The sequence below is a fragment of the Melospiza georgiana genome, chromosome 1 (assembly GCF_028018845.1).
Source record: "Melospiza georgiana isolate bMelGeo1 chromosome 1, bMelGeo1.pri, whole genome shotgun sequence".
Classification (NCBI taxonomy): domain Eukaryota; kingdom Metazoa; phylum Chordata; class Aves; order Passeriformes; family Passerellidae; genus Melospiza; species Melospiza georgiana.
Window position 1 is genome coordinate 135,566,484 of NC_080430.1, and position 72,089 is coordinate 135,638,572.

Sequence of the window (72,089 nt, forward strand, 5' to 3'; positions counted from 1 at the left end):
TTATTTCCTAGTGCTCATGTCTGTGTTACAGCCTATTTTGTTCTACCAAAGCAATGTGGTAGAGCCACAGAGCAGCTGAAAAGCAGCATGGCTTGAGCCCAGAGTGTTGAAGCCATGAAGATGATTTACTGTTGAAATCTTTTGCCCTATGTCCTGTTTCCAGGGAACTGATTTTGCAAAAGCACCCTGCTTTGAACCATTAGTGGAAATTGATTGGCTGTGCTGTATTCAGGAAGCTGCACTGTGCCACCCTGGCCTGTGCTGATACATCTTCCCAGCCACACAGGAGGCTGAGCTGTCAGTCCCCATCCTTTCTCTAACCAGGAACTTAATAATTTATTGCCATGGATATCAACAGGACAAAAAACATTACAGTACAGGAGCTCCCTCTGCTCCAGTCAGCAATTCAGCCATAATGAAGAATCATAGACTCAGACTCATAGAATCATAAAATAATTTGGGTTGGAAAGGACCTTTTAAGGGTCCTACCACCCTGCCATGGTCAGGGATGTCTTCAACTGGATCAGGTTGCTCAGAGCCCCTGCAAGCTGCTCTTGAATGTTTCCAGGATGGAGCTTTCTTTGAGCTTCTTTGTCTGGCAGACACACCTGCAGCAACCCTTTCATTTCCCTTTGCATCCCTTGCTAAATTCTGCTTCAGCTGCATCTTGACCTTCCTGACCTTGCCCATACAGAACTGACAAACATCCCCCTACTCCTTCCATCTCTTTACCATCTGGATTTGTAGCAAGCAGTAAAACTAATGCAGGTATTCTGCCTGGGAGTAAAGTAAGCAAAATGAAGAAAAGAATATGAAATCTGCATACCCTTCCCCTTTTGCTCCCTTTTGCTGCCTACCTCTTACAGATATCTTGCCCACTTTGTGCCTATTGTTTACTTGCAGCTATTACTAGGAGGAGCTGATTGAGAGTACCTTCATGTATCAAGAGAATTACTGGCAGCAGATGAATATCATAAGCTGAGATGGAAGGTGAGGATGGCTTGGTATTCCACTAAGTGAACAGAGCAAGGGGATTGCTCTAGAAGGCAGTTAAAGTGGAAGTGAATTCAACAGAGTGATACAGAAAAACAACAAATATAGAACAAAGGCTATAGCTGTCCATGTACTGACATCATATTGGCAGCAGGTCAGCAGGCATCTGATACCAACATTGTATTTTCCAAAGAGTGACTTTATAAATATTTCTTCACTACCAAATAGCAGAGAGACTTGGATATTTCACAAGTTTTATCTGACAAAAAGATAGAGAAGAAAAAATGGGAGTATAAGGATGAAAAACTACTCAGACATTCAAGCAGAACAATTTTTTTCATTTCCATAAAATAGCTGATTTATTATCTATTAGCTATGATTAGTTCATTTATTATTTATGGTTAATGTAGAAATTCTGAAAAATTATTGTAGAAATTCTGATCCTTTTCATTCATGCTGTTACGTATTGAAAACAGCCAGAATGAAAAAAATCTGTCTGCTGCTACAGACACCAAGGCAATCCTGTAAAGAAAGAGGAATGTTTGAACTTTAACCTCATCTTCATTGGACTTGCTGCAGGTTGTTATAGATACATATTAGTCAGAATATGTAGGTGACACTTTACATTGGAGTTAAGCCTTTACATCTCGGGACTTTTGCTGGGGGCAGGAATATGCACATGGCTCTGGTTCTGCTGCTCCGAGCAGAAGATCTGAAAAGAGCAAGCTCTTTTTCCTGAGAGCACCAGGCAGAGGAGTTCTCCCTCTTGTGGAGTCAAATGTGACTCCGTTGGCAATTTAAATTCTGCTTCCATGATCACCCAGTCTCAGAGACAGACAGGACATAAGTCCTAAGACAGCAAGAGAAAGATGGATGCAATTTGCAGGATTCCTCATATGATGGCACAATACAGGCAAGAGGAAGGTCTAATCAGAAATAAGGTAATATCACCATGAACACCGTATTCTGACCTGAACATACACTGTGCATTGCAATAGTTCTGAAATTCTTTTGCACATCAGGCATCTGGTTCAGCAGCTTGTCCTTAACTTATGACCATTACTGTCAAATTTGCCTTTCTTCTGTTTTTAAATGACTCTTTGCACTTGTACAGGGAGTAAGGATTTATTACAGTTTTAAACCAGTTCATGCTCTTTTGCTTTTTCTTTTCCCCCACCTCTCTGGTCTCTGCATGTAGGTAGAATGTTTTCAAACATCATCAAGCAGGTTTTCTTCCAGTGTAAACTCTTTTTGCCCTCCTTCCCTCCCTCCAGCAGGTGTGGCTAGTAAGAGCTTGAGACAAGAGATGCGTGACTTCAGGTGGCTCTTCAAAATGCAGTTTATTGTATCCAAGATGTTACAACAGTCCAGGGTCGTGGGTGACAGAGCCTGTGTCTACAGCTGTCAGCCCCAGCTATAGACAAGCCTGAAGACCCTTTTGTTTTGGCTACAATGCATTATATCCTTTTATTTGCTGAGCATCTTAAAACCTAAGAACCAATCTATACTTTTACTATTACCTGTAGCCTATCATAACTACTATCATTACCATATGATGGTCGATACTATCCAATCACAACATAGTATGTAACAGTTTAAGCTTAAAGTTGTCTTTCAGTTTTTATTGCAGTGGAAAATTCGTAGATCTTTTTTATACTAGCCACATTGACATGTCTTGTTTGCCTGTGGTATCTTTCTGCTTGGTAAAAACATCCTTTTGTTTGTGGTCAGCTTATCCTTTGCTCTAAGTCATAAAATCTCTTTCCAACTTGTCATAACCTTTGCTTTCTTAGTTGTCCAGTAAGATCAGCTCAGCAAACCTCAATTTACACATCTATTATTCTTCTATATCAAAACTTGCTTCCATCTCTATTTCTCTCTCAGATTCTACATTCAGAGACCTTTCTGCCAAGCACACATTCCTGTGAAACTTTCTTGTCAAATGTTCATCCTTTCCAACATCTCCCCCATTCTGATGAACAACAAAGATGCTAGAAACTGTCTTCTTATTCATCATTCTCTGCACACATTGAAGTGCAGAGGGCACCCACTACTATAATTACAATTATCACCACTAAAACAATCAAGCCTACTTTACAGGGTTCCTTCAGCCAAGGTGCAAAGCTCCAACCATCAAACAAACAGTCTAGCCAAGACTGTTTCATCTGCTGAAATTTGGTTAGCTAAATCTCTTAAGTTTTGCAGCTGTTTATGAATAGAAGTAGAATGATCAGACAAGTTCATACAACACAATCCTTCAAAATCTTCACAGCCATGCCCATGTGCTAGTAAAAGAAAGTCAATAGCAGCTCTGTTTCATAAAGCAGCATGTCTGACTTCATATGTCAGCAAATCACTAATCATAGCAGAGTTTATTTCTTTACTGAGCCAACACCCTAATTTGTTTAACTGTTTCACTGCAATTGAGGACAGCGGAAGCAAAAAAATGCTTGTAACAATTGATTTTCCAGAGTTCCAAGGGTGAAACTCACTATCACAGTTGCTGTCATAATGATGCCCCAAGGAAGATCTTATTTTTCTATTTTTCTTTTTGATTGCTTTTTTGACACTGGGAGCAATTATTGTAAGTTTTCCCAGGGCACAAGAGGCACCATATGATTTTGAGGGAATACCTTGCCAAGCCCTGTCTCCACAGATAAGACAATTCCTTTAGGAAATTGAATAGGAAGTTTGTTAAAATGATTTGTGTGAGGTTCATTGTATGTAAGAAGCTTAGTTTGATGACACCAAGTCATTACTATAAACTGGGTGATAAGGAGTAACATTTAGATGAGGGCTGTTTTTTCCCACAAAATGAAACAAGTAACAAGTGTCCATAGTTAATGAGCCTAAAAATTCTAATTCTTGAATGTCAGATTTATCAACTTTATAATTACCAATATAAGTTTGGTGTCTCAGGCTGGGAGTTGGGGAAATGTCATGATTGTCATATGGCCAATATTTATCAAAAGTGACATTATCAAAAGTTTCTGGGAAAGGCACTACAACCAAACAAGTTGAAAGAGTTTTATCAGGGGATTGTGTTGGATAAGCAGATGGTGTCAGAGCCTGTGGACTTGGCTAAAGAAACCCAAACATTTGTCTTTGGTTGAGATACAGGTAAAGCTTCACTTTCACAAAATAAAAACAAAAGGGTAAAAGCTGCATTCACCCACACAAATGATAATAAAACTCCATTATTTTCTTGAACTGTTTCTGGCAGACAATTTTCTTTGGGTGATTCTGCATAATTCATGTTTGGGTGCTGGTTTCTCGGCTTCCACTCGCAGGGTCACTGGCTGGTGTGGAAGCATCCATGGGCTTTGATGGGTGGTGCAGTTTCATGTTTTTTGCTGGCAGCCACTTGAGTCCTATATCTGTAGAAATTCATGCAAAGTCCTTGCCCCATGTTATAAGATCATATGGTCCTTCAATTTGTCCTGATTCTAGATTTTTAATTGAAACTGGGGGCTACTCTTTCAGTTTTGCTTTTTTGTTGTTCATGAAATATCTGTAAATGGGGGGGGATCAAGCTCTTCTGCAGAGCTATTCAAAGAAAGTTATAAACATACAAAGCTTTATTCAAACTCCTTTGAGGTGTATCCTGGGCTCCCCCCCTTTCTGATGATCTAAAATGTGTTTTAGAGCTTGGTGTGTTCTTTCTACCATTCCCTGACCTGTGGGAGAGTAGGGAATACCAAATGTATGGCAAACACCCCAGTAATTTAAAAATGTGGCCAATTCTTGTGAAGCATAAGAAAGACCATTTTCAGTTTTGATTTCTTGAGGGACATCCAGTGAGGAAAATGCTTGTGAAAAATGCTGGCAAACATGTTCAGCTGTTCCTCCTAAATGTGCAGATGCAAAAACTGCTTTTGAAAATGTATCAGTAGAGACATGGATATTTTTAAATTTCCCAAAAGAAGGGTACTTTGTGACATCTGTTTGCCATTTTTGAAAACTTTCCAACCCTCTTGGGTTGGTGGCATATGTAGAAGGGATAGGTTGGACAAGCTAGCAGTCAGGGCAAGCCCTTATAATGGCTTGTGCTTGCTCTAGGGAAATGTGAAAATCTCATCTGAGCACCTCTGCATTTTGGTGAAAAAAGGCATGACTCAATTGAGCTTGTTCAACAATGTTAGGCAAGGTAGCTGCAGGAAGCACCAAAGTGGAATCTTCAGTGTCTCCTGCAGTTGCCCCACCACATGCTGCTGATGCCAATGCATCAGCTCGTGCATTCCCTTCTGCCATAAATCCTGGGAGACCAGAGTGAGCTCTAATGTGGGCAACAAAATACGGATTAGTTCTGTGTGACAAAATTTGATAAAGACAGGTGAGCCAAAGACAATTTGTTGTTCCTAACATCTTTTAAAACAGAGCCTTCAATTCTCCTAACAATGTTAGCAATGTATGCTGAATCAGTGACTAAGTTAAAAGACTCTGGAAAGAGCTGAAATGCTCTTACCACGGCTGCCAATTCAACAGTCTGAGGAGAACCTTTGAATGTCTGAACATCTTGTTCCCAGGATTTAGTATTTTTATTTTGCCATGTAACTACTGCCTTGTGTGTTTGTCCTGGCCCATAACTGAAGAGATTCTAAAGTTTCTTCACTGATAAGGGGTTTCTCTTTGTAGCATAATTTAGCTTTGATCAATTTGTGTGCTGGATAATGAATGGAGCAAACACCTGGAAAATCTAACAAGGCATACAACAAATCTGACTTTTGCATGGCCCAATCAAAATAGGATTTAATTATAGGTAAGTAGATGATTGTAAATTTGCAACCTGCTGTAGAAAGAAGCCTTGCTCTGCCTTTGATGATGATTTGAGAAATCATCTCTAAAGATGTAAAGATTGTCTTTGGTGACCTGTAAGAAAGAAAAACCCATTCAGTTATTAGCAAAGGCAATTTTGAGAGGAGTCCCATTGGAAGATGAGACCATACAGTCTCAGTGTTTCTCCTAAAACTGCAAGGAAAAAATGTTTGTCTGGAACATAGAGATGTGCTGGTCTGTTTGGCAGAGCATCAGTAATTTTCTCTAAAGCCTTGCAAGCTGCAGGCGTAAGGAATCTGGGGGATGATTTAGTGGGTCCCTCAGTGCTTCCTGCTGGCGGCGGCGACATGGTTAAAAGATCTCCTCCAGTCACAGCGGAAGTCCTGGGGTTATTTGGAAACAAATCTGGTTGGTTTTTGGGGTTTGTTGGTGATGGATTTAAGGATTTGGTGTTGGATTTAAGGGATCCCCCTCATCCTCTGAGGTAGAGTAGCTTTTAGCTTGGTCTGCCTCTCTTACTGCAGCTGCAGTTGGTGTTTTCCTCTCCCTCTTCCTCCTCCCCTCTCTCGGCTGGAGAGGTGGCACGGGGGGTTTAGGTGGAATGGTGGGGGGAAAGGGCACTGCAGCGGGAGTTTCCCAGAAAACATTTCTACAAGCACACAGCAAGTGGGGAGTAAATCTGCTGCTGTTTTGTCGTGGTGAGAAATAGCATTGTATCATTTGACCCCCACAGAGTCCCAAAAGTCTCTGGTAAACACAGCCGTAGAATCGGCATTTGGGAACTTGGTCTCAGTCCATGGTAGAAGCTTTTTAAGCTCTTGTTTTGGTAATTTACTTGGACTGGATTTAATTAGATATTTTAAATGCTGATACACATGTCTCTGATCGGCAGACACATTCTGCCCCATTGATTCCCCAGTGCTCACCTGCTGTCCTCCTTGCTGTACGCTGAGCTCCAATCCAGGTACTGTCCTGCAGCAACACCTGTCCAGCCTCCGGTCACCTGCCTTTCAGGTGCCTGTTCCTCCTTGTGGGCTCTTCCTTATGAGTTCACTAGGAGGTCTCTTACTGCTAAAAGTCCGAGTTTGCCTACTAAAATGTGGGCGCCATTAGTAAGAGCCTGAGACGAGAGATGCAGGACTCCAGGTGGCTCTTCAAAATGCTGTTTATTGTACACAAGATTTTAAAGCAGTCTTGGGTTGTGGGTGACAGAGCCATGCCTATAGCTGTCAGTTTCAGCTATAGACAAGACTGAAGACCCTTTAGTTTTGGTTATATTGCATTATATATTTTTCTTTGCTGAGAGCATCTTAATACATAACCAATTAATACCTTTACTATTACCTATAGCCTATCATAACTACTATCATTACCATATTATGGTCAATACTATCCAATCACATGAGTTAATATGTTACAGTTTAAGCTTAAAGTTGTTTTTCAGTTTTCTTGCAGCGAAAAATTCTTAGACGTTTTTCCGACTTGCCACATTGGCATGCTTATTTGCCTGTGCTATCTTTCTGCTTTTCCTAAGACCTATTTCTGCTTGGTAAAAATATCTTTTTGTTTGTGGTCAACATATCCTTTGCTCTAGTCATAAAACACCCTTCCAACACGACTTAACCTTTGCTTTGTTAGTTGTCCAGTAACGACTGGCTCAGCAGTTGTCAATTTAGACATCTATTGTTCTTCTGTATCAAAACTTGCTTTCCATCTCTATTTCATTCTCAGATTCTGCATTCAAAGAGTTTTCCGCCAAGCACACATATCTGTGAAACTTTCTTGTCAAACTTTCATCCTTTCCAACAAAGTGCTTTATAGTTTCAACATGTTACATGATAACTCAATATTAACAAACAGAATTTTTAAAAGAAATCCTGGAAAACAGAGTGTTTTATAAAACCATCACAACTTAACTGACATCAAACTGATGCACAGTACAGTGGTTGGCACTCTAGTATGACTGAACATGTGGGGAGAACTTCAGATGATAAAAATTGTTCCAGATAGGAGATGTCAAGGCACAATTCTCCATGTTGAGGCAACTCTATTTACTCTTGGCTGCAGTGGGTTCCACATCTATGTCCAGGTCTGACAGAGCACAGTAGAAGAGCATCTGAACATACTTCGTTGTTGTAGCTGTAGTGGCAAAAATATGTGACAGAAATTTAAATATATCTTAGACATACATCTGGATTTTGAGGATTTGAAAACATTACACAGATAGTAGAAAAATCTTGAAACACATTAATCAATAAAATTAGGCATAAGTTATAAATAGCTAAAAGCAAAAGAAGCCAATTATTAAACTGAAATTCTTGTTTAATCATGTTTTCATCAATATTTTCATTGCTGATAGCTTAATTCAAAGTATAATAAACAAAAATATTAAAAATTTGTTTTTCCAGACTGTCTGAATTTGAGGACTAGCAACTACCCTTCAAGTGAATAATTAATTATTTCATTGTTTTTGAAAATCTGTGGACTCCTCTGATTTGGGTTTTTCCATTCTTGGATGGAAAGTGAAGCAAAGATGTTCTGGTATTTCTGCCTTCCAGGGTATTAAAAAGATTAGGTTTAGTATTCACAATCCTACGTGGCTTTTATTGAGCCAACACAGTTATGACACCTACATATTGGCTTGTTTTGTACAGGTAAGCATGATCTTGTTTTCAGGACCATGTGATAAAGCAGATGATCTCAGACATGCCACATACCAAAGCATAGCCAAATTTCATATAAATAAGGATTTCAGAAAAATTGTTCTTTCTTTCTTCTTCTGACCAAGGTTTTGACATGGTGACTGGGACATGATGTTGCTTACCAGAGAGCCAAAGTAGACATTTAGGTCGTTTTTCAACTGGCAGATAGACTCCCAAATAATATGCAGGAATGCCTGAGAGGGCAATCCCAACCCCAATAAGGGAATTGATTGTGTCACTGTAGAGAGGCACTATAATCAGGAATAGGGAACACAAGCAATATACTATAGGGAAGAAGAGGCTAAGCTGTGAAGACAAAAAAAAAAAAATACAGCATTTGTTAAAAGATGCAACAAACACTCTATTGTAAAAATTCAGGCTTTGCAGATTAAAGTTCGACATGTCAATAATAAAAGTATGTACTGAATCTTTTTGACTGCTTACAGTCAGCATAATTTATTAACTTCTGTGTACACCGCTGAGAGTCTTATTTGGTATACATCTGAGCATCTATTTTATTTTTTTCAGGCCTGCATAAACTCAGTTCCTTTACAATTAGTAAAAGATCAACCTTTGAAAGAAATACTTAAAGTAATGGGTAGCTTTCTCTCCAACTTCAGTTCAGAATTGTTACTTGTATTTTTGGTTGGGAACTACCTCTCTAGACCTTCAATTACATTCTTGATGTTGTAGAACTAAAGGACTGATTTACAACCCTTTTTGTGGGCACTTAACAAATATCATATCACAAATAAGGAAAGTTGGGCCATGAAGCTGATATGACTGGAGCACCTTCCCTATGAGAGCAGGCTGAGAAAGCTGGGGCTGTTCAGCCAAGAGAAGAAAAGGTTGCATGGACACCTCACAGCAACCTTCCAGTGTCTTAGGGGGCCTACAGGGAAGCTGGAGAGGGATTCTTCACCAGGAAATGTAGTGATAGGATAAGGAACAATGGGTACAAACTGAAAGAGGAGAAATTTAGGTTAGGTATTAGGAAGAAATTCTCCACTGTGAAAGTGGCAAGACACTGGGACTGGTTGCCCAGGGAGGTTGTGGATATCCCAACTCTGGCAGTAGTTCAAGGCTAGGTTGGATAAATCCTTGAGCAACCTGGTCTGGTGGAAATTGTCCCTAGGTTAGGACTAGGTGATCTTTGAGGTCCCTTCCAAACCTTGACCTTTTATGATTCTATGAAGGTTTCAAAAACCTCTTTATGAATTTATTTTTCACTTTTTATTTTTCCTGTCTCTAGTAGTGAGCCTTCTCAAGGGTCCAGGAGTTGACATTTTAATTCCAGCTGAAATTGGTGAGAGTTTACTGTTATAAATACTTCTTTTCCCTTTTAAAGGATAAAAATATAAGTTGATGAAAACCAACTGCTGCATTTCATAAAAGGAAATGGTGTATGTGGAGTTGTGGTGTTGACTAAGCTGGCAAATGCTGACAGGAATTAAACAGTCTTTGTGTAAAATCTGATTGTAATCCTTAGTAGAGTCAGAGGCAAAATTGCCAATAAGGCAAGATTTAATCTTTATCTTCTACATATTTTGTGGGAAAGTTTGGAAATTGAGTGTGAACATGCCTCAGGAAAATTTGGTGTGCTGTGGAAAATTAGGAAGGTTTCTAGCAGGAGGTGCTTAGAATATTTTATGCCTTTGTTTGAACTTTTTAAAAATTAATCAGGATGTTACACTTTAGTGGAAAGAAAATGTGTTTGTAAAAATGATGGAGAAGTTTAGGAAGAGAGATTGACAAAGAAGAAATATTTGGGGGGTGTTAATTTGTAATTCTCTTGATTTTTACTGCATCACTGCAGAGCCGAAATGCAGGTCACGGAGCCAACACACAGGAACCAGTGCATGGTTTTGTGTGCCTGCTGTGTGTTTCCATCCTTGCTTCCTGGACAATCACTGGATTAAAACTAGAAACAGGTTTTAGGCATACTTTGTTTCTGTGCACTCACCCTTGCCTAACTGATAGTCAAATGCTCTTCTAAGTCAATCATCAAACTTGCATTTTACTGTTTATGACCACTACCCAGTGGGAGGGAACATTCAAAATATATTTGATAATTTAAGCTAACTTCTGTGTGGGCAGAATTCTGGACATTTATGGGCTTTGGAAGGATTTTACTGTGCTTGTTAAATCATGTAGGTTTGATCAGAGTGTTAACCTCTCTGGACCTTCCATCACCAGCTCTACTGAGTCTGCTGTTCTCTCAAGATGGGCTAAAAACCCAAGACATTTATTTATACCTTATTTGTTTTGAAACAAAAATTATAATAAGTCTGAATGAAAGAAGAATAAATGGTGTATATAATTTCAATCTCACAGCAAAACTACCAGATCAGATGTTCTTGTGGGCTCTTAATGGGTTTTGCTCCTTCATCTTGTATTTTGAAAGAATTTCTATGGCTAATAAATAATCTATAATATAACTGGTACTGTTATGGTTGTGATATATATTAAAAGTCTTATAAACACATGCATTAGCTGGCTTTTAGAGCTTTGTTCCTGACTTTTTTACTTACTTTAACAGGTCGTGGTCTATGTGGCTGAGTATATCTCAGATAGATTAGTCCTGCAATAGATAGACCCACAAAGAGCCAGTAGTTGAAGCAGTAGTAATTAATAAGGAGGAAAACATCTTCCACAAGGAGATAAAGCAAAGTCATTAAGCCCTAGAAACAATAAAAAACAAAGACTTTTTAATGTGAAAACAAGGACAGAGTAAAGTTATAAACTGACCGGTTTCCAACCTATTTGTATGAGCTTAGGATTTAAGTCCACTCATAAACTGAAAGCATTAGAGAAAATTCTGTGCCCTGCAGGTGTGCTATACTGCCTGCACAGAAAGACCTAAACCACCAGGAATTCCATGTCTATTTTAACAGATGAGCAGAAAAACTTCCACTTTCCACATCAAAAATGTGAATGGTGGTATACCCAGAGAGTATAAATCAACTTGCTAGTGCAAACAGAGTCCCTGTGAGAAGAGTCTTTATAATGAGATTATAATTTTTGGTAAATTATTTGATGTCAAGCAGGGTGAGTATGATAATCTATTCATAAATGATATGTAACACATGGCAATGGCAGACCTCAAATAAAATGCATGCTTAAATACATAGATTATTTATGAAAATAATTTCCAGTAATTCTATAACACAAGATCTCATCTGTATAGTGGCAACAGAAAAAAAGTCAACAGGACTATAGGCATCCAATGGTAGAAATTTAATTTTAAGAGCTTTGTCATTCCTGTTATAACTACAGTTGTAGAACATCAGCCTACAGCAGGGTCGAAGAGAAGCTCCTGACATGTTCTCCTCCTTTTAAAGTGAAACTTTAAAAGCTCACATAAGAGACATAAACAGCTCTTGTCTATACCATTACATCTTTAGCCATTCTCTGTTTTCTCAGCAATGCTATTGTACTTCTCACTAATATTGTTTGGAGAGCCCATGAACAAATCAAGCCATTCTCTTTCCACTGAAAAAAACCCCTCAATCAAACAAAATAACACCCCTCCCGCCCCCTCAATGAGTTTAAATTGTGGGCATATGCAGAAGATGTCTCCAGGGCAGGAGCAGAGATGTTTTACCCCAGGTGCCAGGCAGGCGCGAGGCTGGGCGTCACTTACGTTGAACAGGAGAGCGGGCACCGGTGTGAAGCACTTCACGTGGATCAAGCTCAGACTGACAGGGAGGTGGCCTTCCCTGGCTCCAACATAGAACAGCCTAAAAAAAGACTAAGGAAACTCAACCATAGGAAGAGCTTTTTGCTTCCTGACAAAGCAAAGAAACAATTCTTTTATTACTCTGTTGTAAGTGCTGTTCTCTTCTTAAGTGGCTTTAGTTTATCAAATGTTGCTAATCATGAGAAGACATCTGACTGTAACAACACCTCCATCATAAATGTATGACTTGACATGGCAAAAATTACCAAACTAGTAAAGAAGGCAGATTATAGATTCCTCTTCAATTATTTAAAATAAATCTTCTATTCCATACCGAGATGCTGCAATAATTGATGAGTTTAAGCCACTATAGCAAGACATGGCCACTGCTATAGGAATTATCCACTTGGCATGACTAAGGGTTTCACCTGCAAATGTCTGTAACAGAAAAAAAGAAAATGGTGAGGCCCACTGTGTTAGGAATATGGATAATTCTGAGAAACTCTCATGAAAACACATTATCCCAAATGTAGTGTCATAGCCCATGCTTTTTGATGGCACCCAAAAATGACTTAGGAAATTAGAATTTGGAAAAGCTGATCAGCATCAAAATAAAATTGGCAGATACATTAAAAATATTTTTAAAAAAATCTAAGCCTAGATTAATTCAGTGATGGAAAAGAGGATGATGAATTTGCTTTAAAGTATTCTGACAAATCCCAACTGTAGTAATCCATGAATTATTATTTTATTTTTGTATAAAATATTGATAAGGTTTAAAAAACATTTCAGTGCACATTTCTGCACTGAAAATATTGCTGTGGTTGTGCAGCATTAAACATGACATACTGTACATTAGAATGATAACAAAAAAAACTGGTTCTTCAAAAACCCAGACTTTCTATAGCTCCTTGGTCCTGGCAAAAGCATCTTTCCTATGATGTAGTGTTAAGAGCAGGATTTACAGAGTATAAAAGACAATTTTTCAAGAGCATATTTATTTGATATATTCTTGATATGTACCTTCTGGTACTGTTACATGAAAAAAATGTTTTAAGCAGCCTTCAACATGATAGTATTTCAGCTGTTTGCCAAGCATGCTACCTGAAATTTTCCTGCAGTGTCTCTGGTTTGAGTTATGTTCCACAACTTACCACAGCCACCGCATCACTTGTGAGGAGAGCTGACATGTCCAACACTACATAGTATGCTATATTAGTCAACAAGTAAATAATAGCTACAATAGGCATTGAAATTGCAATAGAAAGAGGTAAGTTCCTGCAAAAGGAAAATGGAAAAATTAGTCCATGTTATTTAAAAAAGAAATAATTAAATAGAAGATTGTTCCCAGAATGGATACCTCCATCACGTCTTGTAATCCATCATTTTGAATCATAGTGTTACAAAACAACAAGCAGCCATGTGTGAAACAATGCCATAAAGCCATAAAAAGCTTAGTTTGTTGCTTGTGTGTCTGTCACAAGTTTAAAAGAAAAAGCCTTAAAACATTCATACATGTAAATTTAATACACTGTCTGTTATATGCAGCAATGTAAGAGAGCTCTGAAACAATAAGATTTAAGCACAGACTTAGGTATTTTCTTGATTGTGGCATTTTTCCCTGACTGATAACCTATGCATGTCCCAAGACAAGATGGACTATATCAGCTTGAGTGGCTGACTCAAGCCAACTCCCACAGGGCTGGTGTCCCTACAGAAGGGGGGAGATGATATTTGCCCATAAACCATAATGCTGAAGATCACATCATAAAAGCCACAAATCTGACACAGTCTTACTCTACTGGTGGCAAAAAATGTCTTGGGAAAATAATTCTGCCTAACTGAAGAGATGCAGGGAATTTTAGAGGGCCAGATGCACCTTGCTTTTCCTTGCTTCCAGCAGGGATTTGTTCTTCTTCTTTAAAAATTGTAGTCTGAAGTGGAAGATGTAAAATACACATATACAGGTAAATGATTCATTAGTGTGATATAACTGATAAATGAGCACAATAATCAGAAAGAGTTCTCCTACTTACTCCTTCATTTGAAGAGAAGAGAAAATAATTTGACTAATCAGAAACAAATACAGAGTGGCTTGTCCTGCCATCACCTGTCAGCGGTTCAAAGGGAAAGCCTGTGTTTACCTCTCAGGATTCTGCATTTCCTCGGTGACATAGTTGAGCGTGTCCCATCCTGAGTAGGAGAAGAGGGCAGAGTAGAGAGCCAGGGCAATCATCCCTGGGTTTGTTGCTGAGCCCTCAAACGGAGCTCTCAGGTTTTCAGTTTCCCCTGTACAAATGGCAGGTGCCAATTGACTGTTACATTTCAAGGATTGCAACTTAGACGGGCACTACACCTCAAGTGCCAGCTAACCAAAAGGAAATAACACCCCACTGCATCCGGGTTTCATTACTGTTTCTAAAACTGCACAACTTACATTTTTAATTAACAAACAAGAGAGTTTCAACCAGATGTTCAGACAGCTACACTTGCACAGGGAGAAAAGAGAACATTTTCACGTTTGTTATTTGGATGTGACTTTTGTAATTCTACCAGAATTCACAGAGTCCCCTCCTGACATTACTGCTGACCCTTCCGAAGGAGGGAGCCATACCGAGGGCATGCAGTGCCCTGTCAGCCAGGATGAGGCGCTTGGCAAACCCAGTTTCAGTTCCTGAATCTGTCTCATATTCCTTCCTAACAGCTGTGCTTTTATTTTCCCCAGATGAATTAGTGGCCACTAGAGGGGGACCTCCTTTACTTTTCAGTGGGATGCTCTGACCGACAAGGGGCTTCCCCAAAACTAAGGGATGAAATTAAAAATTTTTCCTTTCAATATTCTGCTTTCGTTAAGCTCCATTGGTTGAGATGAAAACGTGCAGAGTGCTGAAAAATAGGCCAAATGTTAGTGAAACTGCACAAGCCTTCACTGCCGAGCTGGAAAGGGGAAGAAAGACCTTACTGAGATTGCAGAAGGAAAGTCTACCATCTAATGAAAATGGAAGCGGGTTAAGTATTAAGAGAAGACAGAAACATGCTGAAACTTCAATTAGAAAAGAAAGTAATGTCTTTTTGTTGGCTTTTTTTGTAAAATGAAAGCACTGATTCCACTAAGGAGTTTTTAGGTACAACAAATGCAATTCAGTCACCAAAGAGCAGGAGACTGTTTGAACCAAAGAAGAGAAGATATGAGATGTACACATACTTTGGAGAAGAAAACGGTCGGAAGGTAAAAGAAAGAAAAATCAAAAATGTTCAAGAAGAGTTTTCTGAGTTGTTTTTTTGGTAAAGACAGTTCATATTCAGAATCAGTTATATTTACAGACCTTTAACACAATAAGTGTATCCAAGCACATCAGAAAGAATAAGGCAGGGCTAAAACATCATAACTGTTCTTTTCATTAAAACAGCTGTTGAGTTTAAAAGGGTCATTGACCTGATCACAGCTTCCTCCAGAAATTGGCATCATTCCTCCTCCCAGACTTTCCCGGATTTAAGTGCTCAGTTCTGCTTAAACAAAGCAGAGATGAGACCTTTACTACCAGTAAAAGCCCTCAGCACTTTGTGTGCCTCACCATAACGTTCCCTTCATGCTTCAACCCTCCCTGAGCCCACAGAGCAATGCAGAGGAAACAAAATGGGCAGTATGTGGGACCAGAGGGAGCAGCCCCTGCCCCCAGCAGCACAGCAGTGAGCAGGAGGGGAGGCAGTTTTGAAGGAGGCAATTTGAAAGCAGGGGTGGTGCTGCTACAGAGGTGACGCCACAGAATCACACTTTTGCAAAGCTGCAGCAGTTTCATGAGGGGAACTACTCCTTCATGCAACTGTGACCCTTAAGCAATGCTTCTTCTCGGAATGTTCACCTCTCTGCCCTTAGGGCTGGGTTTGGTTGTCCGGGTCCCTTTAGACTTCAACCAGCTGGTGACAACTGACATGCAGAGGTAATGGCTAAACCAGAAAGCTTTCCTAAAGTCTAATGCAGCTTTATGGTGTAACACCTGATGCAACTGCAGCAAAGGAAAGGAGGAGGCCAGCAAACAGAAATGGAATAGAAAGTATGCTTGTTAGGTTTTATAAGTTAATTTAGCAGGAGAAAAAGATAATTCCTAAACTGGAGAGGGAAAACCACCTTTATTTCAATGGAATAAAGATAAAGGCTATGCAATATAAGAATTTCAGAGGAAATGAAAATGCAAAACCCTTAGTAATCTAAGCAGCAGAGCTAGAACTAGAGGAGAATTCACTGTACCAGAGGCCCAATTAATAAAATCAAATCTATTGCTATATACAGAGCTCTGAGGTAGCACCAGCATAAACTGCTCTCCAGCTTTGCAGTGTGTTCACTTCAGTCCAGTTACTGCTGATAGGAGGTGGCTCATCTGCCCTGTGATGCCTTACAGTAACACCATGCCACAGTGATTCACACAACTGCACTGTTGCAGTCTTCTCCTCTGTTTCTAGGAACAAAGATGCCCTCCCACACATCCCACCTATGATTTACCCTCTCTGGCTCTCTTCCGGCAGGGTGCTGTGCCTGGGGGGTGGTGCCAGTGGGGTGGGAATGGTGGTGGGGGGAACTGTGAGGAGCAATGCAATTTCTGTTCCCCTGTCCTGTTACAGGACAGGTAGTAATGCATGAGTCAGACACCGAGGCTGACTTTAACTAGTCAGTGATGTTAATTTAGCTGCTATTTGCTATTCAGACCAAGCAGCACAGGACTTGGCCTGAATAATTAACCCTCTATTGCTTAACAAGCCATAAAATACATCTGATCTTCCCATGGCAGACTTTTCTTTGCAGAATAAACAACACTTCATATATAAGTGTTAAAGATCTCCCTACATGGATTTTGAAATCATCATATATGATTCATTTCATAGAATTTTGGTAAATGAAAATGATTCTTACCTTTGCCAATTTTGTAAAGGCCAACAGATATCACCAAGATAAGAGCCATGACTTTGGCATATGTGAAAATATCTTGTACACGGGTACCCCACTTTACATTAACACAGTTAATAAATGTTAAGGAACCTGCAGAGAAATAGAATATGCATGAAAGGAGCCCTGGATGTTTAACATCACTTAAGTCATATTTCAAAGCCATCTATCCAGATACTACTACTCTTTCAAGGAGTAAAACTGAATTAAATTTCACCACTTCAGGACCACCCAGATTTACTAAAATTAAATACCTGGTTTAAAATTTACACAATGGTTTTCTGTTTTCATGACAGTGAGTAGGACAAAACACACCAATCTTTGAACTTTAGGACTAGCTCCTTCTCCTTTTAAATAATATTTACATTTTATTGAACTCAACAAGAGCTATTTACATACAAATGATAGTATTTCTTTATATCCTGTATATCAAAAATTTCTTCCTGCCGAGTTAAGCTCCAGTTTTGGTACAGAATAAGGACAACTTCTGCACAAACATATTTTGCATGCTGTGAGAAGATACTGAATTGAGCCAGGCCAGCATGCTATTACTCTGTGCTCGTGGTTTTGAAGTTTCCTCCTTTTCCCAAATTCTCTGCAGTCAGGCTTGTCCCTCAGCTGGCAGCAGGTCCAGCCAGGGGCTGAGCCATGTGCCCATCTGCTCTCACTCCAGCACACACAGGGCAACACAGCAAATTTCTCCCTCTTGCCACCCCCTGATTCAAAACAGAGATAGATGAGGAAAGGTGATGGTGTGCGTTGGCACCAGGTATGAAGCCCAGCTGCTGGAGAAGAGAGCAGAACAAACATGGCATGGTCACATAGAGTGCTCTCAAGCATGGATCAAAGTGGGCTTTTTCTTATCTAGAAATCTTTTTGGTCTTTGCTTCTGTTTCCTTGACTTGCCTATAATCTATACTTCAGTTTTGAAAGGAAGAAAAAGGGTTTTGTAATTCTCAAAATGAAAATAATTTAGAAATCATTCTATTTAGTTATGGCACTAGCATGCAACCACACATGCTCAAAGAACTTCTTGCCTTCATTTTCATAAATGAATCTGTGCATGTGACAGTGTCCTGTCAGCCAGTTAGGCCAGTGAACCCATAGACATTTGTGTACCTTTAATCAGCAGTCACAATTTCTCTCTGCCAAATTGTTATAATTCTCCTCTCCCCTCTAGTAATACCAGCTCCAAACACAATACATCTGAATAAAAGATTATTAGTTCTTAAGAACATGTTTTTGATAGGTAATAATTATTTTCACAGAATACAAAGAAATAGAAATTTAGAAAAACCTTCTCTGACCACGCATAATTACAGTTCTTAACTTCTGGCAATCACTACTTACATATACAGGCAGCTGCAATCAGCCTGACAGCGTCATACGGCGGCTCACAGTGGGGAAAAATTGGCTGAACAATGTAGTTAGCAAATGTGATTGCTATCACTGCCTGAGTTGTTGGTTCGATAATTAGCAAGGAAGACCAGAGTCTGATGAAGGCCACAAAGGCCCCAAATGCCTCCAGAATATAGGCATAACTGCCTCCAGATTTTATGATGGATGTTCCCAGTTCCACGTAACACAAAGCTCCAAACAGGGAAAAAATCCCACCAAGTGCCCAGATGACCAGTGAGAGTCCATAGGAAGCACTATACATTAAAACCCCTCGGGGTGATACGAATATACCAGAGCCAATCATGTTCCCTACAATTAAAGAAACTCCATTTAGTAATGTGATTTCTTTTTTCATCTGCATTTTTTCACTTGTCTCTGCCATATTGTCCATTTCAGCTTTTGCATTCTCAGTTCTGGACTTTTTATTGCAGCATTTTTGCCAAGGGGTTGGCATCTTCAAGTCACGTTATCTGAAAACAAGAGGAGAGAACATTTTTGTATTATTATTATTATTATTGATGCATGTGGCATCAGAGACATGGATAATAAAATTAACATACAAGGCATAAATGATACAAAGAACAACTATTTTGCCTGATTTTATCTTGCAGTTCAGGAACAGCACACTAGTGAAGTTTTTTAACTTTCATGGTTACATACCTTTTTAATGCATGAGGCCACTGTCTTTGGTTATAGATTCTGAAGCTTTTGTTAACTCTCAGTTCACTATTATTATCTGTCTTGAATTGTAATTCTATGTTATGTTATTGAAAATATTTTAAGGAAGGAAGAGACACTGTATCCCGGGAAACACGTTCTAATACAGCTGGAGTATCTTCTACAAGAATACCTCTTCCTAAAATTTGTTCTTATCTCACCAAGAATTTCAATTTCATTATTATTTGTTTTATCAAATGACATTCACTTGAAAACTGTTCTGCTGGAGAACACCAAAGACAGAAAAAGAGCCTCAAAACCTCTAATCTCACAAAATAAATGTTCATATGAGGGTAAAAAAATCTTTTACTGCGGCAGTGAATAATGCAGCTTGGTTAGCTATTAACCTCACTTAACTCAGGAGAAGCCACTAACATTCAGAGGGATTGAGTCTGGGACACTCTGTCCCTGGAATGCTTCTGTGTAAGAGAGTCCAACAAAACATGTCTGTAAAAGCATTTCCCTCTGCTGCTCGCAGGACAAGATCCAAGTGTGCTGGGAGCTGGGAAGCAGGACCTGACTGCCCAGGATCAGCCTGCCTTGTGCAAACCTGCCCAGCTCTGGGGCTGAGGAACCCAGGGCTGCAGGGACTGCCTCAGCTCTTGGGTCCTGCTGATGTATAAGGTGGCTTAGACCAATGGCTAATTTTTGGTACCTATCTCAAAAGACATCTGTTTCTCCTTCCCTTCTCTCCTCCACACACACTCTAAAGCACTTCTGAAGATCATTTCCTTAAAATCCTATGATTTAGATCCAAGTTCCCTGAGTAGAACAAAGCTCATCCATGCAACACTGGCAAAACAAAACCCATTTGATTACAAATGTTTACACATTACATTTACACATTACATGTGATTCATAAATTTGTGTTGTTAAACGTGGGTCAATGGCCAATTTAAAACAATCGACCCTCCCCAAACTTCCTGAAAGGTTTGCTTTCCTTGTAAAGTATGGCGGGTTTAGCAACCTTGAATATATTATAATTCTATGTCTTCCTTCCCAGCTTTTTTGATGCAACTTACTTTCCTAATTGATCAAATAGTGAACAAGGCCTGATGAGTACTAAAAAGTAAAAGATGCCAAACTCTCTTTAAAGATTAAATGCTTTTCTCATCCCAATGGCACTTTCCCTAACCACAGGAACACTGTGGGAACACTGGTATAAACTTAAACATTAACTCTTGTCAAGTGTCCAAGCATGACTGCAGTCTCCCTTTTGACTTTTTGGCCTCCTCCTCCTCACACACACAAGTGACTCCTGTTACTTGTCACATCATCCCTCTAGGAATAAAAAACATCATCCTGTTTTGCAGGGATAAATTTCATGCATCCAATACACCATTCATATATCTTCCTTCAGATTCCTGATGAGCTTCACCTGTTACCTTCTGTGTGACAGAAAGGAGGAAAAAGTCACCCTCTCCACCCCAAAATACAGGCCAATAGGCCAATACTTCCAGAACCTCCTGTGTCCATTTCTGTTCTTGATGGCTACATAAAATATCAGCAGAAACCCTTCCCATGATGGCAGCTGTTTGGAGTGTTCATCATGATAGTAACATGCTAAAATCTGGACATATTTCTGTATTAATAGTCCTTTTCTAGCATAGCTGATTTAAAATGATTGTATGCTTCTTATGCTTGATGTATGATTTTTATTTTTTTTTTCAGATTTTTAAATGCGAGCTCTGGCTGGGAACTGAAATGCCCAACTGTTTCAGTCAGCACAGCTCAAAGGGTGTGGGAATTCAAAATTAACCTTTGTTACCCAGGTGATGTTAATGTGGAGCTATGCAAGCAGTGATCAAACCCAGGGGCAATCACTTTTCCTGAAATGAAGTCTCCCTGGTAAGGAGGATACAGTTATTTTCCTGTAAAAAAGAATACATCAAGTAATTGGTAGCTATGGGTAACTTGTGTACATGGTATCAAACCTGAACTCGGATGTCTAGTACAGAGGGCCTGCTAGCTACAGGAAATTTGATCATTTAAACTGGCAGTGCTACTGAAGCCTAGTAGTACTTTTACAATCTACGGCTTTCATGAGAGCACTAAGGTAAAGTTTAAATTATATTCTTAAGTAACACAATGTTTTGCATATTTTCCTCTTATCTGTTGTGCTACCAAAAGTTTATTTCCAATTTCTAAAAATTTGTAACCGGAGCTGTGTAGGGAAGTATTTCTTCCATAAATAAGTGACTGCTGATTAAACCATTATGAAAGAAGAACAATTAGAAGAAACAGTTCAAAATTCAGTACTTTGAGACATGTCACATTAGCAGAACTTTTACCCAGACCCTCAAATAAGTCCTCAAATAGGTATGGCCCGAGAATCAAAGGGAAAGAGATTCAGTTTCCATAACCAAGATGTGCAACTTCACTGTAATTAATTTATATAATCTGAAAGTAGAAATTTTTGGACAGAATTTTTTCAACAGCTTCTGCCTGTCCTTCTCCACCAAGACAACAGTAATATTTCTAGCAGCTTGGACAGTGCACTGATTTCATTCAGTGCCATCACATTGTTGGAGCAGTTACTGATTTCTTTATTCAGGACTATGTCCTTAAATAAACAAGATTCACTGAGTCGTGACTGATGCTAGTTCTCAGCAAAGTTTTCATGCTATTAAGAAAATTAGTGGGATATAGGACATAATCTCCTGTACAGATCTCCCTGTATAATAGCTTAAGAATAATTTTTTTGTCAAATGTTTAAAGAATGCTTTTACATTCCAGGCAATGATGAAAACTATTCAAAGATTTGCCAGTGTCTGTTGTCTAATTCTTTACCTCATTTATAGCTTCTGCTATTTTTTTCCTACTGAATCTGGTCAATAGTCCTGTCCTACTCTTGTCACTATCACTTCATCCTCATGCCACCGTGTTCCCTTTCTGGGACCATCACCGTTGCTTCTGCCTTGAACTGGTGTGCCAAGAAGCTTCAGCTGAGAAGCTTGCACGTTCAAGAATGCTTCAATAGCTCTTCTCCACCATTTTGAAGGTGCACCAATCCAAGTGAGAGACAGCAAAAGCTACTAACTGAGAGAGCTTATTGGGGACAACCATCAGACCTGTAATAAGGTGATTTCTTACAGAGGTGGACATTTTCAGTCATAAAATCCTGTACTATAATGGATGAAAAATATTTATGGTGAATAATCTAGCATTCAAAGTGGCTTTCTGAGACCAGAAAGTTTTAATTTATGTAGTAATTAAAAAGCTGAGGTTCTTTGCATTGTTTTAACATGGTTGGGTGTTGTGATGATAAAACTTTATGGCAGCGAAATTACCAGTACAGGCATTTTAGTAACTCTTGAGTATGAAGTCTGAAGAGCAAAGCATAAAAGCTTTCTGATGCTAAAGAAGGTCCTTGGTGTCTTGGTTCCACAGAGTGGGACAAGCAGAAGGAGGTATTGGTTTCTGGAATCAGTGTGCCTCAGAGGCCACAGCAGGCTGAATGACACAGCTGCCAGCACTTGCCTCTGCCTCGTGTCAGCAAGTGAGCTCTGCTACACAGCTTCAGAACCTATTTTCATTCAGGTCTTCCTTTTTCTTAGGCACTCTCTCAATAAATGGAGGCAAATTTTCCTCTCAGGGAAACACAATGCCTTGAGAGTCCAGACAGCCATAATGGCCCTAAATCCTTTGGAGCTTCATGTTTACCTCACAGCTGGATATGCAAAGAGCAAGAGAAAGGACCTTGGAGACCAATGCCTGAGAAGTTAAGTTAATTACATACAGGTAATTCTTAAAAGGTCGTTTCTTACTTAAGCCACTGCCAAAAGTCATACACAAAAGTGAAGGAAGTGGCAAGTAGATAGTAGTTGAAAACTAAAGCTGAAATCAAACACAGTTCTTCCATAAATTACTGTAGGGCTGGTTTGGTAGGGCAGGATTTTCTCTTCCCATTCTTCAGGGGTCTACATTTCATGAAAGATTGCTTCCTTCTTAAGGAGGTAATTCAACTTTGCCAAATGATTCAAGAAGGCTTGGCCAGGGAAGTGCTTATGTACCTCCATAGGAACTTACGGACTTGTGCAAAACTGCTTCCAGAGGGACTGAGATGCCTCTGTTTAAGAGTATTTAGCAATTCTCATCTTTTAATTTAAGAAATATTAGTAAATCAATAAGATCTCAGAGATGAATTATTGCTGCCTTCAGCAGCTTCTGTTGGAAGCTGAGGAAAATAATTTAAAAAGTCAACTGCTATGAAAGATGTTGGAACATGCTGGCCATCAGATTTACACCTCATTTCATGGTCTTTTGTTTTGGTGAATTTTGTCTACCTCCACAAAATTTCTCAATAATGAAAGCGTCACCAATGAACCAGGCAAAGTCAAACCAGCTAAGAAAACGGATAAACTCCCAATATTTTCTAGTTTCATTCAGAAAATTAGTGACATTAAGAATAAGATTTAAAATTAAAATCTAGCACATTTTAATTATGTGTGTATTAGAAATCAATGTGCATGTAGAAAGCACATGTAAAAGTCATGAGCAATCTCTTATTTTCTCTAAGTACATTCTGGGCAATTTTCTCCTGCCTGTAAAACTTAAAAAAATCCAAACATATACATTTATATTAATAGCTATTGGAACATGAAATCAGATGAGCAAGCAGTTTTCAACGTGACCAAAAATGTGTAGCTCAGACTTCAAAACACTACTACTGAGTATGAGCATCAACAGGTCTCAAAGGGAGTATTCATAACAGTTTGTACTGTTGGACATTTCCCAATGAGGAAAGCAAACAAAACAAGATTATGCAGTATGAGGAAACAGCATAAAATAAAATACTCTCAGAAATTATAATACTAAAAACTCAAACAACAGCAACAAAAAATCCACTTTGATCTCATCTGAAGCAAACATTTCTCACTCAATAGGAAACAAGCATATTTCTTTTTGGATTTCAAATTCTATGTTTATAAAAACATTTAATGAATTATTGCTTCACATGCATTACTAGGGTCACGGACTGCCTTTCCCACAGAAGGGACTTGCTCCACCCCCAGCACTACATTCCCACCCCAAAACAAATCACAGAGGAGATTTGAGAGAAAAGCTATGTAGCCCAAATCTAAGGAAAGTATTAAAAATAGAAGCTAGCAGCTTACCAGAGGGTAGGTGACATGCTTGCTTCCTTTAGCAGAAGGGCTGGTGGAATAGAACAGCGCCTCTCTAGGGCTGCTGCTCTAAATAAACACCTCTGTTTAACCAGGATAGCTAAGTTAATACCCATATGAATAGCCACTTCTCTCACTCACTGCATTACCTGCTATTTTTATTACAGTAGCATGAATATTAAAATCAATGAGAGCTTTCAAGAAAGATCTCAGACTCTCCTGGAATGTGGTTTCCCCAAACAGCCTCAGCTGAGGTCATTAGCAGGCAGAAGCAGGCAACTGCTGCTCTCTATTCCTAAGAAAGTTGTGATAGAAGTAAAAAAAAGGAAAGTTGGGGTGGAAAAATCCTTCATCCATATGTCACTGAAACCATGAATAACTAATGCAGATTAATTCCTTCTTGCCGATTTAGAAAGCCTCAGTGGAATTTTTACTAACACTACACAAAAATGTTTATTCTGGTGGCATAACTTGCTAAATCAGAAAGTCTTTCAGAGGAATAGACTAGCAAAGAGTTGTAAACTGAAATTAATAGACATTATTCAATTTCAAACTACTAAATGTTTTTCTGGGTTTTTTTTTCCAAATTTTCTCCTAAGTTTAATCTATGCTTTGTTAGATATTAATCAAACTCGATTATTTTTCTTATTTTCAGAATTATAGATCTGTGTCTTTTATAGTAATTTATAACTATAAATTACTATAAAACATGATGCATGAGACACAAAACAGGCTGATCTGGCGTTAAGATCTTACTTTAATTAAATAAGCTTTAAAAAAAAAAACCCTAGGATAAGAATAAGCAAAGAAAGAAAGAAATTATTTACCCAGTGTATTCAGTTAGTCTTCTGAAGTAATAGGTTGTCCTGTGATGTCCTGTAGCAAAGCCAGTATGGTATACAGCATACAAGTAAACATCCAGAAAATAAAACTCTGCTTTTTTGGCAGAGTGAAAAGTTAATAAATGCAAGATTTAACCGGGATTTTTGTTTTCCGTGAAGAATGATGTACTCATGTGCCAAAGGGCATCTGGAAGGAGCTGATCCAGCAGGTCAAGAGTCTTGTCACTAGAGCTGAAGCACCAGATAACAGCACTTCCTCAGACTGGACCACTAATCACACAGAAAAGTAAAACATTTGAATCCAAGCACAGATATTCCTCCAACACACCTGAGCAGCCCAACTAGAAAACAAGCAGGAGCATAGAATCTTGTTGTACATTCCATCCTGTAACCCATGGTGACCAAAAGGAATAATAAACACAATACAAATCTTTCTTTTTAAAGCCAGCGCTCCTCCTGCTTCTTCATTTTAAAGTAACATCTTGTATAAACATGCTTTTTATGGTGGACTGAGACAGTTATACAGTTAATGTTTACACAGAAATGGCTGTGTTTCTTTTAAACCCTATTCAAAGCAGGTGTAGGACAAATTCTTTGAATAAACAGTTTTCAAGTTGTTTTATCTACGAAGGATGAGAGCTCTCTAAGTCTGCCTGCCTGAAAAGATTGCACAATTCCAGCTGCCTGCAAGTTTGTGGTTACGTACATTATAATGTAGCAATTTTGGCAATGGGCTTGTTTTGCAGGGATGTTTTTCCTTGTTGGACAAACAGAGGCTGAGCCCCATGTTCCTTAATCAGGGCCTCTGTCATCTTAAATTCTTTTCCTTCTGCCAGGGCAATTGTTCACAAACTAAAACCTAAAGCCCAGAATGTATATTTTCAAGAATGTGTAATTATTTTCACTCTGAAATTTGAACTTGAGTTTGTCCTGTTTCTGATGTGGGGCACCAAACTGTTTTTCTGATTGTGTGTTATGTTGAGGGGCTTTGCTATCAGACCACCTTTATACTGTCCATTTATCCTGCTCCTGAGCCAGCCTCAGCCCTTTGTTTCAAGTCTGTAGAAGCTGTATGTTCAAACATGAAACAGAGTCTTTTCTTCAATAATGTCTCCCATATTTCTATTGGCCTGACCCTCATGGTTACACACTACTGGACACTTGCCATAGATTTACAGGAACAGCACATAAATCAACATTGAGCAATCATAAAGCATGCATTGTGCACAAAAAGGATTTTTCCTGAACATTTATTCTGTAAACACAAAATCTAGTTCCTTTGCCAAGGAAGATTAAATGTAAATCTTGCATTTTAATGTAAAGAAGTGAATGTGAATGCCTTTGTAACAAGTTTTTCTTACTCATTTTTACAGTATTTCAGGACTTGATAAGAATGTTTGCAGTGAAGCTTCTCCTGTACTAACTTACTGTTCACAGTAATTCTTCTGTGTGTCTCAGTTACATATAAACACACATTTCCTGATTGAACAGCAAAGTAAGGCATGCTTGCCTGACTAAACCTGTGGCATTTTCTGCCCATGCTTCCATTACTGTTCAGGAAAGCTTTTCATACTTGCACTGGAAACAAGGCCAGTTCAATTATTTCCAGAGCCCTCTTCATTCATACCATTGCTCAGCTGCAGCAAACAGCTCAGTGGTGCCCTGCCAAGTGCTCTGCTTCCTCCTGTTCCACAACTCTGCCCTCTGTGCCTCAGCCAGCCCGGGCCCTACAGTGCTCATCCACAACAGATGCACTTACACTGACCCCTGACTGAAATCACACTGCCAAACACCCTCTGCCATCAGCTGCAAGACTCTGAATGGCAAACAAAGGCCACCATTAGTGTCATCTTGGTAAAACCAGAGTTTTACTTACTTTGCCATGAAGTTGATGCAGGAGAGAATGTAGCTCACAGACCAATAAACTTCTTCCAACCATGTTAAACTTCAGGTATGGCAGCAGAACACAAGGAGCAGCCACGACTCAGTGACAAGGTGCTAAAATACCATACAAAATCTAATGCCAACAAACACTAAATAATATGTGTAGTCCTGTGTTTCTATTTTTCCCTGTCTACATATAAAAAGACATTTCTACATGCACATTTTAAAAGGCTTTCAGTGAGCTGTTACAACTCAGAGAAAAGCTTTTACTGTCAGCCTGAAACATCAGCATCATTTCCCCTTGGAGTGAAAAAGCAGGAAAATCTGTTAGGAATTGCAATGAAGAAATGAGGAATGCACAAACTACTGTTAAAACAACTGTAAAACAACAGAAGTGTCAGACTGCGGCTCATACTGACTCTCACATGTGTCACCTCCATAAACCCTTTACTCTTTGTGAAGGCCAAGCACAAAACCTCCACCTCTCTTCCCCCATGCTGACCCCAAATCATTCTCATTATGCCCTTGTCTGTATCTCTTGAGCTCCAACTGTGGCTGCCTCCTCCTCCTCCCTTTCACTCAAGGAGATTTGTGTGTTAGAGGTGTTGGAGAGGGCTGTTTGATGTTGCCCAGAGTGGTAGTGTCTGACACCCTGGAAACATTCACGGTCACACTGGCTCTGAGCAAGCTGATCCAGCTGAAGGTGTCCCTGACCATGGCAGAAGGGCTGGACAAGCTGACCCTTAGCAGTCCCCTTCTAACCAGAACTATTCCATGATTGTATTCCATCATGGGAATCAGGGTCCAAGGAAAGAGGAGGGAGATTGGCCTGAGTTTTCATACTGAGTAGCCTCAGGGTTTCCTTGGAGGGCTGGGTTTTGGCTGGAATGCTCATGGCCTTACAGACATGGGGGTATAATATATTCAGAGCTGGGGGTAGAAAATTACTCTTTCTGCAGCTGTGCCACCTCACAGGGAAGGCACACAAAGAGGAGCAGCCCATAGTGATTGCAGCAGTGTGACAGCACCATTCCTGAATGTGACTCCATAGGGCCACATTTAATTGTAATTAAGGGAAACCAAACCAGTTCTGTACTGACAGGCAGGAGTCAACAGGGAGACTTTGAAAGCTGCAGGATGCTCCTTTCCTTGACACAGCTGTCTTACAGTGGGTTCTCAGGAAAGTTTGTAATACATGAACAATTTTGGACACACATTGAAGAAATCTTACTTCCCAGCTTGCAAGACACAAATATTATTTTAAGGACCAATAATAATGAACAATGTGGCTTAAAGTGAAACACACAGTTTTGGCACCAGCTTTCCTCAGACCTCTCCCTGCTAGACATCATTAGGTCTGCTCTGGGAAAAGCACAGCCACTCATTGCACCATAGCCCTGATTTCAGCTATTTAACGGGTATTTTTCAGCTTCCAGAGGGAAGCAGGATAAAAGGCAAATACCCAGTTTATGTCAAAAACTTTCTTTATTAAAAAAAAAAATTAAACCTCTCCTATTCAATAAACTATACATTGTATTCTTGTGATTCAGTTCACAAAATCATAAAGATATTGAAAAAAGTAAGCTGTTGGCAACCACTAATGACACTGAAGCTTGAATCATTGAAATGGGGCAGGTCTCACATCTCCATAGGTTTTGAAACAACCATTCCTTAGGATTTTTCATTTATCTGCTCCTTTTTATGTGGTAATTTAGGTATATTTCACCATTCTTGTATGAATGGTGAAATACCATCCAATCTTGTGGAGATTGGATTTTCCCAAATTTTAAATAGCCTGAGCAGAAATTGTAATTATTTATTAGTGCTTGCAAAAATAATCTGCCTGTGCTGTGTTCTGACAAATTAAAACTAGTCATTTTTTACTAGTTTTGAAGTAATCTAGACAAAGTCACTAAGGTCTTGTGAAAGTAACTGAAAAAATACCACATACCTTTTCCTCTCAGGTGGCCCCACCTGTGCCTCAACATGTCACCATCCTTCAGACAAACAGGACAGCAGAAATGTGATCCAAAGGAGGTTAAGGCAGGTGATAGCAGAAGATACCCCTGCACATTACTTCCAGCATGGCAGAGCAGGACATGATTGATCTTTGTACAGACCCAACTACTTATGCAGCTCATCATGTAAATACCAAACATAAAATTGAGTTAGAAGTTTGATCTAGCAACATGACATGAGAAGTATTTATGGCAGATGACAAAGGTAAGGGGTGGTAAGATGGCAGGTGACAAAGGCAAGGCAGATGACCAAGGAAATGTTGAAAGGTATTAAGTGAGGATGCCCTTATGTAAGTTCTTCCTGGATCTCATCCTACAATGATTTCAAGAATAGCTGAAGTGTTTATAACCAAACAATGCAAAATGCTATAGCTGCAGCCTTTCTCCTATATCACTTCTGAGCAGAACAAAGATGACAAGGACAACGTCCTCCTTCCCCTTGGGCTCCTCTTTGGACTAAAATTCTTCTTATGCTGTGGTCTGAGGCACTTGCTCTGGCAACAAAATGGGAAAAACAAAACAAAACAATAAAAAATCCTGCAGAAATGCAATATAAACTTCCCCCCACCTACCACTCCTCTCCTGTATGCACACCAGCATGGCTTAAGGAAGGAAGTTTATTACACACACAGCAGAACAGCCCTGGAAAAGAGCACCTAGGTGTTTTTTCCCTCCTCTGTGAGAAAGAGCAGATGGAATGAGAAAAAAATGTTCAGATTACATGTCTCAATCCTGTGAGATGAAAGGAAAGGATGTGTATAAACAGCAAATATGTAAAATGGTGAACCTTTAATGTTTTTCTTTGTCATGTATAAACAAAATACTTTTACAAAATGAGTCAGCAACTGTCAAGTGTTTGGTTTTATGATTGCACTCCAAATTATTAATTGATTACTGACCAAATGCAGGCTAGAAGAACTCAGGGTCATTTCTGATACTCTTACAAAGGCACAGCAAAGACAAAGCTAAACATAAATAAAATACTATATTAGAAACAGGAATCATGTTGTAAGAAATATTCACATGGTTTCATAAAGAAAGAATAAATTTAAAGATGCAGTCTTTGAGAATTAGATAAAACATCTGGATAAGGCTGAAGTCCTAGCTGTTTGTTATCTTTCAACTTCTGTACTATAATTCTGGCAAATTCCTCTCCTTGGCTGTCTGAAGTATCAAGCAGTTGTCGTACTTTTGATGTCCTTGTAGGTTTGGTGCTTATAAGTTCATAATCTTCTTTCATGAGTAAAAATCTTGATAGAAGAGCATCCAGTGATTGATTCAAACATGCTTCAGTCATCTGATCAATAATTTCTTCTCTTTTACTTTGGATCCACTGATGAGCTACATTCTTTTGTATGGTTTCCAATACAAAATCTGAGATTGGAAAGGATTAGAAAAAAGGAAGGGATGGTAACTGTCAACAGATATTGCCACAGAACAAAGAACAAGCTGAAAAAAACCTGTTGAAATGATCCAATTTGACAAATTTAATGGTTAGAGTATTTATTCTATCTGAATTACAGAATAATTTAGGTTAGAAGGGACCCTCAAGGAAGTGATCTGATGTAATGGCCTGCTCAAAGCTGAGCCAACTTCAAGGATAACTCAGGTTGCTCAGGGCCTTGTCCAGCTGAATTTTGAGCATCTCCAAGTGTTGGTACTTCTGCAGCCTCCATGGGCACCCTGTTCCAGTGTTCAACCCGACCTGGTACTAGAAAGAGACAGGTGGTAAATTCACTTTCCAGGGGGATTTTTATTGAAGATTACTGAAAACATCCCTGTGGTTTCCTGGAATTTTTCTCAAGGTGAAGTTTCACACAGTGAAAGGGTGTTGATTCTCATATTTTCAGGAGAGGGATGATGCAATAAATCTTTAAAAAGTTGCATGTTATTGTGTGGCCCCTCAAAAAATATACCTGAAAAATTACTCATTGAGGTTTCCTCTTGTTAAATTTTGTGTTAACTTTTAACAGTTATTTGATACATAAAAATACAATGTAGTGGGCTCCCAACTAACACAGAGGATCATTACAGGTAAGATGCTGACACAGTTGCTGCTTCTCTCAGCCCCACCATTGCTAAATGGAAGACTGGAAAGCCTAAAAAGTGAGAAGTGACAGGCAACAAAGTGACTAAGTTTGAGCTAAATTTTCCTCCTGTTCTGCTGGACTGTAGCACTGCAACTGCAGTAGGAAATAGAAATACTATGAGCAGAGGGAATGGGATAAGAAGAAGACTGATGGCAGCAGGAATCTGATTAGGAGGAGAGAAAAAAAGCTAGAAGGTACAGGTACCTGTACTTGGCCACATTTTACACTGTTTTTGCTTACTTTGTAATGTAAGTCTACAAGGACAGAATTACTTAATTTTGCACTCTTAATTTGCAATGTTTTGTTTTCATGTGCTGGTGGGTAACAGTTCCAGTATCCATTTCATACAGACAGACATTCAATGTCAGAACATTTATTGTGGGTGTTTGCTGTACCTGGAGGAATGGGCGATGACCGCAGCACATGGGATGCAGAACTTGGGGCATCTGAAATACCCCTGGCAGGTGAGAGACCAGCACTGTATGGATGCACAAGCAGTTTGGCACTCTGAGTTACAGAGAGATTTTCATCTGTGCTCTGGCTGCTAAGAGAGTGTAGACATCCAGAATTTCCATCTTAGACAAAAAAAAAAAAAAAAAAAGACAAAAAAAGACAAAAAAAAAAAAAAAGAGAAAAAGAACAAGCTGTATTACTTCTGTGTACAAATAAAATACTCCCATCGGAGACTATTTAGAGCAGTTTCAAAGAAGTCATAAACCAACTACTTTTATATCATATGCAACAGATTAGTCCTTATACTCAAATTCTGGATACATTATGTCCCTCGTATTTTACCAAGGCTTGACTATGGTATGGGGTCCTGCTTTATTTTAAAGAAATAGGAATATATGGGAGTATAAATCTGGTAGATGTGAACTTCAACAAAAAAGCTCTTCATAGGGACTAGAAGAATAAAATAAATCCTTTGAGTATTTGGAAAGGTCACTAAAAGTCAGCAGGAAAGCAGACTAATTTATTTTGATGAAGTTTGAAAGACGAAAATATTAAAATAAAGATTCAGATGGGGGAAAAGGACATGAAGAGCAGTGGGAGAAGGTAACATTCAGTGGGAGGCCAATGGAAGCTTTTTGTAGTCCATCAAAACAGGATATGACTTCATGAAAGCTTCATGTAAACTTTTGCAAAGAAAAGTAAAAAGGATTTCTATTGGGGGGAAGTTGAACAGTTTCTAGCTTTACAATTTTTTATAGTGGAAATGGTGATGGATATGAAAGCAGCAGTTGCAATAACACAAGGAGCAGGTAACAAAGAGCTGGTGAGAAATGAACTACAGGACATGTGCCTAGCTCTGCAAACAGCTCTGATTAGACTTTCACAGTGTCACTTGATAAAGGTACAGTAACTAAGACGTTAACCAAGAACCAGAGATGCAAAAATTCACATTAGCATCTAAACACAGTGAGGTAGCCCCATGGACAACTCGAGATTACCTGTCCAATGGGGAACTCTGAAGTTGTATTCCCAGCTCTTTCTTGACCTGTAGAAGAATATGTCTGTAAGTACACAGAGCAGGAATAGGAAAATGTGGAAGAAACTCCATTCCCAGTATTTTAAAATGATGGACTAGAACTCATAGTAACTAGTATTTTATTTCATGAACAAGGCAGAAAGTTGGGCAGAGCTATGTACTGTGAAGCAGCAGATATTATCTAGGGCATGAAAAAGGGGATTAGGAGACAACACTGTGAGTGAAAGATCATTTCAGGAAAGAATTCCAAGCAGCTGTGCTGGGATGGTATACAGTTTTAGACACACAAATTTAATTTCATAACATAAAGACAAAACTACAGGGTTTGTACTGGTATGAGAGAATGAGACCAGTGAACACAGCATAAGAAAATGCAATCATAAAATCACACTATCGTTTCCATTGGAAAGACCCTGAGATCATCGAGTCCAGCACTGCCAAGTCCACCACTGCCCCATGTCCTGAATGCCATCCAAAAGGATGTCTACACATCCTTTAATACCTCCAGGGCTGGTGACTCAACCACTTCCCTGGGCAGCCTGTTCCAATGCTTGACAACTCTTTCCATGAAGAAATTTTTTCTAATATCCAATCTAAACCTCCCTGGCACAACTCAGGGCATTTCCTCAGCCTACTGCTTGCTGCTGTTGCTTGTCAGTTAAGAGGCCCCCACCAGGCCATAATCTTCTCTCAGGTAGTTGCAGAGAGCAAAGGAGCAAAATTTCCTCTCTGAGCCTCCTTTTCTCCATGCTAAACAACTCCCTCAAACAAAATGCTATTGAGAGTTAGACAAATGTTATTCAGAAAAATCCAGATTGACTCAAGTTACTCAAAAAGAACCTACGTGACCTATAAGAATGGAGTAACAGAAATAGAAAAAGAAGGAAAAATATGATATAAAGACTTTCTGTTTCAAGCTGGGGCAAATGATTAGAAGTGAGATGAGGAATAAAAACAACCCCTAAGTAGATTATTCTGTAATGAAGGGTCTTGTGAGAAAGGAAAAATAAAATTCTAAGGTACAGTAAGTAAGGGGGATTTTGAAGACAAAAAAAGTTTGTCATGTCTCTCATAATACTACGTAGCCTTAATTCAGTTAAGTCAGAACATTTACCAGGAGGACTGGTTAGGATACTCCATGAATGAAGAAGTTTATTTTACAAAAGGATTTCAAAAGAGTGCATCCTGTTCATCTAGCAAAACAAACTATATTAAAGGATTACTCTGTATCAGAAATGAAATGGGAAGAGGGAAAAGAGCTGTTTAAGGAAATACCCAAGAAAAGCTCACTAGGGAAGGGGGGAAAAAAAAAGTAAAATTGAAAAGAAAGGCTGAAGGCTAGAAGACAAGTCTTAACTCTGAAGAAGCAATGTTCTGAAAAAGTATTCTAAATGTATTGATGGAAAAAACAAGAATCTATAGTCATTAACTCAGCTAGACTCCATAGTCATTAACTTCTGCCTTCATGCCATGCCAAACTCCTCTCTTGCTAACATCTACCTGGAATAGAATTTTCACCTAAAACAATTGCAGGTGAGTTTGAAAAGCAAGATGAATGTCAGTCTTGCTTCCCACTACAACACTACCTGCTGCAGCTATTGGCAAAGTAATAACAAACTCTTCTGCAGTAGAGTTTTGTAGGCACTATTTTTACAAGCTTTATAGTATCTATACATAAACACAATAAAGTCTGAGCAATGATTCTATAAAACAACCACCAGCTGACCAATCAGATTAATTGTACCAATAAATCAAAAAACTTTCATTGATTCCCTCCACAGGCAGACACAACAATTCATAAAAGGAACCAGCAGCAAGGAAGGCTGGTATTTATCATCATCTTATGTAATTACCCTTACAGTCCATGCTCATGCTCAAAGTAACATTCCATGTTCTAAAATTCATCACAACACACTTATTAAGCTAGGTAAATATGAGTTATTCTTCATCTTTGAGGTTTTTATGCTGTATAGATAAATGCTTCAGTTGTACAGCCAAAGGACCCTGCTCTTGCTTTCTGCCATTTTCCCCAGTAACTGGAAGTCTTCCAGGCTCCTGTAATTTTTTCACCCAAGTTCCTCCTGTATTTATACCTTTCTAGTACTCTGAGCAGAAGTTGAAAAATGTGTATGTGTTCAAACAGGAGCTGAAACAGGAACTGCCTGTGCTCTCCTACCTCTACCAGAGTATCTCTGGATCTCTGGTTTTGCAGCACCTCAGAATACTTTTTGATGACCTTTTTTTTAGCAGTGAAGTGAAGAAGTGAAAAGTCTTGTCTGCTTTCATACCCTTGGTCCCTGTAATGCCAGAGAACACTCTATTCTTTTGAAATATGTTTACATTCTGTCAAGGGAAGAAACTTAAATGCAGTTTTAGTTTCACAATGTGTTGCTATTCCACCTGGGTTCTATTGTATGCTTCTGATATCAACAAAACCTCAAAATTGAGTTTTCTCAGGGAATTTTGCCAACTTTTATTCATAAAAGGAGACATCTACAAAAGTTCTGTGCAGATACTTTTGCAAAGCAGTCTATTAAAGACATTTTTACTTACTGAATTAAAAATTATCTAGAAACTTGCACTAGAAACTTTGAGTTTACTCAGCTTCTAGAATGCCTTAAAATGTGCAGCCTTTTTTATATTCAGAACTAGTTAAAACAAAACAAAAACACCAAATAATAACAAAAACAAACAAACAAACAAACCCAGTTAACTAAACTGCCAAGAGCCTGAAGAGACAAGAAAATGTTAGCTCTGCACTCACAACTCTGAATAGGAAAACTGAACCTGTGAGCTCTAAAGACTTCTCAGGTGACAGGAACAGAAAATCAGAGCTTAAAAGGGCTAGTTTTCTACCCAGAGAACAAAGTTTACAAAAGACATTTTTTTCCTGACATACAGAAACCAAATTTTCTACTACACAAATGCAATGTCACAGAGTGAATGCAAAGCAGCAATGGCAACTTAAATTTACACAAAGTCAAGAGTATCTCACCTGATGAGAGGATATTACACTGGGGAATAGACTTGAATTTTGATGTATCTGGAGGGATGCTCCGAAGGGGAAGTGCATCACACTCTATGGAGCTAGAATATGTTGGCTGAAAGAAATCCAGGTGTATATTGAACAGGCACATTAAACAAATATGAAGTTGCAATGTTTTTACAGAGATCTTTTCCATCACCACGTTTTCCCTGCTATCTAAATGCTCAATAGACAGCACAATTAAGATATGGTAAATCGGAAGAAAGAATGTAATCCCAATACTTATATATTTTCAAATATGACAGCAATTTTTTATACAAGGTTAACTACTAGTAAGAACCAAAAGCAACAGCATTAGGAATCAAAATATAAATACAAATCTATATTACCCTTTACAAGCAAGCTCCATAGAGGTGTAAGGGAGTAGCAGGCATTGTGTGCATTCCTCTTTGAGGGGATCACAGTCTCACAGAATATGTGGAGTGGGAAGACACCCACAAGGATCATCAAGTCCAAGTGGTGGAGCACCCCAAGAATCATTTGCCCAATGGCATTGTGTAAACACTTAAACTCTGCTGGGCTTGGTGCTGTGATGAATTCCCTAGGGAGCCAGTTCCAGTACCTGTTTGCCCTCTGGGTGAAGAACCTTTTCCAGATATCCAACCTAAACCTCCCCTGGACAGCTCCATGCCATATTTAGAGCTTTCCCATATTTAGATGCCCTTCTAATTTCTGCATACTCACCCTTTTCTATCTTCAAATATATGGCTTTGCATTTGTTACATCCTGGCTCAAGTAATGCATTTTATGCCTTTCCTGGCTGTACAGGAAGCAAAGTGCAGAACAGCTCCCCTTACCACCTTAAACTTCCTTTAACCTCTCAGGATGCTGACATACCAAATGCAACATGCAAAGTATTTACCTTTTCAGGATTCAGAGGTATATTTAGAGGTATCTGCTCCACATTTGCTTTCTTTCCACTCTTGTAAATACTTTGTGATTCATATAGTGACTGGAAGAGAAATATTTTCCTGTATTAAATTTCTGCTGTAAGACAACAACCCCACACAAATACATGTTTCAATGAGATAAAAGATTAGAAAAAGGAAACTCACAAGAAATGACAAAGGAGATAAGACTCCTTTTAGAAAGTGAAAGTCACCAACTAACTTGACCAACTCAAGTTAGTTGACTGTGACAAAAGCCACTTACCTTTGATCTCTTTAAGAGAAGTACTGCTTCCAGCATAGCTATTTCATCAAATGTTCGCAGAACTGGCTCCAGGTCTATTAAACATTCTGAACAAAGCAAGAGTACTTGGTGAATGGTTTGAAGTAGAAATCAAGTTGTCACTGTACTGAAGTGTCTTTCTTACATTCACAAAAATAATTTTTCTATTGGCACATATCAAACCACTTATGCTGCTAAAACAGAAGCTGCTTGCTTCTCTTAGAACAGTTCACACCGCCAAAAGAAATGTGTACCAAAAGAGATCCAGAATAATGCTGGCCTGGGATAATGCAAGTCTCATACTCATGGAATGGAGAGATTGGTGGTTTGCTGTGCTTTAAAGTAGCCCCATCACGCCTGATTAGCTGAATAGGACCCAAACACCATAAGACCTCAGAGTGGGCTGCTGTCTTCTCACTCCAGAGGAGGTGTTAAAGATTTATACCAGAAAAATAAACAAACACACCTCCAACACAGCAATATCCAGAACACATGCCTAAGGCATGAGGCAGGGCCAGAGAAGATGGGATAGTCAAAGCACTGACCTATCACACCCAGTGAAAACAAATGACACTGGCCTCAGTGTGTCTGTGTTCCTATGCTACAGTAATTGCTTAAGTTCCCCATCAGTGAGCTGCACTTCCCCTAATTTTGCAATAGTTTTGCAACTTCTTCTTTCCTTTTATGATAGTAAAGTAGTGGCAAAAGCAACATGTTTTTTTTTTCAAAGACCATCTTACTACACACATGGCACTAAAAAGAGAATCCAAGTTAGCCCACACTATAGTACATAGGCCAGATAATTTTCCCTTCAGTGTGACCACATACTTAAATTACTATTTTTTTTTAATTGGCATAGGAAAACAAGAATACATATGGAAATGTCAAAATGTGTCTATTTTTTATTTTAGAAAATATTGTATTAAGATACATTTCTTTGCTTAGAAAAAAAATCCAGTTCTTGCTTGATAAAGGAGATGCAACAATTAAAGTGTCAGTGAAAGATTTACACTGAGATGCAAATACAAGCTGAAGTCACTACAACTAATCTGATGTGCAGTGGTTCATTGGTCCTGGTTGGATGCTCATAAATCCCACAGTACTCATTTTATACTTCACTTCTCCCATCCCCTCTTAAAAAAACCCCAAATTATCTTCAACAATAAACAAAAACCTCCAAACACAAGTAGTTAAACAAAACATGCTCCTTTTTTACAAGTAAATTAAGAGATGGCAAATACAAAAGACTCCAACAGCCAACCTGGTTTTATGGCACACACATAATTCCATTCGTAAAAGTTTATTTACAGACATGAAGGAAGCAGCCAAGCACTTTATGATAAGCAGCAGGACCAAGCACATAGATCTCCTGACATCTTCAACACTTCCCTTTCAAGACTATAGCCTTGCACTATAAGTACTATGTTCAACAGAAACCTGGCAAGGTAAACTCACTTGAGAAGGATGGTCTTTCATCAGGGTTTTGTGCCCATCCACTTTCCATCAGCCTTATGATCAGCCCTCGATGAGGAATGTCCATTGATAGACTTCCCTCACTCAAGTCTAGTCGCTGTCCTTGTGACACGCTGTACATTATCTGCAAGGGGTTTATAACTTCTGTCAAAACAGACATTGTGAAGTCATTAGAAATATATGCAATATAAAGAGCTTACTGTACAGGAGAAGTAATTCCATTTGCACACACAGAATGTAAATAATAAGGTTACATTTCTTGATTAGGAAAAGGTATTCTTAATTTATGAAACAACACTGTAATTGAAAAAGATACTAAAAATATAGTCTAATTTGAAAGTGTTCTTCAATAAGTTTAAAAGTTGAATTATTAGAAAGTAACCCCTATAATTAAGTCCCCAGGTTTCATGTTTAACCTCTAGGTAAGGCATGAAAAATAAAGGAAGACATGGTCTTACCTTCAAATGGCTGTTTCCTTGACATCACTTCCCATATGATAACTGCATAGCTGTTTACAGTATAAAAAGTACAGAAGATGTTATTTTAGACTACAGACAGTTAACAACACAATATGCTCAGCTTTACATTGTATTTAAAACATTTTGGTAAAATGATCCTGTAAGCATGCATGGGACTGACTATAGCTAACTAAAATGTTGACTTGAATATATGAAAACTAGCAGGTGAACTCATCTTGAACTAAATAATACTATTAGGTACAGACAAAATCCATGGCATATAAAGTCCTATTCCAAATCTGTATCAACTTGGCTCTGCTAATATGTTGTGAATTACGTACATGGAGTTTAAATCTCAGCACACAAATTAAAGTGAGCCCCAGAGAGCCAACTGCTCTGTCCTAACTGCAGTATTCTGGCATCTTCCCAGTATGGACTGACATTCCCTGACATTCCCAAGGGAAGCTGGATATTAGCAGGGAGGATGGCTTTGAGCCACAGCTCTATCCCAACACATCCTCACAGAGGCAGGCAAGATACAAACTTGCACTTGGGACACCCACTCCAGCTTCTTCCCTCCCCATATATGCTTTCAACACCTGCAATCTTCTCCATAGGGAGAGATGTCACTTATACACAGCATTCACTTTCCAAAAAAGACACTTGGGAAGACTACTCTGAACTAATGCCACAAGGTGTAACACACATGTGGCTTACTCAGTGACCTTCTTTTCCATTCACACCAACAGGAATGGCAAGGGGTTCAGTGAACACAAACTTGCCCCATCTTTAGTAAACTAGTCACTTCAGTCATCAGGATATATTAGAAAGTGGTAACTTTAAACAACTTTGTAATTTAAATAAGGTTAGCAGATTTCATATAAAAGCAGCATTGAATTCTCAGTCCTTCTCTGCAACTTTTCCTTACAGACTCTACCATATCTGAATGAAGCTCTATTCCATGAAAAGATCCCAGTATTAATCACAGCACTGTATTCAAGTATCCGGTTCTGGATTTAGAAAGGACAATCCAGGCTAAAGCTTCAGTGCTTCCATAACTTCAGAATGCACTCAAGGTGCTGACAAGGGTGTATTTCCATATTTTCAGTCCAAGTCTTTATAAGCACTTTATAAGCACTTTATAAGTGTAATTCCAGAAAATAACCACCATGATCAACTGCTGCTAAGGCTTGCTCCCCATCCTTGGTATGAATGTACTGAGCTTCCTTCCTACATCACTAAGAATACCAAATTTTGCATACAATTACATTAGTTACATGAACTGCCTTAAAGCACTGTACCATTTGACAGCTACCAAATAAGAATTCAAAAAAATAAAGCAAAAACAAATAACTGATGTCTAAAATCAAATCATATAAACTGATTTTTTCTATTTACCCTGTTTACATTTTAACATTCTTCAGTGATAAAATTTACTGATGTAGCTTTTAATAAAAGCAGTCTTCCCTGTTAGAAAAGTCTGCTTTTGATGTATTCCTGGCAAATCCATGCAATTGGTATAGCAAATCATCCTTTTTGTAGAAGTTAAGGTGATTGATTGTTGTTTAAATAATTTGTTTCTTTAAGAAAGTTCCTTTCTCACAAGTTACCTTCAGTATCTCAGCAACACTCAGCTATGATCAACTAATTTGACATCCAGAAAATATCCAGCTATTTAACAATATCTTTCATTCAGTTTGGAATCTCTCTGCAGTTAAAGATTATTTTCTCAGTTCTACAACACTGCAGCATTCCCTTTTACACTATTCCTGTTTTCCTTTCTTATTTCTGCTTTGTAGCATCTCCTGCTCATAGTGAGCATGGAACCTCCTGTGTGGTGTTTCTGGTGGTTCTTCACTGTCTCTACACCTTCATGTCTTCCTGCCTTGAACACCTCTCTTTCCAATGTTGTCTCAGTCTCTCTTCTTTCCTCTCACATAATCTCTTTCCTTCCTAATTTATCTGGTTTTTATGCCCTTCTGATGTGTTCTCATATTTTCTCCAATTTGGTTGTTATTTCTCTGAAAATATTATTTTCTTTCTAAGAAATATTTGTCTTCTTCCTCTCGACCCATTCATTAAAGCTGTCAGTCACCCTTTCTTTCCTCTCAATACACCTTTTTTTCTTTTCAGTGTTTTCCTTATCCATATCTTCTCATCAAAGGGTAAAGAAAGCAGGTGTGTTGTGATCTGGATGGGATGTCAAGGAACTTCATGTGCTTCTTAGGGTTAAGGGATAATTAAGGGAAACAGTGGTTTCCCTGGAAGTCAGTAGGACCCTCTGAGCCTGAGTCATCTCTCACCAAGATATAACCATGTCAGAGATCAATGAAGGTAAAGGTGGCAGACTGCACCAGAATGATGTGACAATATGATTTTGTCACAGTGATTGGCAAGTTCATGCCTTCTCAATCTTCCTTTACACATGATAATTCCTCCCAAAATTCTTAACATAATCTCTGAGCTCTCCAAACCATTTTAGACCAGCCTATTTTAACTCCAATATCCTTAGAGAGATTTCCTTCTGTTACATGGGTCACCCCTACTCTATTTACTATTCTACTACTTGTACTCAGCCAACACAAAACTACCACAACTTTCACAAAGTAAATTATTCCTTAACAAGATGACTGTAACTGCTTTCTCCAACCCCACTATCCTGTTTTTATCTACCTCCTTTCCAAAAATACATTTTCTTCTTTCCCCCAAGTACATTCTGAAATTATGTTATTTGATTACACAAATTTTAAGCGTATTAACTTGATGGTGTGAATGGCTTTCTTCTTTTCTGAATTGTATGTGTATGTTCATTTACAGAAACCAGTCCCCCACCTATTTCTGTAGTCTCAGCTTAGTTTTGGAGCATTACACTTGTCACAGCACAAAAGTCTTTAAATCCAGCTATCACTCAATTCTTCATTTCCCAATTCATTCAGCCTATATAGCTGTGATATTATCATTGAAAATAATAGAATTGCTGAGAATATGCTAAAATCTAAGTTCAGTGAATCATATCTGAGCTCAGATTTCAAGCCCCACTAGAGAGCAACAGGAGTTACCTGTAGATGTCATGTTTCACACTTGCCCGGGTTTTCAGACTGGGGTTGTAATCCTCAGGTGGCATGTAGACAATTGTCCCTCCTTCCGGCAGGGAGGACTCGCTTCGGGACTGGGACGTGGATATGACACGCCATTTGGACATGCCAAAATCTGCAATCTGCAAAGGTCAAATCAATTGTTCTGAGAAGAAAAACCGGTTTTATCTGATGACAGTTGCTAGAAATTCCTGAAATACACCCAGAAAAAGGGGTCACCCAAAGCTCTTAACCTGACACACAAACAGTATGTCGTTCTCCTAGCAACAGGGAACATCAACTCCAGTCCATAAAGCATTCCCAGGTCCTGACTCATGCTATACCTATAGCACAGCCCTAACCTGCTCTTTTAAGGAAGGACTCATGTACACTATGGATGAGGAATCTGCTGTAGATAGCTGTGCCATATGAAGAAAATCCCTTTCTTATGATAAAAAAAGCAAACAAAAAAATCATTGATTACTTGTAGCTCCCTGGTTGTGAAGAAAGCACAAGTTTAGTATAAATCGCAGTAGTTGTACATAACTCAGCTTGCTAATATCCAAAGGCAGTTCTTCTCACAGAACAACTTTAGGGCACTTCACCTCACTCCCAAAACTATGTATTTATCCTGAATTAATAAATTTGATATTCTGAAATTCGGTGCTGCAAAAAGTTGCTGAATAATTTCTTTACTGTGCACTCTGGAGCCTTGCTCCTTTCTACACAATACAGTGCATCTACATGAAGAAGTAACTGACTTCCCTTTACATCCTCAGACATCCATAAGCCAGGGCACCAGATGTCTGATTAGGTTATGGATAAGGAGAGAGACACTTAGCAGAATGCACCTGCTGACTGAGCTGCAGTGTCTGGCATACATGGGAGATAAGCATCCAGCTACCAGCTCTCCACTTGTCCAGCATCTGCACAACAGCAAAAACATTTTCAACAAAGACGCCTGTCAAGCACTAAGGCAGTTAAGACAACAGAAACAAGCTTTCTGAAGAGCATACATCAAAATCCACAATGAAAAGTAACCTTTCTTCTCTACAACTCATTCTCATCAAGCCTTCCTCATTGTAACTGGTCTTAAGTCTTGCTCATTCAGTAGATCAGAGACAGTCAGAAGCACCCTGTAAACTCTGTGACTTTTATACATATGCAGTATCTCTTCTGTGTGGCATGCATGATAAACCTTGTTTGCATTTCCTGTCACTGTACTGGTTTAGAGAATCTTGCTTCACTTAAAACCCCAAGGACACTCCTTACAGGAGGCAGGACAGGTATGCAAGAGTTCACCTGTTCCCTTCCAGTGCCTCAGCAAAGAAACTGTTCAGATATGATCAGGCAGAGCACCAGGCCACACCAAAGCTGTTAGGGATTAAAAACAGAGTGGATAAAAAAATGACTTGTACTAGCTCCCTGATCAGGTTTATCAGGAAGCTCGGGAGATGGCAATACCAGCACAACTGAGTGGGAGGAAGTATGACCAGCTGAGGGTGTGAGCAGAGACAAAGCCATGTGAGGCACTTTGCTGCCAAGAAAAATTTCTGTGCAGTGGAGAAAGAAGAAACCAGCAGTGGATCTTTGCTCAAAGGAGTCATAAAGAGAGTCAACTTACAGTAGCAACTAAAACATTCACTTTTCAAGTATAAATTGAGTGCAAAATATCTTATTTCTATTTACTTGAGTAACATATTCTATCAGGTATAAAACCAGATCTTTTTAAAATAACAACAAACACAAAACAAACTCTTGCAATTTTGGAAGCATCTAAACATTTTGTCAGGAGTACTTTAAATCCCTTTTTCACATCATGGCAGTGATATTTTAACAGGCAGAATTAAAGTTTGTAATTACTGATACTTCTGCATGTATGTTTGCTTGTTCTAAGGAGCTTTACAAAAACCACCTTCCAACATAGTAGGATTTCGGAGTTTTGCTTTACATGTTCTGTTACTACCCCAACAGAACAGAAATGTCCATATTGCATGGTAAGTATCAAATGGAGCATTAACATTTGAACTTGACCTACTGCCTATCAGAAGTAATTTGTCAGAGCATCTCAGGCAAGAATACTTTCTGTTTTCTTCTCAGGAAGGACCAGATACAGCTAGCCTTGGAAGGCTGACAAACAAGAGTGTCACCACTATTGAGTATCAGCTACTGCTACAGCAGAAACAGCCTAACTTCTGTCTTCCTGGTCTTTTCAGACAGATAAAATCCACAACTGAGTAATACAGAGTTTCCAAAAGAAATACTCCAAAGTTCTGTCTGCAAGGATAGAAATAAAAATCCACCATACAATTACATTCTCTCTGTAAGGCCACAACCTCATCCTTCCTCCTCTACAATAATGAAAACACTTTCACTCATTCTGCATGCTGAAGAACATAAGAATTAAATAATCCTACCTTGACATGAAACTCATCATCCAACAAAATGTTCTGTGTTTTTAAGTCATGGTGCAGCAATGGAGGATTCATGTTGTGCAAATAGTTTACTCCCAAAGCAATTTCATAAAGAATGCGGAATCTCAGGCACCAGGGAATGTCAGGATATACATCTTTCTGCCAAGATAAAACCACAAAACCAGAATATAATCCTCTCTTCTAACAGCACACACAAAGACTTCTTTTATACAAAGAAGAAGAAAATTACTTGGGCAAACAATAATCTTTTAAAACATACAAACTCCTGAAAAAATTGTAATGCTCAAATTGTAATAGTCCATTAAGACTCATTAGCTGTTAAAGAAACATTATCAGCCTATTCAAAAAAATAATAATTATGCAGTGCTATGTTTCCTTTCCCTAGCATTCACATAGTAGTTCATGATGTTGAACATTTACTACACCACTCATTCCTATGGAAATATGGATTACAGATGAACTTGGGCATCAAACTTGTAACCCACAATTTATGACTCCTACACAAAGAATGACAAAAATCATATCTGCAGCTGACACCAGGGAACAAAAAAAAAAACTGTATTGAAACTATGCACAAAATACTACCTTTATAAATAATAATGCAACAAGAAAAATGTTGTAAAACTCAACTGAGGTCTCAGAAGTTATATTGACACTAATGCCTTTATTAAAACCACAATTGAGCTCTCTAGGCATGAGATGTGTATTGATTAAAGGTAGAGAAGAGAGTTTAGTGCTATTGAGACACAACTGCAGTAGCTTTGCAGTAGCAACACTGCTCAGGCCAAACTAATGGGAGCAACCGAGAGTTCAGCACAGGAGAAGTTACTCAAAGAATAAGGTCTAGTAGAAATAATCATACTTGTTTATATAAGCAATATTTAGCTTCTATAATTGAAAGTAAAAATTTTCTTTTTTTTAAATATTCAAACTCATGGAAAAAAAATCAATATTTGTATTGGCAGTAATTCAGAAACCCAGACTGAAACAAGCATAAGTATTTCAGAATTTAATTAGAGAACAACTGAGATTTTTAAACTGTATGTAATAATTCAACATAAAAACTCGTTATAGGTCACAACATTAAAGAAAAAATATCACAACATTAAGTCAGCTGAGTTTAGTTGTGGTTTTGAGATACAGAAGGTCTATCTGAGCACCAAAACGACTAGGGATACTGACTGTCTTCTAGCATGAAATATTATAAATAAAATATTTTACTATATTAATTAAGTATGAAGATTGCAATCTACTTGGAGTAGCCAGGTATCATATTTAAATATCATATAATATTTACTTACCCCATGCAATAGCTGGTTTAATGACCCATTGGTCATGTATTCTGTTACTATCCCCAGAAATTCAGGCTCGTTGCAGATTCCCAAAATTGGCAGAATGTAACGAAACCTGGCTTTGTGTAATATCTCTGCTTCTTTTAGAAGATGGTTTCTATCGCTTAAAGAAAACAAGCAAACAAATAAAATGCATTACCATAGCAGTACTATGAAACTCCAAGCAAATGCTGGGGTCACTATATTCTCTGTCAATTCCTTGTATGCACCACATCTTCACCACTGGATTTCTACCATGCTGCTTTGAGAACAACACAGTGTAAGACAAATCAGAACCTGCAAATGCAGACAACACAGCTTCCCTGGTTTTGTTGTACCACACAAATTTATTTCCATCACACATTTCATCCATGTTTCCGATAAATAAGAATAAAGTTAGAACTTCCAGCTTCCACCATTCCTTGGAACCATAATGGTAACAACCAGCTGCATTTCTCCCACTTTACTGAACACCTTCAAACCCAACTTTTCACTCAAGCCCAATATTTATCTCCTAGAGAGTGGAGATTTTAATACACGATTCTCCAACCATTTAAATCTAGTCGACTCTAATGTACACTAATATACAGGGGCTAAAGGCTTTTGACTTCTGAAGGAAAGTAAGTTCCATTCTGAAGGAAAAAGAACAATTAACTATGCTTTGTTTTCACATAAATTATTCCCTCAAACAGGTCCTGCTTTGAATTGCTCTATGGAAAAAACATCCCCTAGATGCACAGGAAGCAGGAATAGACCAGCCTCATGATGGGTGCCTTTGCATGCATGACTTTGACTGTGTGGATGCACTCTGTTACCTCAAACCTCCTCATAAATGTGGATTTGATGCATCATTACAAATTTAGGCCTTGCAGCATGTGGGTTTGAGAGGGTCAAGTTTTATTTAAGATTGAGTATGATTCCATCCCTGAAAATAGAAACCATATGGTATGCCTTATATCTCAAACAGTCTTGAAAAAAATGGGTTTGTTGTCAATGAGGATAGTTAGACCATAAAGCATAATTCAGTGAAAAAACCATTTAGATCTTAGTGGAGACTGGTACAGGTACAAGTATATGACTAGGATATTCAAATACAGGACATTTACAGCACACTGATCCTTTGGATGTGAGCCCGTCTGACTCAGAAGCAATAGGGCTGTGCTGGGGCCAGGGCCATGCCCACCACGATTTGTTCAGCTCAGGGCACACCCCAAAGCATCCAGGGCAGGCTGGAGCCATCAAGGTGGGTTTAGCACTCACGAAGAAAAGGCTGTCAGGATATATGGGGAAAAGAGGAACCCTTGTGAAGTAAAGCATGCAGCTCTTAGCAGTAGGAAATTCTGATTTAGACAGATATGAAATTAAGGTCCTTTTAGCTGTGTGATGGAAAAAGACTTATAGGAAACCCTAGGAAATGACAGAAGTAAAAAAGCAGCCTTTGAGACAAGCATGGGAACAAACAGACAACCCTACACTTTCCTCCCTCTCTCCAGAAATGACTAGGCCTGAGAAAGTTTGGGGTTTTCCAAGACAGTAAGGCACATTAGCATGGGATTCAGCTGTGGCTGGGAAATGAATTGCGCCATCCTGCAGTCTATTCCTGTGCCTGTCAGTCACTTCACCTTTGTCTGCTCCGTGCCAAAGGGCACTGAGAAATGCCTAAATGAGCACATTCCCACAACAGCTTCCCACCTGGCTTTGCTCTTTGGCTGGTCGCATACCATATTCTGGGATGCACAGCACATGCTTCCCACTCGGGGAATTAATGGCATCATGAACTCATCCCTTTTCCTGACAACACTTACAGACTGGCATTTCATATTGCCTACTGCACGGCCAACAAAGCACTTGCTGCTCAGACTCGGGTATAATGGTTTTTTTATAACTTTCAGTCTTCTGACAGCATTTCTGGGCTTTGTGTGACATAGGGTGATGCTTTATCAAGGCTGACCTAGACCTAGAGGCTAGACAGAGTTAAGGTAGGTACTTATTAGAAGACCTCAATGGACACACCTTGGGCAGTACAAGAGCCCAGCCAGGGCTACACCCAAGATGAAAATGGTCACAAAATGGACAACAAGTCACGAGGTCTCTCACTTTTATAAGTTCTGGTCCATTAGCATACTGGAGTTAATTGTCCACTTATAGCTTTAGGTTATGAAGTCTGATCCTTTTTGTTTTTCTCTCTTCAGTCCCCGTTGGGCCTGAAATTTGGGTGGTTGTTCTTGGTTCCAAGCTAGGAAAAGAACTGTTTTGTCTAGCTTCTCTGTGAAGCGAGAGCTTACTATTCCTTAATATGAAGCTCAGAACTACATCCTAAAGCAGTACAGAATCTGAGAAATATAAAAGCTAAAACCTAAGGCATCATGGTAAGTGACTGAATTATTCTGATTACCTCACTTGGCCTTCTAATCATAATTTCACAGGTTAGATGTCCCACTAATCCAAATTCTTGAAAAGCTAAAATTAGCCTTGGTGTTTTCTCCTAGCTGTGTGCTGAGGATAAATGCTGTATTTCCAGCTGGGATTTAAGCAGACATTAAAAAAAAATCCCAGAACAAAAAATCCCCCACAACACCAATCAGTCAGTTCCCTCCCTCCCACAGCTTATCAGAAAACACAACATAACTGAGATTCCACTTTTGGCAAGATTTCAGAGATAAAGCCTGTGTATACACAAACCTGAGCAATAAGAGGTGAAAGACCTTAAAACAACTTGCCTTGTATTCAAGTATATTGAGTCACAAGACTAGAAGCCTTTCTGGGTGAAGCTGTCCTACCTAAAGGCCTAATACTACATCAAAGAAACTTGAGGCAAAAGCTTGAAGACAGCAAGATATGACTCAGAGGCAGGTTTACAGTCAGGTAGGCTTCAGACAGCCTAAGAAGAGGCAAATTTGCATTGATTCGTTAACAATTTTAACTATGGGGACTGACTAAGACAATGATGAATGAAAAACTATAACTTGCTGTGTCCTTGCTCCTGTAACACGCTGCCACTTGGGTGCCTGGAAAATGCCATAGAAAACAGCAGCTTTGCAGGGGGGGTCTACAAGCCTATTATTTTAAAACAGCTTCTCTCAGTACTATGAGATCTGGAGAAAAATAATAATTTTGCGTGGTCTCAGAGAAGCTTCTTCTAGAAGCAATCTCCAGTGGATAGAACAGTATACTCCCGATTTGCCTCTCTCTATGTAAACACCAAATCTACAGTAATCGCTGCACTTTAATATCCTGTGGATACCTCAGCAAAATGGTTAGCAACCAACAGACCCAGCAAGAAGCCAAACTCTGTCAATCTCACCTTGAGGAGGGCTCAAGGCGCACAGTGCAGAAGGGAAAAAACTCCAAAAGAAACAACTAATTGTCGCAGAGACCGAGACCGAAACCAGCCCTTTACAATAATCGAAAGTGAGGAAGCTCCGGGGCCGGTCCGTGTTTTTTCTTGGCCCAAGCTGAATCATCCTCGTGAAATCCCTTCTCCCCGTGGAATTAAAGCAAGGCTGCCTACCGAAACACCAGCATCTAACCCACAGACCTCAGAAACTCACTCCGGCATCCTGGACCGGCACCTCGCCCCTTTCTGGGGGCTGCCTCAGGGAAAGGCGGCTCGGATCGGCCCTGGCCCCGGCTCGGCCCCAGGCCGGCGGCCCCCTGCCCACCCCGTTACCTGTCTAGCAGCGGCCCCTGCAGGCACTTGAGGGCCACCGGGACCCTCCAGTCGGCGTGGCGGGCGGCGGACACGGTCCCGTAAGCGCCCCGGCTGATAAAACGCAAGTCCGGGAGTTTGCTGGAGGGGATGGAGGGGAGGCCGTAGCTGAGAGCGCCCGCCCGGCCCCCGCCGCCGCCATCCCCGCCGCTCATGCTCGCACTGCGCCGGGCTCGGCGGCGCCCGGAGCGCCGCTCCTCTGGCCCCACTCCCTCGCTCCCCCCGCACTCCCTGCCCCGCCTGCTCTCCTGGCCAGCGCTTCTCTCCTCCTTCTACCCCACCGACGAGCCACTTCCTCACGGAAAGGCGTCCCACGGCTCGCGGGTCGGGGAAGGCGGAGCAGCCGGGATGGGAGGAGCGAGCCGGGGGAGCGCGGTGCCGGCGTGTCCCGGAGAGCCGCGCCGGGGCCTCGCCCTGGGGCACCGCGGGAGCGCTGTGGCGGGAGGGCCGCGGCCCTCGGGCCGGGCATGGAGCGTTCCCCATCCCGTCAGAAGGAGCGGCCCCTGCGCTGGACAGGAGGAGGCATCCCGCTCCGTCCGGGGCGCGGGCGAGTTCTGCGCTCGAAAAATGATGCAGGATGCCAAAGCCGAGCGCAGATCGCCGCGGCGAATAGCTCACTGCGTAGAATCACAGAATGATGAGGGTTGGAAGGGACCTTAAAGGTCATCTAGTCCCAGCCCCTCTGCCAGGACAGGACGCACCTTCCACTAGACCAGGCTGCTCAGAGCCCCATGCGGTGTATACTCATTGCTCAAGAGAAGTGAGAAAAGCTTTGTCTCATGCAGTTGCTTATCTCCTCTGCTTTTGTCCTAGGAAGATTTTTCAGGATAGCGGCATTTCAAAAAGATAATTTCGAAATTTCCAATAAGTGCAAGTTGATCCTTGCCCATGCTCATAGCGAGCTGCCAATGCTGATGCTCGGATGTATTTATGAGATCTTTATGTGAAGGTTGCGCAGGAAGCTTTTCTAAATAAAGCCTGTTCACCAAACCAAGTTCTCACAGACTAACAGAGTAATTTAACTTAAAGGTAGAGATTTGTAGCTTTCCATAAGGAGTGACAGTTCCACAGGATGAAATACAGGTAAATAGAGCAACTCACTTGCCTTTCCATGTGTGCGGACTGGGGGCTGAGCGCCTGTGGCTTTTCACCTGTCTTTTCTCCCACTCATGGATATGGACCAGAGAATGAGGGAAAAGACCTAAGTTTTCAAGTTACAATATGTTCAATATTTCACAGAATTTATTTTAAGACATGGCAACAACTCTTCAGCTCTATCTAGAACCTAGCACTTTAGCTTTATGACTTTTCCAATTGTCTTGTATTTTGGATGATTTATATCCTCCAAATGCGTCAGCATTATGAACGTGTGAGAAACCATGTAAAGCAACCAGTGAGTTACTCTACTTTCAGTTTTTAGTTACTTACTCTACTCTACTTTCAGTTTTCAGTTAGTCTGTGTCCTTTAGACACAGTAGGTGGTTTCCCAAAACTGTAATCTTGAGGCAATGTTTACAATATGCAAGTTTTGGGTATCTGTTTATGCATATCCCTCTCTGTATTAATCATGTGGGTAGTACTATTAGTCATACAATTTTAAATTTGGTGTATAAGGAAGATTTTGTTTCCAAAAGAAAGTAATATGCAAAGGACAATTATCATGAGCTTGCATTATAAAACCACTGTGTAAATACATACTTACAGTCTTTGCCATTAAAATGTCACTATACTGAAGACTTATTTGTGCAGCTTGTTAGTGTGTGCTGTGTTGATTTAATGTATATTTATATATTAAGTACACTGACTTAAACCCCAGGAAAATTATTGTAGTTCTAAAAATGGATGTGGAGGCAGGACTGTTGGAGCAGTGCCATGCTTCTCTTGTCATGCCTATCCCAGGTACAGTGTTCCTGGAGCTGCAGTCCTTTTGACACCCCAAACCCTAACTCCAACCCTAATGGCAGCTTGGGGGTGAGGCTGAGGTCTTAAGGTAGACTAAACTTTTGATAAAACTAAAGTTTTGGTTAAATAGTTTCTAAATGATAGAAATAGTATTTATAGCATAAGGCAGATAAATAGCTGCCTGTGGTTTACTTCTTTGAAAATTTTAACTGCTGAGTTTCCCCACATAATCCTTTTAATTTTTAAGAGTTGGATCTGACTTGTCCTTTCACATGGAAATTTCCTGAATGTCCCCACTGATAATGAGTAAGCAAAGTCCACAGCAAAGAGGATACTTTTTCTGTGTGTGGTATTTATTTGGTGGTTTGATTAGTGTTGTCGTGACTGTAATTTACTTGAATTTAAACTGGAAAGAAATGGTTCTGAAAGTGTGAAAACTATGATGGTGGGCTTAGTCTTCCTTCAGCCTGTGAAATCTAGGAGGGCAGCTAGCTACTATGTGATCAGTACATCACCATGCTGACTTGTAAAACACTTTCCATTCCTTGTATCTCTGTAAAAGATCAAGTAAAATAACAACTGAAATTAAACACACTTTCCAGACTGAGGTGGTATTTGCTTTTTGACATTCTTCCCTGTAGGCAGCATAGTCTGGAGAGAGCTTTTACATTTCTACTGTAAACAGGTATTCACATTGATGTTGAGAAAAGGGTATAAAATACATATCTCTCCCTGTGCATCTTCACCTGAAAACCAGGCCTCTTATACACAGATATACATGCACCCTTTTACAGTCATGTGTATGTTTTAAAACATTCACACTACCTGCATGTCTTTACTAGTATAAAGTCTTTCTTTTTTCAGTTTGTTTCAGTCTTATCCCTCCACGAAAAAATTTTAGTGCCTTCATTTTTATGGATATTAAGCACCAAATCTAGTTGTGTTTTTTTTGCAGTTCACCAGATTGACTATATTTCCACAATGGCAGGAATCTCTTTGTTGTCAAGACAAGATGTTCAGATTGAAAGAAGCTATGGTTGCATGATGATGATTTTATATCTCAGACAACTTTCCCATATTTTTGCTGTTGGACTTAAACATGACAGACCCTGTTACTTACTAAATATTCTGAAAAATTTGGGGAAATGACACATTTTTTCCCTTAGCACTTGATAGTCTCTGATTCTTAGTTGTGTCTTTGGAGCTGCATAAAAGACCTTGTTTTAGAAAATGAGTTTTCATTCAGTAATCACAATGCATTTGTCCCTGCTTCTTATTTTGTGGATTTTTGCAAGCTTTTACATTAAAAAATAAGGGATATTTGGTTATAATAGCCTTTTTAAAGGAATATTTTGCCTGAATATTTTGTACTATCTACATTGCAGGAATGAAGGACTTGGGCAGTAACCTCTTCAACTAGCAAGTATTTTTTTCTGAAATGCATCAGGTGCTTAGATTCTGGCTGAGATCCTGTTTTGTCTGCTGTCACACTGGCAATATAATGATACACTCGCTCACATCTATTGGTAATGAGTGCTACAGCCATGGAAACCAACAGCCCTTGAAATCCTCTGTGTATTCTCCTGCCAGCCTCAACCAACCCTTCTTTGTTAGCATGTGCCACACTCTAGGTGGGCTGTTCCTGAGCATCTGAGCTCTTTTGGAAGTTGTTACCTATGGTTTTAGATGTCTGTTGACACAATTTTATATTAAGAGAGCTGCATGAAAGTACTTGTATCCAGGTATTACAACATGTTGACACTACCCAGCTGACTGAATGGAGGAGCAGAGCTGCTGAGAGCTTTTCTGGCAGTTTGAGGGAAGGAGGGAGGGAGGGAGTGCCTGGAGTTTGATGCTTCTGAGTCACCTGGATTTTTATTTCAGTGTTGTGCTACTGTTGGTGCCCATGTGGTGATGACACATCATAAGTGTAACACCAGGATAAACTCTAGTGCTCTTTTGAACGTAAATGACATTTCTTTTCAGCCCTAGCAGTTTAACAAAGCCACCCCACACCTGAAACATTTCAATGCTTATTTGCTATTTTCACTGAGCTTCCTATTTTCTCCACTTGCTTGTGGGACTTGAGCAACTTTATGAAGGTGGTCCTCTTCCTAGCCCCTTGCTTTGCCTGGACCCAGTGGAGCTTTCTGTGTGGAAGAAATGCAGAGGCAAAAGTTTGGCTGTTGCCTTCTGATGCAAGGCAAGGCGACCTGGTTCTGAGGAAACGGCACGGCGACCCAAACTCTCCAGGGTCTCTCGGACCAAGAACACACGCAGGCAACAACGTGGTGGACGGTTCAAAGGCCTTTATTGTCCCATCTCGTCGGGTTTTATAATCGGGGAGTTTTTTTCTCTACGTCAGGGGGTCTTACCTTACTGTAATTGGTTAATAAGGAGTAGAAAGTTACTAATGTTAGGGGGGTCTACATTCTTGGGTGATCCCTTATCACTAGGCGTTAGGGGGAGAGGAATCCTGCTGCTTTCTGTGACATCACGAGGTTTTCCGAACGCCTGACTCTATCTACTACATTTGGCAGAGGAGGAAGGAAAAGAGGGGGTGATTTTGAACGATTCTCCTTAGACACAATAACACTGTGCTACTCTTCTGTACCTTTCTTAGCATGTGGATTCTCTGGGGCCAGGTGAAGCCCAGGTCCATCCTAGGTGCTGAATCCATTTTTAGCAACAAGGATGACTATTATGGGATGACTGTCATCCATCTGAAACAGAACCTGCATCAGAAATGCCTGTTAAAAGTAGCTCCTAGCTCTAATTCTTGAACCACAGAGATTACTGGGAGAGCAGTATTTCTCATGAGCCAAAAAAGATTATTCTAATAGAATTCTTACAGAATTATCTCCTGTTGGAAGATGAGTGCCAGGCCTAGGAGTATTCCCTGACACCTCCAACTTTACAAGCACAGGTAGTATTAGGTATTCAGTGGTCTGCTGCATTCAGGATTAGTCTATGTGCATTTTTTATGTTGGGTATTTCCTCTAATATTTCAGCTTCTAATATTACAGCTTCCCCCTTCGCCATACTCCTAGGTTTTAACCTTTATTTTGGTTTTCAGCCTAAAATGATGCTGTGTTTCCCATAAAATTAGTTCAGCTGAGAGAAAGCTGAAAAAATTTCTTTCAGCAGTGAATTAGAGCAAGTTTTTCTTCCCTTTTATTTTCTCTTTCAAAATTTAAACTATTATGCAAGTGCAGCAGATTGATGCAAAGCCAACAGGTCGGGAGAGGGGATTCTGCCCCTCAGCTCTGCTCTGCTGAGACCCACCTGGAGTGCTGCATCCACCTCTGGGATCCCCAGCACAGGAAAGACATGAACCTGTTGGAGTGAGCCCAGGGGAGGCCAGCAAGATGATCAGAGGGATGGAACACCTCTCGCACAAGGAAAGGTGACGGAATTTGGTTTGTTTAGCCTGGAAAAGAGAAGGCTTTTTGCTGTTTGCAGCCTTCCAGTACCTGAAAGGACTGTACAAGAAAAATGGAGAAGGACTTTTTACAAGAGCATGTAGTTATAGGAGAAATAGAATCAAATGGAAAGAGAGTAGGCTTAGATTAGATATCAGAAAAAATTCTTTACTGTGAGGATGGTGAGGCACTGGAACAGGTTGCCCAGAGAAGTTGTGGATGCTTTGTCCTTGAAAGTGTTCAAGTCCAGGTTGGATGGAGTCTGAGTGAGCTGATCTAGTGGAGGTGTCCCTGCCTGTGGCATGGGAGTTGGAACTAGATGATCTTTAAGGGTCTCTTCCAACTCAAACCATTCTATGATTCCATGATTCAAGGCAGCTCCTGGAGTGTAAAAAATCTGCTAGGTCTGTAATTTCAGTTCCCAGAAATACATAATGTGTTGAAGCTCTGTCCTCTAGCTGGATTAGCTACAATTCTTTCCAAATAGCTGTCAAGCTGTCATTCATGACAGAGTCATAAAGGAGAACAACATTCATTACTTAACTACAAGAATGCAAGGCAAGGTCTAGATAATCAAGTGGATGCACAGAACCAGGTGGGAAATGTGGGAGTTAGAAATGTTATGCATTTACATTTACTTTTTTTGTGGTTTGTGTTGGCACTTAAATAAGGGGAAAATTGGCATGTTTATTTGACAACATCTATGTGTTTTGAAATCAAATTAAGGTGCAGCCTATCTCTAAATGAAATGAGGAGTTAAGACTTGTAAGAACTCAGCATACTTAGTAGCATAGAGCATTGCATTCATAACAGGAAAAATAGCCCAGATTTCCAGCTCCAGGTTTGAAAACCTTCCAAGGAAAAATTTTGCCTAGATTCTCTGATTCTGATAGTCAAAGCCTCAGTAACTTTTTTAGTAAGTGCAATTATTTATCATTCATTTAGGAGCAGGTATTTCCTGATAAGTATTATGTTGAAAGTCTCTGACTTTTAGCAACAGTGCTGACGCTTTGAGGAATTTATAGTAAGGCAGAATGAATCAACGTGTTAATCATTTTTTCAGGCATAAACATATGGCCTTTTCTTCCTGTTTGTATAAACAATTAGCATGTGTCATCTGAGAATAACGTAAGGCATATTTTTGTCACAGATGTAACAGTTTGCGGTGGGGTAAATTCTAGAAAATAGTCTAAGAAAAAAAAAAAGCCAAAAAAAGCCAAACCAAACCAGACCAAAAAACCAAAACAGAAATGAAGGTGGAATATTTTCTTGAGCAATATATATGCAAAACCTGTATTAAGTGAGGGCTCTGTTTACACAGGGTGCAACACTCTTACAGTTTCAATTTGTCTGAATGCCCATAGGTCATTAACATGACCCTTTCACAAGTGTTTACAAGAGTGGAGCAGAAGGAACTTTTCTGTGGCTGTCTGCCATGAATGCACTGACACTTGGTCAATATAGGAAATGCCTGTAAAGAGTGAACTGGCCTGGGGTCACCACAGCTCACCTTTGTACAGGGTAAAATAACCCAGAAGGGCTGAGATTGTATTTGGGCTGGAGCAGAAAGATTTGGTTAGGAACGCATTTGAAGTGATCTGAAGAATGAAGGTGTTTCTCTGGGGTGCAATTCAGAAAACTGGACACATCAACATGATTCAGTTTTTGCTGGCAATGGCAAAAATGTAATATTATCAGCTTGGGTAAAGCACATGAGAAGAAGATATCCCAATGATCACTCCTAACACTGTTAGATCTTTGGTGTCCTTTAGGCATCCCAATGGCATCTGCCGAATCTGTTGAATTTAGAAGTATGTGAGATAAGTGAAAAACTTTTCATTGTACTCAGACATCAGTGTGAACAGGCTCAGAACTTCCATGGTGTAGCAAAACAGTACCAGATTCCATATTTTTCCATTATAAAATACAGTTTTATGCTTAAGAAAACCTCCTAATTAATTTTCACTATAATGAAGCTTTAGCACCCACAGCTGCATGCATGATGGTCATCTAGTTCTTATGGCTAAATGGAAATCCTGGAAGAAATTTGCTGGAGTTCACTCTGATCATTCTGTGGGTAACAAGGCCCACTGTCTCTTAGAATGCCTTGATATAGTTTTACATTAAAAAGAATAATGTCTTCTTGTTAATAAGAGGCTTGAACATCTTGTTCCTTTTCCAATGCAAAGAGCTTGGACTGAAAAAGGCAAACTCCTACAAAAGACTTAGACTGGTTCTTAAAACTGAGTATTCATGTTGTGGTCATCTGGTAGAACTGCATAGCACTTTTCTACTGTATTTTTTCAAGTATGTTGTCTACTACTGTATGTTTCACATGCCACCTTGTGGTCTTCAAGGAAAAAAAGAAATTGGGTATGATTTGGCAAACTGAAAATGCATTTCTGTGTAGATATTTTCAGTACATGAAAAATTCTAGTAAAGATTCATATCTCAGTAAATTTATTGAAGCCAAGTTTTCAAGAGTTTTATAGAGTACCTTTTAAGAGTATCAAACACAATTTAGTTTAGAACATGACCTGCAAGCTGAAGGCATTTCTGTTGTAGTAGTTGTGCTGTACATATATGCAAAATAAAAGAGGAAATATGCAGGATGTGAATCCTTTTCATCTCTAGCACAGAAGCATGGGCAACGAAACAGCTGTGATTTAGTCAGGAGTACTGACTTTCCAGGAGCACTGACTTTCCAGGAGCTGTTGTCATGAGAAATTGATTCTGGAAAATCTATCAAGTTGTTATGATTATAGAAGATTTTCACTACCTAAAAAAGAGTTAGATTTTCAAATTGGAAAACACTGTAGTTTTAAGACAATTAAGAAGTTTGTTTTCCTGTTGTACCTTGAGTGAGTGTCAAAATGGGAAATTAATCTCATCTATGTTTCAGGTAAATGAGAAATTCTGAGACAAGTTGAGATTGGAAAATTTAGTCTAACCTATTTCTGTAAGGCTAGAAGAGTTTAAAGTTCTTGTAGGAAAATACTTGATAATTTGTTTCTATTCATTATTTCTTTAGGATTCAAAGATAATAAGCTTGTATTAGAAATATTTTTACTTCAAATAACACAAACAACCCAAAAGATATATTCTGTTTCCTTAAATAGTGTCTAAATTGATCAAAGATAATTGAAGGACAGGTAAGATGAGTTTTATGCATCTGATATTTAAAAAAAATCTGCCAGTGTCCTGATTATTCACTTATTTTGCAACTGTCCAATTCTTTTTAGTAAGACCATCAACTTGGACTGACAGGAAGGAGATAATAGCCTTAGGTTGGCTTATGTAAGATGTTAAACTCACTAAAAATTTCTGTGCTTATGAATGTATAATATCATACATTGCACTTCTAAAAGTCTGCTTTTTGTGTGCCATGTCTGCCTGACATTTAAAAAAGAATTATCAGCCTTTTCTAATATCTAAGTGTCTCATACTCTTTTGAAAACCATGATCATTGTACATTTTGGAGTAAAATTGAGATTTTCTTTTTATCCTGTTGTAGAGTAGATGCCTGCTTCTAAGTTTTTGGATACTTTGCAGCAGTCTGATTTGGTGTTAGACAAATAATACAGATGATTAATTGCTTTATTGATGGAAATGGCCAGGAGACCTAGAGAGACACATCTAGAAGAATAAATTGGTCTGTAATTGGTCTGTGACCTTTCAGAAGTTCTTTTGTGTAATTTTCTCACAGGGAAGGGCTGGCTGGGAGGAGCTGATTTTGTGCTGTATAAAGTAGTGATGGGATGACCTTTATTCTCTCCAGGTGCCCATCCAGCTGCTCTGTCACTCCTCAGCAGGGCCCAGGGGAGGAATGTAGAATGAAGAACTCATGTGCTGAGATGAAGGCAGTTTAATAAAGAAAAAGGAAAGGATACACAAGGAAGCAAAAAAGAAACAAAAAGATGTATTGTCTACTTCTCACGAGCAGCCAATGTCTGGGAAATAGGGCTTTGGTATGTGTATTTTATTCTCTGGAAAATAAATAATTAAATGCCAAATGCCCCTCTTTCTTCTTCTCTCTCTTAGTTTTATTGCTGAGTACCATGTTATTTGGTATGGAAGATCTCCTTGGTCAGCTTGAGTCAGCTGTCCTGTCTTTGTCCTGTCCCAGCCTCTTGCCCACCCCCAGCCTAGTGGCTTTTAGGGGTGTTGGAGAGACACCTTGATGCTGGAGCAGTGCTCAGGAGTAGCCAAAACACTCCTGTATGACACTGGCACCTTTCTAGCTACAGGTACAAAGCACAGCACAGAGAGCTGCTGTGGGAAGGTTGACTCCATCCCAGCCACACTCAACACAGTCTCCATGCCTTATTCCATACCATTTGCATCATGCTTATGTCCCACATAATTTAATACAATTATACATACTTTGTCCTTTTGTATTTAAATCTCATTACTGAAATCTCTTCTTAGCAACACAGCTTATGCTACATGATTTAAATGATCTTTATACACAATGTACAGATTTATACATTCTCATTAAGTATTATCCTGGGTCCTTTAACAGACACTTATTCTCCCATTCCATGGGCCTCCTCTGCTCCTCCAAATGTTTATAAATACAGACTATGTTTTGGGCCGAGCAGCCATCATTTTACATCTTTGTACATTCTTTGGGAGCTTGAGAGACATCTCCCTTGCCTGCTGTGCTGTTTATCTGTGTCAGTGCACCGAGGTGCTCCAGGAAGGGCACTGCTGCAGGTCTGTGCTGGAATCCTGTCAGCTGCAGAAAGTCTTTTGATACTTCAGCCTCCTGTTACTTACCAAAGTCTGCTGTGTTTTTCATCTGCTTAAACCCCATTGTAAATATCCATTACTTTAGTACTCTCAATTAGTTTTCTTACAGAAATGCAGTAGAAATAATTTATTTCCAATGTAGCATATCAGGCAATGATGACTTGGGAACATCAAAACAAGAAAACAACAAGCAAATGCAACAGGGTGTTTTGTGCATACCATATGAATTTGAGAAGGGGGTTGCTTATCCATATGGGCTATTATTACAATGGTAAAAAGGTTTTCCTTTTCTGAATTATTCTTCAGTTCCTCCAAAATCTCACACCATATGCAGAAGTTACGTGTCATGCAGGCCACTCCCTCCTTGAAATCTGAAGATCAAAGTCTTTGCATTGGACTCTTAGCATGTTCCCCCACTATAGCTCTAGATAATGATGAAAGCTTCCCGTAGAAGGCACAGCCTGCAGATGCAGGGCATGATATGGCAGTGTGTTTGAGCAGAGTGTATGTTATTGAGGTGTGCTCTGAATGAGAGCCATGTTTGCACTCAAACCTGTGAAGAGTTCCAGTGATTTCTGAAGTTTGTCCCTGATGGAAAGTGTCTGCCCTCACACCTAAGGCTACACACCTTAGCCTTAGGCTACACAGCTAAGCCTTAATGTGTGAGCAGCATTTTTAAGCGTAGAAATGAAACACACTAATGAAAAAATAGAGAAGTAAAAAGGATTGAGAATTTTTAGCATAAATCCCATTTCACTGTGGCAATGGGCACTGGGAAGGGAGTGAAGAAAGAATCAGCATATTAGGAACATGATCTAGTGAGCACCAAAACCATAAGTGGTTCATTGAGTCACTGACTACTGAGTGTCTCCCTCTCCTGCTGCCCAAGAGAGCAAACTGTGAACTGGAACTGACAATCTGTAATGAATCTGTAGCTGCTGTGCAAGCCGTGCCAGCTGTCCAGCACCGTGTGCCACCCACATTGTCCACACATTGGCATTGCCACCGCAGCAGGGTTTCGTGCCAATACACAGCAGCGTTTAACAACGGCCACTCGATGTCACTGTTGCCGTTCAAATCCGTACTTGAAAAGACTTCAGCTGTGTTTTGATATTCGCGAGGATGTGATGTGGCGTTTCAGATGAGCAGCGTGACACATCTTGTCAAACTGATGTTTAAATAATCAGCTTTATTAAACACACTCGAGGACAGATTTTTCTTCTGTGTGTTCCTCAAGTACTAGTAGAACATAAGTATAAAAATGTTGTGATCTACATTTCTTATTTTTCATAGAATCCCTTTAAAATATACACAGGCTAATTTAAGGTGCCATCTGTATTACAAATCTATGGGTAGAAGCTTTTACATGTCAGTATATTTTTAGTGACTATCCTTCATACACAAGCACATTCCAAGAAATCTTTCAGTCTTTTAATTTTTTATAGAGATGTTTATTTGATGCAGTTTTAAGTATTCATGTACATTTTGTAGTGCTGGAGAAGAACACATGACTTTTTGGTAGAACAACTGGATAAAATTATTATCATCTTTGGTAACTATTTGCCATAAATTTCTATTAATTATTGTATTAGAGTTAAAAGATATGAAAATTATTTTCATATAATCACTCAGATATTATTTCTCTCCTGGTATATTATATAATTTGCATTTGAAAGGAAAATCAAAGTAAATGCTGATCAGCTTTTGCATAAGTTGGCCAAATTCTGGGTTTCTTAACTTCAGGTCAGTACAGAGGGTTGAAGAGGGCAAGAAAGAGATTAAAGAGAACTCTCTTTCAGTGTACTCATGAATTTCAGCCTGGGGAGGAAGTGCCAGAAAGACTGAGCCATTTAGGTATGACTGTAAATCCCTGAAGAACTTTACAAAGAGTGAAGAAATTTCAGACCTTCATACATTTCTCTGAGTCAGGTATTTCTTTTATGGCTTCTACAGAGAATGCATGAAGTCTTGAAGACTAGACACTTGTTGACACATATTATTCACTCTTAGCATAGTTTGAGCCCCTGGGGACCTTATTTATCCATATTTAAAGGGCTCTGTCCTTCCCTTCCCCTTGGTGCCAAAGCTTGTATCAGAGAGTTTGTGCTGCCTTTGCCAAAGAAGCTCTATCCTGAAGAGGGGGATATTTTTAGTTATGTTTCTGTCTTGATCAGTGACAGAACAGCTTGGAAGCCACATAGTCTTGCAAAACAAGGATAACCACCAAGGGAAAGGTGCAAAGTTCTGTGGCAGTTTGATGAAACACATCTTGAATGATATCTTGGAAATAAATCTTTAATTGCATTCCTTAAAAAATTTTCATTAAGAAAACATGCTGAACTTTCTAGACATCTGAGAGTGTGCATTTAAAGCAGGTGTTCAAAATATGAATGTACTGCTCTATTTTTTATCAGTAACAGAAGTTTTAATACTTTAATAAATGCTTTCAAAAATAAGGTTTGAAATTCCCTCCATACCTTTTGTTAGTAAAGATGGAAAAACAAAGTGCAATTTGGAAGTACCCAACTTGAGACATCTCATTTAAATTATTGAAAATAAAATTAAAAAAACCCCAAACACCTTACAAAAAAGCCAATACTTCCCTGCTGAGATGTTCCTGTTGCCTCTGTAGCAGACATAAAGATTCAAGTTAAAGGACAGAAACAGAAATAAGCAGCCTTGGGGGTAGTGAATTTCTCATCTTTGTCATTGGTTTATCTTATATTCTCACAGAGTTTAAACTCTAGGAAGTGTTTCTTAAAGAAGATATTTTGTTTTGCCATACTATGAAAATCTAGCATTTTAAGGCCAAGAAGATAAATTTTAATAGCTTGCCTTTTCCAGATGAGCATTCAATTTAATTGAGGGACTTGTTCTTTTGGAAAAAAATATTAAAAATTTTAAAAATTGCATAGCCTTATATCTGAAATATATCTGAATATATCTGAAATGTTATATTATATCTGAAATGTTTCTCTTCATGATTTTGATAAAAGCATTGTTGAATAAAGATCACAAAGAAGTTTCCAAAATCCTGTGGCCTTTCTGTGCTGAAAGAAGATTTTTTTGGGGGGGACTTAATTAATGAAGGAAGCTGCTGAATCTCCTGCATCATAAAACAGTGCAGGTGAGGGTATTCTACAAATAAAACTTCACCACCATAAGTTGACAGCTAGTACAATATTTGGCTTGGTGGCAATTTTCTGTCAGTCATTTTTCCTGTGCTTGCATTAGACTTTTCATGTGCTTGCATTGCATCAATTGGGTAAAATATTCTGATTTATTTAAGCTTGGCATCCATTGGAAGTGCTGCCTGCAGCACCACCACCTGAGCCTTGACAGCTGACAGAAGCAATAAAACAGCTGGAGGAGCAGGAAGAGGATACGTTGCATGAACTTGGGCATTACTCAAGAGACGTGAGTTGTAGGTTTGTCCCAGACAGGTGTTTCAGAGCATTTATGAAGCCCCTTGGCCCAGAGGAGGTCGGTTAATGTTGCTCTGTAATGCCATTCTAGCTGGGTGCACTCACAGCGTCTCTGTGTGTTTGTGTTTCCCAGTGCTTGTGTGCTCTTCCCAGAAGGTATGTATTTGTTTTTAGGACTGTATTGTTCTGATTTTCCAAGGAGCAGGAAGTGAGTTTTGCTTTTCTTTCTGTTGACTCCTTGAGGGTCTCAAATGTCTATTTGACTACTCATTGAAAGCCTTGTGTTCCTTCTAAAAAGTCTTTAAAGCTTTAGAATATTTCAGTTGATCATCTAGTTCAAGTGCCTGTGACAGCAAATGCCAGCACAGTTTGCCCATAGAAAGGCTTGGATATGTAGGCGTGTCACAGCACTGAAAAGCAGGGAGATCTCTTTTTTTATAGTTATAACCTGTACTTATATCCTGTTTTAATTAACCCTAAAGCTCTTTGACTGTCAATACTTTCTGTGAGAACAGGAGCAGAAGCAGCAGTTTGTAAAATAAATTATCAGATTCGATTTTAATTTTTATCTGAGGCTTTCCCCAGTATAAGAACAACCATAAAGGCTGTGTGTGTGGTGGGTTTTTGGGTTTGTTTTGGATTTTTGTTTGTTTGTTTTTGATTTTTGTGTTTGTTTTTGTTTGTGGTTTTGACTCCTATATGCTTCTCATTCAATGTACCGAATAAGTCTAAGCAAGGGGCACATAAAAGTCATCTGCAGTTTTAAGAATTTTGCTTTTCAGCAAAGTCCCATTCTTGTAAGTATCCACTGACTTTCTTTTTCTTTTCTTGTAGAGTCTGATTTGTGATTAACCTGAACAAATATAGATATGTCTTCATCTAAACAAGTTAGATTCCTTTTATGGTCTCATTAGAGAAATCACCACCTCTGAATCCAGTTATCTCAATCTAAAATAGATGCCTAGGACACGTGCTTTCAAAGTGTAATTTCTGCATTTTCCTGATACCTGTACAGAGGTAAATTCAATCTGTTGTTAAGCAATGTCAATTCAAACAATTAATGTGAGGGATATTTAGTTTGTGAAATAATTCAACCTGCATTGAACTATAAATGTTGTTTTCACAGCCAGTGTAAACTGCTGCTCTTGCTTTTGGTAAAGTGAATTTTTGGAGACTGGGTTCTCTTCCTAATTGTTAATGTAGAAGGGCTTGCTAAATTTTAAAATAGCCCATGACAACCTGCTAGTACTGTTGATTCTTAATGTCTTAGCAGTATCTGGAAGATCTGTAGCCTAGCTTCCAAAGACACATTTTCCAGGGCCCTGTATTGTATTTCCAATGAAACACAGCAGTGGCTTTGCTGTGGCAGCAACTCTATAAAAAAGGGGATTGTGTTGTTCCCTGCTGTTCTGGAAGCAGATGATTAGCAATTATGATTGCAAATGTCCTTGATTGATGAATTAAAAAAATATTGTTTGAGATTTAAACTTTCCTTTTCTCTGAAGTATGAAAAAATAACTCATTTCTCCAGTTAAATCTTGTGAGACATTTCAATGGTTGCCTGAAATGCTGCTTCCATTTAACAATGTAAGGATGTAGGATGGATGGATCTGGCACTAATCTGAGCTATGGTTTCCAGTCTGTCTCAGGATACTTTGTGACAACTCCACCATTAATGCACTTTGCCATCAGCAAAGTGCTGAGTAAGCTTGTGCTGCACCAGTATTGTTACACACCATTCCACATCTGTCAGGCAGAAGGACATAACTAAGCTACTGACAGAATGCTCAGGCAAGCAGCTTTTTACAAGTGAAGCACTCATGATGATTTAGTGAGGAGTTATATTCCTTGCTTTGAAACTCTAGCTCTGCACATAAAAATCACATTTAAATTATGCCATACTCCTCCAGGCGAACATCAGAATACCCCTTTGGAGCCAATTTTTAAATGAGATCTCAATTTTTTTCTTTATCCTGTATGTCAATAAAGCAGCAGAATTCCTTGAATATTACAGGTTAGCGCTATTGTGAGTTTAAATTATGAATAAATTGTTTTGGAAACCATGTCTGATCTATTTTTAAAGACATTGTAATAGAAATAGATGAAAGTTTACTATTTTTGATAAAAAATTACAAAGTGGGGGAACGTCCCTTAATATATAATTTTATTATGTCGCAGATTTTACAAGAAACCATGAAAGGTTTGATCATGAAAATCAGTTAGACTTTTCTTCACTGCAAAGGAAATGTCTCTATCTGTAACAGAGACTGTCTTCCAGTGATTTTATAGCACCAAAAACATTAATGTCCTGGCACTAGGCCCTCAAAAGTACCCTATAAAATGGTTCTTTTGGGAATCATGTCTATGCTAATTGCATGATAAATTCAGAAGTATTTTTAGGAGCTGCTATAACAAGCAGTTATTGCCATGACAGCATCTTCTTAAGTATTTTTAAAATGTACAGATTTTAAAATTATTAATGATTTCTTATTATCTCTTCAGCAACCAAATGGTCTTAAGAGGGTCAAATAAATCTGTACAGAGGCTAAACTATATGTTATATAGCATATGTGTAGAATCTGGAGATCTACATTTTTCCTTTCAGAAGCTATGGAATGCAATCTTTCTGTTTGCATGCAAAAGAACTTAAAAATAAAAACTCATGAACTCATGATCACAGTATTATGATACTCATATATCACAGAACATGAGTTAGAAGGGACCCCAAGGACCATCAAATCCAACTCTTAAGTGAATGGCCCATATATAAAATAATTCTTTGGCAAAGTGTGTCATATAACCCAAGATACCTGAAGGCAGAAAAAGTTTATGTCTAAAGAAATGAAAGACTGGGGAAGACTTTTTTACCCCCCGGCAATACAGAGGCAGGTGTTACAGGAAGGGAGGTGTGGTTTTGCCGCCAGCAGATTATATACAACCACGAACAGGACCGGACACCAGAATCAGTGCCGTGAGCTGTTTATTTCAAACATCGGTCTCAGTACATTGTTATGACAATGGAGACAAGAGATGTGAGCAGCTCACTGATTCAAACAAAATGCCAAGGAAACGTAACGTTACAGCATAGCATAAAGCCATCTCAGTCCAAGTTTCAGCCAAACACACATAGAGCAAAAACGTATGGACAGTAATTCTATCCAATTCTACACGTAACTGTAGTTAACACAGTAGAGACTTATTCTCTAACACAATGGCTCATTTATGAGAGACAAAGCACAGAGACTCATTCATATTAAACTTCTAAAGAAATACACTAAATAAACTTGTTGCAACCTAAAAGGGCAAATCACATAGGCCTATTGTTCTATTTCCCACATCTGCGCCACAGCTTAGAAAACTTTTTCTGCTGCCTTGGCATTTCACTGTCCTTACTGTCTTTTGGAGCCTGTCTTTTCCACAACTTTCTGAAAACCCTCTAATTTTATGGATTCCAACAGTGTGGCCCCTGTCTGATTGCCTGTTTCGGTGCAGGCCAGGGCTGGGTGTCGGGCAGAGTGCGGTGCCGGGTGCAGGCGCCCAGCCCAGCCCAGCCCAGCCCAGCCCAGCCCAGCCCGGCCCAGCCCGGCCCAGCCCGGCCCAGCCCGGCCCAGCCCAGCCCAGCCCGGCCCAGCCCGGCCCAACCCGGCCCAGCCCAGCCCAGCCCGGCCCAGCCCGGCCCAGCCCGGCCCAGCCCAGCCCAGCCCGGCCCAGCCCAACACAGCCCAGCCCGGCCCGGCCCAGCCCAGCCCAACCCAGCCCAGCCCACTCTTTTGCATACATTTTATACTTCATAGATACTGCTACCTTGTAATGAGATTAAGGTTAAATTCATCCTGCAAGAAAATTTTTTTGTGATTGATTAAAGCTGGTATACCTGGCTTTATAGATAACATCTTTTATTAAAATAAAATTTAGCAATTACAGCTTCAAGTTATTAGTGTTCATAACAGAAAAAAACCTGTAAGCAAATATACAGACACAGATCTGCATACATATTCCTTCTCAGACGATACTGCAATAAGTACATGTAAGCTAAAAATTCTTACAGATAACATTTTAATCAAAATTGAAATACATGTGCTGCCATAAAAACATTAGAAAGTGAACTTTTTCTGCCTTTGCCTTGTCACTGAATAACACCGTGGAGGGTGACAGATACAGGCATCTCCTGCACAAGAACCTGACCATTTGCCACCAGGAGAGCCCATGAAGTGACCCTGGGCTAATTAGAACTATAGCACTGCTTATGCTGTCCTTTTGGGAAAACCTGGTCTACTAAAACAGAAACTTCTTCATGCTACCAACTCCTGTTTTGTTTTGGCTTTGAAGAAAACATTGCCTTACAGTTCAATTTTAAATGCTAACATCATCTGTACTTCAAATAAATTGGGACAATACTCAGTCTCTCAATATTTTTGTGAAATATTTTGACCTCTTTATCACAAATTATTTTTTCCATGGGTTTTTATTTTTACTCACATCTCCATGCTTTAAGAACAGTCCTGTGGAATTTTTCATTAACTCATCAAATATTACAATTTATTGCAAAGTTTTCACACAGCACAGTATTTCTTCTGATTTATATTTTGTTGACTGAGCTGCATATGCTACATATCAGTCATGTTTTTTAATTGTTGCTCTGAACCATGGATACCTAGGAAAGCTGATCACATATGCTTTCATAATTTAGTGTCACTTTCAAGGTATTTGCACTTTGGTTTAAATCCAGCATTTCATAAATGTGTTTTTCTTATTTATCTCAAACTTCAGTTCAAATGCTTGTGTGCAGATGAGCACGTTTGATCAGAAGTATCACAAGACCACTAAAATTGCAAGAGCAATTAGCAAAAAAGCTAGTGAATATATCCCTCTCACTTTGGTGGCTTGTTTTATAGCATTGTATTAAAAAGAAGCATTTAGGCACGCTCCGAAGAAGGAAAAGGATCACTTAGTTATATTGTGCTCTTTTATTGAGGGGTTCCAGTATTGTAAAAGAAAATTTGGTTATATTGCTTTACATGCATGCAAATGTGGGCAAAAAAGGGTTTGTGCTCTGAGAAGTACAACTGCTCTAGCAATTAATTTAAAAATCTGTGTAAATTCTCTGTGCTTTTCTCACATGCATTTGCTACAGATGGTTCTAGAGGAAAATGCAACCTAAATTATAACTCTTTCTAACTTAAAAAATCAGTTTAGATATACATCCACAAATTGAGTAATAAAGTTAAAAATACCAGTCCGTGAAAGGTATTATCAAAAAAGTATGAAATTAAAGCAAAAAAAATTAAGCTGCTAGATGTTGGGCATGCTGGGGCCTTTTTCTTTGCTATTATATATTTTTCCACAATACATCATGGAAGAGAAAATGCAGTATGTAGTCAGAGCAATGGTGCAAGGAATGAAGGCCTTGCCATGCTTTTTCTGAAAATGATGGGATTTCTGCCTGACTGGTAGTCATGCTGTGAAGCTTAATTAAAGTTTATGAAGCACATCAAGATATTTGGATAAGAGACATGGTGCTATGAACTTAGTAATTTGTTCTTTCCAGCACTAAAGAGTGGAAGACTAAAATACAAATGTTTTGATCTTGACATGCCACCTTCGGTTTGGTTAGAATTAATTCTGCATATGAATTTAACCACAAGGAAATACAGAAAGGCTTATAATTTTTGGCTTTATTACCTTGTAAGAGTATTTGTAGTGGTCTGAAATATTGTAGTAACCTTCTCTATGAGTTTAAAATATTAATAGTTCTCTTACCCCCTTCAAAGTTTGTCCTTGAAATAAATAATCAGTATCATTATACAAAATTCCTGTTACACTAAAGCAAGTTCTCAAATGTAGTTCTACAGTCATTTTAAATATTGCCTTTATTTTTTTTTTCTGTGTATATTTTCAAAGGCTTGTGCTGCAGGAAAATTGTAAGAATTGCACATGGCCATGTTTGTTCATATATTTATTAACAAATCATACAATTCAGAGTGTAAGCAAGTAGTCCCACGTACATTAATCTGGCTGTGTAATCTCAGCAGATGACAAAAAGTTTTATGTGTTCAAGAATCCTGTGGGTGAGCATTAATTTTATATGACTCATTCCTTATGCAAACTTATAAATTCTTAGTCTTGGAAGTCACCCTCTTCAACGAAGCTTATGTTTCATTATTGGTTTTGTGGGGAAAAATCGTGGGATTTTTTTTTTTTTTTTTTTTTTTTTTTTTTTTTTTTTTTGTGGGGAAAAAATCATGTGAATAAGGCAACTTGGATAGGGCTGAAATCAGTAATCTCTTGATTTATTATACCTGATGCCATCATTATATTAGAGTCCATGATCATGGAAACACAACTTACAAACTTCTTTTGGTGATGTATTGATTCAGGAAGAAATTATACTAGTGAAAATCAAGCAAAAAACCAATAAATAGTAGGAAGTTGAATTATCATTGTAGTCTTCCTACTTGTAGTTTTCTTACTTATTTAACTCTGATCATTTTAGTGTTTGTCTTGATGAGAGTTTTACTGTTTTTGTCTTTGTGGTGATGTAATTCAACCTTCTACCTCTTCCTTAAGTTCTCCAATATTTCATGTTCACGTATTATTTTCACACTAGTAAGGTTTTCCATGAATGTGTTGGTGTAGCTATCCAACCCTTTTCAGTGTTGCTGTATCTTCCCTTGGTTCCACCTAAAGTCAGCAAATAGAGAGTGTCCAGTCAAGTGGGACTCAGAACAGATGCCTGATGAAGCTGCCTTAGGTCAGACAAAGTAAATAGTGTTCTTAATTACAAATCTATTTCCTCCTTAGACCTTGCTCTGTTAGCAGATCTCACCCTCAGAACTTCTCTCCCAGTGACAGAACCTCAAGGTGAGGTTCCATATTATATTACTATTCCTAAGTAATATAAATCAGAAACTCATCTAACTACACTCATGAATCTCAGCTGAGACTGTGGCCTTCCATCTTTATTTTCATGGTCTCTTTCTTCTTCCTTCAGAATCAATAAATGAGCTTCTGCTTTGCTTAGCAAGTGCACTTTCTGTAAGTCATTAAGACTAATCAAGGTGTAAATCAAAATCTGAATGACCAAATTAAAACAATGGCCAAAGATCTTAAAAAAATTCCTCAGTCCTGGAAACAGTATCAGAGTGTACTTTCATATGCCAGGAAATAGAGTATACTGAAGATACACCACCACCACCATCATCACAACAACAACAGAGAAAAAAAAAAAAGGACAAAGAGTTTATCAGTGACAAATATGATGCTTCTGATAAAGCTTCTAGGTGAATCTTTTGATCTCTCATTTTGTACTGTGCCTTAATTTAACATCTTCCCTAAAGCTTTGCTTGTTTCAGTGTTTTTGTCTTACCCTTTCAAGAATCCTTAGGATCAATGATGCCATTAGTTCTACATTTGTTTTCATTCTCTTATTTTATTGTGTTTTCTTCCCAGCATTTGTCTTCTTGGATTATTTGCCATTTCCAGCACTTGTGTTATTTTACTGTCTGTCGTTTGTTAGGCAGCTGATATTTCCAGTACTTGTCATTTCCCTTTGCATTTAATTTCAATATTTGTGACATGACTTTTTTTTTCTTCCCATGACTCATTTGCTCCCAGTGCTTCTCCAAATGGCTGCAGGATAGAGGCATAGATAATGTGGAAGCTTGGAAAGTCCAGAGAGGTGGCTCTCATCTTCTTCATTTTCACTGAAGGGCAGAAGAGAACAGAATAATTCAATACATTAGACAAGACAGCTTTCTTACTTTGACTAGAATTAAATTATTGGCATTGGACAATAGTTATTGATACATTTCTCAGTCATGTCAGAAATACCTAGTAAGAATTTGATACCTGAATATGCTCAGTACTGATTTTCAAAATTACTAAAGAAAGGACAAATTTGTTAATGCTTTCTTCATTGTGCATGTTTCCACATTGAGTTCAGCTAAAGTATACAAGATTTTCTGTTTGTTTGAGAAAGAAAATGGGGACATCCTTATATATAATTACCTTTTGAGGGTATTACTCCATTGCTTCAAGGACATGTTTGACAAAGCCTCATGAATGCTGTATGTTCTTCTTATGAATTTGCAGCTAAACCCCAAAAGAAAAGACATGGCAAGAGAGATTTTACAATGAAAAATAGCTAAATGAGTATCTTATAAAAATACTTAGCTTTTAATAGTATTTTCTTAAGCACCTACTATATATTTGAGAGGTAGAGGCAGAACAAGGACTATCTTAGTGAGTAGAAAGATGCAGCCACCAATCCCAGTGCTGTTAAGGATACAATCTCCTGGAGGGTACATGCGGTAAACACCTGTGCACCCCTCAAACAAAGCAGGAGATGGGGTTTGGATGCTCCAGAGTGCTCTGTGCAGGATTTCAGCTCCTCAGCTAAGCCCTCTGCTGGTTTCACTTTAGTGGTGCTTGATTTCAGTCTCAGAGAGGAGATGTCTGACAGTTTGAGCCATCAGCCCACTGCTACATCTGCCGGCACTGTGGACTGCTTCTACAGACTGCTCAGCATTCCTTAGTTTTTTTCCCTGTTGCAGTCTTTTCCTTTCTTTTGTTCACTTTGGAATAGAAAGCGAGCAGTCATCCCCTCCTCCTGCATCAGGTGATCTAGTTCCATTGCCTTTTAAATCACTTACATTTGCTCTGTCTCCCTTTTGAACCATGTATTCTGACATCGAGACACATGAGCAAGCCTGCAGTTCTTGGGAGGATATATGCTTGGACTCTGGAACTTCTGCCTTTTTCTGTCTTTCCTTAGAAGTAAAAATGTCAAGATGCTGGGCCCCATACCTAGTTTCATTTTGATTGTTTTCATGTCCAGAAAATTTTCTGAGTACCAGTAGATGTCACTGCAGTCAAAAGAAACTTGGCAGGGGGGTTTCATTATGAATAAAATTGCTTTCCTAACAAAATACAAATGATAAAACATTGTTATTTCTAGTACTACTCCCAAATTTTTTATTTGGCAGATCAAATCCTTGAAAGGATGATGAGCTATGAGGATGATGCCTCAAGAAGAAATTCAGGATTTAGGTCCAGGTTATTAACTTATTCTGAAAGTCAAGTGGTTAGAAATTTCTCAGTAAAATGTGTTTTCATTGGAAAAAAAAAAGAAAGTGATTCATTGAAATAGTTTGTTGAAGTGTGATACTCTAATGAAAAATTTGTAAAAAAAATCCATCATGATTTCTCTAGTGTACAGTAGAGATTTTTCAACATTG

The 72,089-nt window shown here is 39.0% G+C and overlaps 2 protein-coding genes across 2 annotated transcripts; both read right to left on the reverse strand.

Annotated features, from left to right (window-relative positions):
* Positions 1-7,816: 7,816 nt before the first annotated feature.
* On the reverse strand, positions 7,817-18,944 carry LOC131084887 (Y+L amino acid transporter 2-like). Its single transcript, XM_058026656.1, has 9 exons — positions 18,443-18,944; positions 17,060-17,185; positions 14,295-14,439; positions 13,305-13,428; positions 12,485-12,588; positions 12,115-12,211; positions 11,003-11,152; positions 8,594-8,777; positions 7,817-7,908 (listed from the first exon to the last, which is right to left on the reverse strand). The coding sequence occupies exons 1-9, from the start codon at positions 18,942-18,944 to the stop codon at positions 7,817-7,819; spliced, it is 1,524 nt and encodes a 507-aa protein (XP_057882639.1).
* Positions 18,945-28,572: 9,628 nt separating this feature from the next.
* Positions 28,573-49,507, reverse strand: RIPK2 (receptor interacting serine/threonine kinase 2). The gene is made up of 11 exons (XM_058039481.1): positions 49,314-49,507; positions 45,614-45,767; positions 44,295-44,450; positions 41,863-42,020; positions 38,804-38,853; positions 38,328-38,489; positions 36,855-36,940; positions 36,565-36,654; positions 35,652-35,757; positions 31,563-31,742; positions 28,573-30,451 (listed from the first exon to the last, which is right to left on the reverse strand). The coding sequence occupies exons 1-11, from the start codon at positions 49,505-49,507 to the stop codon at positions 30,126-30,128; spliced, it is 1,662 nt and encodes a 553-aa protein (XP_057895464.1). The 3' UTR covers positions 28,573-30,125.
* Positions 49,508-72,089: the final 22,582 nt, after the last annotated feature.

What these genes read in the sequence shown, in the direction of transcription:
- LOC131084887 (XM_058026656.1), bottom strand. Translation starts at nt 18,944, where the DNA reads ATGCCAACCCCTTGGCAAAAATGCTGCAATAAAAAGTCCAGAACTGAG. An exon ending in CCTTTACAAAATTGGCAAAG is followed by an intron (nt 14,440 to 17,059) that starts GTAAGAATCATT and finishes CCATTTGTACAG; the next exon opens with GGGAAACTGAAAACCTGAGA. An exon ending in ATAGACCACGACCTGTTAAA is followed by an intron (nt 8,778 to 11,002) that starts GTAAGTAAAAAA and finishes TTGTCTTCACAG; the next exon opens with CTTAGCCTCTTCTTCCCTAT.
- RIPK2 (XM_058039481.1), bottom strand. Translation starts at nt 49,507, where the DNA reads ATGAGCGGCGGGGATGGCGGCGGCGGGGGCCGGGCGGGCGCTCTCAGC. An exon ending in TGAAAGACCATCCTTCTCAA is followed by an intron (nt 36,941 to 38,327) that starts GTGAGTTTACCT and finishes TGCTTTGTTCAG; the next exon opens with AATGTTTAATAGACCTGGAG. An exon ending in TACCTCTGAATCCTGAAAAG is followed by an intron (nt 35,758 to 36,564) that starts GTAAATACTTTG and finishes GATTTCTTTCAG; the next exon opens with CCAACATATTCTAGCTCCAT.